At 47.5% G+C, this 59,435-nt stretch overlaps 5 protein-coding genes and 3 long non-coding RNA genes across 11 annotated transcripts; 4 read left to right on the forward strand and 4 right to left on the reverse strand.

Moving 5' to 3' along the window:
- Window positions 1-3,196: 3,196 nt before the first annotated feature.
- LOC117843664 (uncharacterized) lies at window positions 3,197-5,327 on the reverse strand. The gene is made up of 4 exons (XM_034724327.2): window positions 4,479-5,327; window positions 4,199-4,288; window positions 3,789-3,856; window positions 3,197-3,670 (listed from the first exon to the last, which is right to left on the reverse strand). Exons 1-4 carry the CDS (start codon window positions 5,175-5,177, stop codon window positions 3,526-3,528), a joined length of 1,002 nt encoding a protein of 333 aa, XP_034580218.1. The 5' UTR covers window positions 5,178-5,327; the 3' UTR covers window positions 3,197-3,525.
- Window positions 5,328-6,147: 820 nt separating this feature from the next.
- LOC140223280 (monodehydroascorbate reductase 1, peroxisomal-like) lies at window positions 6,148-10,517 on the reverse strand. 2 transcript variants are annotated; one of them, XM_072294836.1, is made up of 7 exons: window positions 10,157-10,517; window positions 9,972-10,023; window positions 8,358-8,438; window positions 7,995-8,113; window positions 7,644-7,863; window positions 7,379-7,494; window positions 6,148-7,101 (listed from the first exon to the last, which is right to left on the reverse strand). In XM_072294836.1, exons 1-7 carry the CDS (start codon window positions 10,280-10,282, stop codon window positions 6,331-6,333), a joined length of 1,485 nt encoding a protein of 494 aa, XP_072150937.1. In that variant the 5' UTR covers window positions 10,283-10,517; the 3' UTR covers window positions 6,148-6,330. The 2 variants fall into 2 exon arrangements, with proteins under 2 accessions (XP_072150937.1, XP_072150938.1); XM_072294837.1 differs by lacking the exons at window positions 9,972-10,023; window positions 10,157-10,517 and adding an exon at window positions 8,825-9,514.
- A 349-nt stretch (window positions 10,518-10,866) lies between these two features.
- Window positions 10,867-15,125, reverse strand: LOC117835013 (monodehydroascorbate reductase 2, peroxisomal). The gene is made up of 7 exons (XM_034714365.2): window positions 14,842-15,125; window positions 13,762-13,813; window positions 13,528-13,608; window positions 13,165-13,283; window positions 12,789-13,008; window positions 12,556-12,674; window positions 10,867-11,866 (listed from the first exon to the last, which is right to left on the reverse strand). Exons 1-7 carry the CDS (start codon window positions 14,962-14,964, stop codon window positions 11,144-11,146), a joined length of 1,437 nt encoding a protein of 478 aa, XP_034570256.2. The 5' UTR covers window positions 14,965-15,125; the 3' UTR covers window positions 10,867-11,143.
- A 1,698-nt stretch (window positions 15,126-16,823) lies between these two features.
- LOC117842673 (putative pentatricopeptide repeat-containing protein At3g01580) lies at window positions 16,824-19,605 on the forward strand. Its single transcript, XM_034723175.2, has one exon. It carries the CDS (start codon window positions 16,912-16,914, stop codon window positions 19,006-19,008), a length of 2,097 nt encoding a protein of 698 aa, XP_034579066.1. The 5' UTR covers window positions 16,824-16,911; the 3' UTR covers window positions 19,009-19,605.
- Window positions 19,606-20,670: 1,065 nt separating this feature from the next.
- On the forward strand, window positions 20,671-21,965 carry LOC117837376 (uncharacterized). Its single transcript, XR_004636333.2, has 2 exons — window positions 20,671-21,295; window positions 21,461-21,965. It is a non-coding gene; the product is annotated as an uncharacterized lncRNA (long non-coding RNA).
- A 4,386-nt stretch (window positions 21,966-26,351) lies between these two features.
- On the forward strand, window positions 26,352-29,720 carry LOC140223281 (uncharacterized). The gene is made up of 3 exons (XR_011898646.1): window positions 26,352-26,810; window positions 28,352-28,486; window positions 29,453-29,720. It is a non-coding gene; the product is annotated as an uncharacterized lncRNA (long non-coding RNA).
- A 7,306-nt stretch (window positions 29,721-37,026) lies between these two features.
- Window positions 37,027-47,894, forward strand: LOC117857899 (uncharacterized). Of its 3 annotated transcripts, none has more exons than XR_011898648.1 (6): window positions 37,027-42,565; window positions 42,656-45,768; window positions 45,845-45,925; window positions 46,010-47,351; window positions 47,442-47,525; window positions 47,604-47,894. It is a non-coding gene; the product is annotated as an uncharacterized lncRNA (long non-coding RNA). The 3 variants fall into 3 exon arrangements; XR_011898649.1 differs by having other exon boundaries at window positions 42,656-42,958; window positions 43,053-45,768; window positions 46,010-47,525; XR_011898647.1 differs by having other exon boundaries at window positions 46,010-47,525.
- A 354-nt stretch (window positions 47,895-48,248) lies between these two features.
- LOC117862755 (uncharacterized) lies at window positions 48,249-51,671 on the reverse strand. Its single transcript, XM_034746303.2, has 2 exons — window positions 51,000-51,671; window positions 48,249-49,336 (listed from the first exon to the last, which is right to left on the reverse strand). The coding sequence occupies exons 1-2, from the start codon at window positions 51,051-51,053 to the stop codon at window positions 48,509-48,511; spliced, it is 882 nt and encodes a 293-aa protein (XP_034602194.1). The 5' UTR covers window positions 51,054-51,671; the 3' UTR covers window positions 48,249-48,508.
- Window positions 51,672-59,435: the final 7,764 nt, after the last annotated feature.

Consider the following 59,435-nt stretch of genomic DNA (forward strand, 5'->3'; position numbering starts at 1 on the left):
GATCAATAATACAACATATTTACCTTTACCTTTCGGCTTCACGCCATTGCCCTAGGAGTAGGAGTAATGTAGATTCTCGACGAGTTCCTTCTAGCAAGCTGGGCTGCATCGACCTCGATCTCCGGCGAGCTGCAAGTTCCGTCACCAGTTGTTCTAGGCTTTAACCACCGGGCGCATCGCTGTGGTTTCGTCTAGTTTCATCTACCAGTTATCGAGTATCTTGGATCTTTGACTTACGGCGCATCGCTTCTGTCTCGATCTACGGTATTCACCAGTTATCCCGCCTTGATTAAGCTTGCATCGGCTGATATTTATCTGTTCTTTCGTCTTGCCGTTCAGTTTGCTTTAATTAGCTTTAGATTGGTTCATCATAGACGATAGATCATTTAGTAGCCTGTTGCATCTTAATCTTGGTTACCCCTTCGAGTATTGTTGGGAGTAAGTTCCATTGTGATTGGATTCATCAGCTGGCGGGGTTCAGATTAACGTCCTACTAAATATTTCTAGACTGCAACTACCGGGCGCATCGCTGTGGTTTCACCTAAAAATATTGGTGGTGATGTTAGTTTAGATCTCATCGGCTTGTGGCTCTAGCTATGGTGGAGCAACAACTCAACAGCATCGTGTTTCCTATCGGCCGTATGGCTGATGTTTATTGTAAATTATATTAAATCGGCCCGATCGGCCGACTCCATCGAACTTCGAGAGAATTATCTCCACCTTGTCAGTTGAATGATCAAACTGACTGGCACGCCCGCGCACACCATGCGCGCCGATTTGGATTCTGCACTGGAGTTAAGCAGATCTCCCAGGTCCTCATGTGGTGATGCAGGGTCCACCACCTTCAGGATTTTGCGTCAACAACTGGTAACTCTGAAAGTTCCTCACATGATGACCAGCTAATTACAGAATCTGCGTTCCAGGATCTATCTTTGGGTGACAATCAAGGAGATACGAGCCATGAACCAACAGCAACATCTTCCCATGAACTGAACCAATCCGCACCCACGACGCTTTCAACCGAGCTCCCACGGGCGGGGGCAACGGGCACCAGGTGGGGGCGGCAGAATCCGACGGGACGCCGGGGAGCACGGGCGCTGCCACGAAGAAGCACAGGCTCGGCAGGAAGCGGGCAGGACCAGATTAGGCCGGGGGCAGCAGAATCCAACGGGACCAGGCAGGGGAGGCGGAATCCGACAGGACGCCAGGGAGCACAGGCGTGGCGGCGGCCTCTAAGGCGACTCGCGATGCCCCCAGACTCGGCGACGGAAGGGCCTAGCGATGTGGGAACAGACGCGGGCAGCAGGGGGTATTAGCAAAATGGCCGGCGGGTGGGGGGCTTAAGCGCAAAATAGTCCCACCTCTTATCCCATCCATTGGATTGGCATCCTGCGGTTCTGATTCGTAGTTTCTAAGGTTGCACAGGTTAGTTGATTTTCACTAGATATGTTGCCTTTCATGTTCGTGGGTTAACCAATGTAGTTAATTTGTTGGATAGCTAGTGATTAGGCTTGACCCAAATAAGATTTTTTTTCCAAGAGTTTTCTTAGAGTTTTGACATGTTCACCATTAAGATTGGCCGTGGATCCCACTTAGCTTGATTTTTGAGTGCCATCAGTGTCAATGTGATTCTCTTAAACGGATACCTTTAGCATCCCTAGTAAGTACCTCATAGTAAGTGAGTATATCCGACCAGTTTCGGAGGCCAAACTAACCGAATATCTGCTAGGTATTTAAAAACCTCTTATGAGTTTTTTTTGTAACATTTCTTTTATTTATTTAACAATAAATATTTAGAGGATATACATTCTTATGAGAGCACTGGCAAACATAATTTTTTTTATCGAGGTTGGAGCAATATATCTGTCTTCCTAAAACGCGCTGCTTGCGCCCCCTCCGTGCATGTGCATGGCCTGCTCAGCTGCTCCGCTCATTTATTCAGCAGAGACTACTGCGCGTCTGCACCAGGCAGAGACGAGGAGGAGTGCTCGTGCCATCCCTCTTCCTACGAGCAGTGTAGGTGGTGGCTTCACCAACCGAGCGACGACCGTGCACCGTGCGCGTACCCGCGTACGCACGTCAAGCAGCATTACAAACTCCAATTGCACTACCATCGCCGACTGGCGCCCGTCCCTTATTGCAGCAGATCACCGAGCCGTGCACGTACGCGTGCGCATGAATTCAGTCGGAAAATAGACCTACGAGCCCGGGCGGAAGTTTCAGGAGGAGGAGGCCTGTGGGCTAGCGCCGGAGTTGCAGAGCCGTGCAGAGCGGCCGGCGCGAGGGGCGTCGATGGCGCGCGCCGTCAGACGCACGCGCGCGCGCGCGCCGCACGGACCCGACAAGCCAATCAACGTGCGGCGGCCGGCGCGAGGCGGCTCTCCGGCTCCGCCCTGACTCCTGCAGCGGGCCGGCTGCCGGCGCAGAGACAGAGAGGCACAGAGGCCGCCAGGCCGGGCAGGCACCACCGGGCTGGTAATCACGCCGGCTGACCAGGAGCAGGAGCAGCACGTACCTCCAGCATGCACCAGCACGAAGGCGGGAGGACGACGACGCGCCCACATGATGACGTGGAGTGCCTCTGCTGCTGTGCTGCAGCAGCTGCGTGGTGCGGTGGTCCTCGCGCGCAAGCTAGGGGGTCAATCGATCCATCCATCGGAACGGACGGCGAGATCCGCCGGCCGGCCGGTCGATCGATCGACGTGGTATTTGACTGGTCCGTTCGGCCGGCCGGAGCCCGGAGGTGCACGGTAACGGGACAGCGATCCACGGACAGGATCCATGTGGAAAAGCTGCCTCCCCGGGTGGCCTGACCGGACGGAGCTCCAGCCTGCAGCCCTGCACAGTGGCCGCGCATTGTTGGCCCTCGCCCTCGCGTGTTGGCTACAGTCCACGCTCGTACACGCGGCGCCCTGGGTGGGCGATCCGCGACGTGACTTCCGGTTTGCTCCCTCCGGTCTCGTCGTGGTGGTGGCCACGCTCACGCGCGCACTGAGGGGGGCTTGGCTTTTGCAGGGGAACCGTCATGGCACGGACTAGGATCAGCAACCAGTTGGACTTGGACGCCGGCCGGCCGGGGGCGTCAGAGTGGGGTGGTGCGTGTACTTCATGGACACCCCAGCAGCCCTCACATGGGTTCGGACATTCCGAATGGAACCAAAACGAAGAATGAGTCAACGAGAGTAGGAGACCGAGCTTCTGCCTTCTGGGACGTATGTATGCGGTATGGGATATAGTATTTGTGTTACATTGCATTGCGCGTGTAGTTGACTGAAGAATTACAAAGAATTGAATCCAAGACGAATGAGGCGATCATGAGTATACTGAACCACCAGGCCCAGGAGGTCAACTCTACAGTGTGTTGGCCTGTCGGCTGCCTACTTCTCGCAAAAACAGAACACGAATAACTGAGCAAGAACAGGTGCATATCGAAGGAATGGTCACGGCGTATCATGTGGAACTGGGCATATGCATGCATGCATGATCCCCAGGATCAGGAGCAGGGAGCACACATGCATCAGCAGATCAGCTGGCCTGGTCTCCTCCGGCGGGGGAGTTGACGTAGGCGAGCCACCTCTGGAGCTGGCGGTTGTAGGCGCACGGCCGCTCGACGTGGAGCAGGTGGCCGGCCTTGCGGATGCCGTGCAGGAAGCAGTTGTCGCCGAGCTGCCTGCGATTTCGTTTGGTCGCTCGAGGTTAGCGCCGGGCCGCCCGGGCCTTGTGGATTTCTGATACGAGGATAAATAGTAGAATTTCGATGGATAGAGCAATGCCGGGGAGCTGCTTACTCTTTCATCTTCTTGGCGAGCTCGATGTCGAAGATCTTGTCCTCCTCGCCCCACAGCAGCATTATTTTCTGCAACCACGGCGAAAATTTTAACCTTTCTGTACATGGCAACAAATCAAGTGGGCTTCCTTTCTCCAAAAGATCAGGTGGACCATTTGCACTAGCAAGTTTGGGCCGTTCACTCGAATGGTTCTGGGCCTTTGGTAGTTGGCCTGATGGCCCTTCTTAACAAACAAACTACTCTAGTCGGCGGCACTCTGCCGGTCACTTTCATCAGTCAGCTACTCAGATCTCAGCTGCCTGAGCCTGACACGGAGCTCCTATATTTCCATCATGCATCTCTACTTCTCTAGGTTGGTGAACAAATCAAGTAGCTGCGGGTTGGTTTGATTTTGTAGAAAATTAAGGTACCTGTTGGAAAACAGGGATCTTGGCGTCCATGGTGCTGGTTAACAGCCCCTGCAACAGTTCCATCCTCTCCTTCCTGTTGGTGAACATCACCTGCTTGCCACCAAACACAAGCATAATCATCAACAAAAACGGACCCCAATAAACACTGAATTCAGAGATGATCAAAGCATGTACTATGTTACTAGTCACATAATAAAACACACAAACTCTATGTTTATCATATTTTTACTTCTTAATTGATACTGCTAGTGTAACAACAACAGAAACGGCTAGAATTCACCTTGAGGTAGTCCTTGTAGAACCTGTCCGGGAACCACATCTTCTTGTACATGGAGATGGAGAGCAGGGCCTTGAGCCCCTTGAGCGTCTCGGGCATGAGCAGCTCGGCCGACGACCCCGCGCCCAGCCGCTCCATGGCCTCCCTGTTCACGGCGTCCGTCATGGCCACCACGGACCCGGACACGCACAGCGACCGCACCAGATCCGGCCGCGCCTCCGCCAGCTTGAACGCCACCATCCCGCCGTAGCTGAACCCCACGACGTCGCACCGCGCCACGCCCAGCCGCGCCAGCGCCGCCGCCACGCACCCCGCCTGGAAGTCCGGCGACCGGTCGGCGCTCGCCGTCGAGGACCCGCCGAAGAACATGAGGTCCGGGATGTAGAGGTTGTAGCGCGACACGAGCACGCCGAAGTTGAACTGCCACGTCACGTTGCCCTCGGCGGCGAAGCCGTGGATGAGCACGACGTTGGGCTTCGACTCCGGGCTCCTCTTTTTGCTACTTTTGGACTTCTTGGCGGCGGTGGCGGCGGAGGTAGGCTCGAGCGGGCTGATGGTGGTGCCCTTCTTGCCGACGTGGTGCTTGGGCGCCCAGATGTGCATGGTGGTGCCCGGCTCCAGCTCGATCTCGATGGGGCGGAGCCCGGCCATCTTCATCAGCCGCGACAGCAGCGGTTTCTGCGCCTCGATGAAGTTGACCATCTTGCTCGATCGGCCGTTCTTGTTCCTTCCTCGCGCCTAGCTCTGCTTGCTCGCGGCTGCGTGTTGGTCGGTGCGTGGCAGCTAGCTGTGGCTCAATCGTTGGCGCCGGGATCGTATTAATAGAGAGGTACGGTGGCGCCGGAGCAGGGTCGGCGGGAGCCTGTGTGTGTAGGCATGGGCTGCGCAACCGCGCAAGTACAACGACGAAGGGGAGCGGTGTAACGACCAGTGACGGCGACGGGCGGGCGCGAGCCGGCGGGCGGGTGGGGTTTGGGTGGCGAGGGCCCCGGCGGCAGCGGGAGAGTGGAGAGAGGACAAGGGGAAGTGGAGGGCGGGTTCAGTGATCTACCGGGATGCACACATGCGCGTGGTAGCTTGGGTGGTGCAACTAACCGATCCCAGTGGCGTTGCCGGCTGCCCTGACATTGATTCAGCCATTCCTCGTATTATTTGTCTTGACGGTTTGATAGATGGCTTACGAAGGAGCTTTCGGTCTCTTACGTAGTGCTGTACTTGAAAAGACGCTGGTTATACTGTGATCAGGATCCGGATTCTGATGGGAGGATGGTTTTACGCGACCATGACAGGCAATCGTTTTGATTTAATTTGTTGTGAATTGATCTCGCATGTACAATGGGTCTCCGCTTATGAACGCTCATGTTTCTTTCCTTGGCATGTGGTTTTCCCGTTCAAACCTTATCCCTCGTTCCTCTTTCGATCATTGTGCGATCAGATCATTTGGCGTCAATACCATCAAACACGACATACCATACTGCATACGTATACTTCCGTCCGAAAGAAGGCCAGGACATGGTTTGATCTCGGTCACTCTTCCAACAATTCTCCGTGTTTTACCTTAAAAAAAACAATTCTTCGTGCATGTTCAGTCGTTCCTCTTTGAAGTTTTCGTTTGATGGCTCCTGGACTCGAAGACATCCAGAAGTTTTTATCCCCTCACGTAGCTCTGTACTTAAAAAAGAAACTTGATCGAAATTCTGATTGAAGAATGGTTTACGAGAACATGATACACTTTATAATTTTGACGTGTTTACGTTTGATACAATGACGGGCATTTCGTTGTAGAAACCTTTCATTTAGTGGCTGGCACCTGGTACATGTACAAGTACACTCATCGCAGCGGTACCAAGCTTATTCAGAAGCCGCGCTTCACCACGCACGGCGCCTTCCGGGCGTACCAGAACGCGAGCGCCGCGATGGACACGGCCGCGGCCACGCCCACTGTGGCGTGCCACGCGTAGCCAGGCTTGTCGCCGCCGTCGAAGCCGCGGCCACTAGGCCCACTCGGACGCGGCCGAGCGGCTCCGCTCTGGCCCTCCCGAACGACGAACGCGAGGCCCTCCCGCGCCAGCTGGGCCACGTCCGGGACCGCCGCCCCGCGCCGGACGGCGTGCGCGATCGCCTCGTACTCCTCCGGGCTCCCGCCCTCCAGGAACGCGCCGGCGATCCGGCCCGAGCTGACCCAGAACGCGCCGAACTTGGGCGTGGACGAGGCGGAGGAGAAGCCCAGGTCCCCGAAGTGGACGGCCTCCCCGGCGTTGTCGCCGTAGAACCGCCACGACAGGGCGAACACCCTGGAGTAGAAGAAGGGCAGGTAGTCGATGTCCCCGGCGGCGCCCGTGGGGTCCAGAACCGCCGCGACGGCGTGCCTGGCGGTCCTGCGTGCGCAGTCGACGTGCTCGAGCCGGCGGGCGTCGCCGCCGAAGAGCTTGACGGGGAACGCGGCCACGTCGCCCACCGCGTACACGGAGGCGTCGCTCGTCTGCATCTGCCCGTTCACCTTGATGCCGCCCTTCTCCAATGTCAGCTGGCCTTCGAAGAGCGCGGTGTTCGCGCGCGCCCCGATGCCGACCACGACCATGTCGGCAGGTAGGGGCCTGCCGTCTCGCAGTATTGCTGTGGTCACCTGTGCGTGCATGCAAAAATTATTGCTGGAAATTCAGATAATCAAATGGAAGTAGTACACTTCAAACTTTCAGGTATAGCAGAGCAGAGTTGATGATAGTTGGTATCGATTAATTTGATAGGCAGTTTGGCACAAATCAGCTACTTGAAACTTCATATTTCCAGTGAAAAGCTGCTAGGAGATGGTGAACGTACATCCTACTGGCAATCTGTGAATATACCTTATCTTCATATCGTCTACTGTAAAAGTTTCATGGAATGGCCGAACAGAAACTCACCATCCCAGATGAGACCTCCAGTGAGGAAACTGCAGTTCCTTTGATAAAAGTAACTCCTTTTGAAGTATAGTAGTTCTCGTAGAATTCAGCAATTTTTTGTGTAAACAGACGATCCACTGAAAATTAAAAATCAATGCACATATTTTGGCATTTAAACATAATTAATAAAAAGGATATTGTGTGTGTGCTAAGCACTGATGTGCATATAAAGAGGCATAGTATTCAGACTTCAGATGTTCATCGAATAATAGCATCAGCTACTTACTGCAGTATTTTCCAGGGAAGACTATGGTAACCTTTATCTTGTTGGCAACTAAAGCAGCTGCACATTCCATTCCTATGTACCCACCACCAATGACAATAGCATTGCCACCAGGAGATGATCTCATTACACGGACTAATTTATCTGCATCCACAATATTGCGCAGATAACAGACGTTCTCAGCATCGGAGCCACTCACTCCAAATTCTTCCAGCTTCGAGGCCTACATTTTAAACAGACAAAATAACATGTTCTAAATCGATTTCCTGGTAAACACATAGGATACATGTTAAGTCCAAAAATAGCAGGCTAATCATACATAACCTGATAACCACAAACAAAATCTCAACATACCCGAGCACCCGTTGCAACAATAAGAGTTTTATAGTTGATAGTTTCCTCTATGGAAGTAACCAATGTCTTCCGACGCACATCCGCAGAAATTACCTTCGTTCCAAGAATAAGCTCAATTCCTAGCCAAGTGATAAAACATATCATCCATATTGCTGAACAGTTACTAAATAAGAAATTGAATTGATTACAGATCAAACTACAGATGATGGAAAATCAGACGTGCTGATCCATCTATGTCAGAAAATAAAAGGACGGTAACACTAACTCTTGTCACTTTCCAGATGTTAATAGTCCAATTGAAATCTAACCAAACATGGAGATTGCCAACATGCAAAGCATAAATAAACATTGGCAGGAGCATACCATGTTCTCTGTACCATTCTGCTGTAAGTAACTGATCGTTAGCTCCAACACAAGTATGAAATGCTGGGAGGCGAGCACCACCTGCAAATGTGATAAAATCCAAAGCTCTCAAGTAAAAATAGATTTCAAGATCTGCAGCACCCAAATCATTTAAGCATACTTTATATGTGGACAGCGATAGCAAGTAAACATCTGCTCGTCTGTATGATAATGATGATTGATGACATTGCACGGAAAAACAAGTCAATCTGAAATTCATGCAGTTTCGAAACAGTGTGTGCCCTTTCTACACTCTACTCGAAACAGTATATAATTTGACTGCCGGTTGCCGCAATCTTGCAAGCAGCTATCAACTGAATCATTTCACAGATGCATGTAGCAGACTAACTCCAAATCCTATTAATTTCAGCTGCACCTTATTGATCCAATCTAATCGCATGCAAAAGAAGTAAGTAGCCCTTAGATACCTCCGCTCATAGCGGAGCTGCATGGCATGGTCCCAAACGGCGGCGCGGCGGGGTCGGAGACACTGAACGTTGTCTGACCGCCGAGCACGATGGCAAGGTCCAAGGTGGTCGAGCGCGGGGTCACGAGCGAAGAGGAGCGCGGTTGAGCAGTGCGGCGTTACGGAGATCGAGCGCATCCACATGATTACTGAACCCGCTCACCCTTGGATCCACCAATCCTCCGCACCGAGTCGCCGCCGGAGCCTGGGAAGGTGAGGATCTACGACCATGGATGGATGCGTAGGCGGAGGAAAGAAGGAGGAGCACGAGGATGGCATGAATGACCTGGATATCTGCTTCCACCATTGCATAGCTCTCCGACTCCGGCGAGTCCATGTCGCCGGCGGCCGGCCGCCGGCTGACTGGAGGGGCCACGGGGAAAGAGCGAGGATAGGGATAGCAGAGGCAAAGAAGGGACTAATATGTAAATGTTAGGGGTCTTTATGTAAATAATCGGATCGCGATTAATAGTCGCGATCCGATTTAGGGAATATTATGTAAAAAATCGGATCGTAGGGGGCTTTGTGTAAAATATTGGATCGCAGAGAATAATCTCCATCCAAATTAGGGGGTTATTTGAAAAATATTTTTTTGACCGCAGTCCAGGTTAAAGGGTGCTATTCTAGCTGTTGGACTCGAGTTCTTCTCCAAAGAACGCAAAAGTCACTTACCCTCTCCCCCCACCCCGCCGGTCGCCGGCGCCGCCGAGGCTTCCGCCGCCGGCCACTCTGAGTGTAACCCGTCTGCGTCTAGGTTCTCCGGTTCTTTAACGGCTACTTCGGAGTACACGAGCAGGGGGCTCGACGGACACCGGCCGGAGGCTAGCTGCTCATGGAGGACGCCGCTGCGTGGCGTTCGCTGCAGGACTCGCAGTCGCAGCCCACAATCGCCGCATCCGAGGAAAATGGCGATGATCTAGTATCCATGACGAATCTGAGCACAGATCTTAGTAGAATGGAGCACGATCAGCTAGCTCTGTCAGCAGCAACGCTGCTATCGGCAGCGGCAGTAGTGGGGTTTGGATGAACTGACGACTGACGAGATGAAGGTTAATGTTGCAAATTGCAATTCACGCATGTTTCGATCTGAGATTGGAAAATGCACGCACCTTCCGGGAGCAGATAGCCTTTGCTTAACGCAGGACGTTCGTAAGGAGCAACCTGTCAAGTGATCGGAGAAATGATTGGCCGGCAACAAAACCACAGAGACGTTTCTTTCTGCAGAGTGCTTTGCATGCTCAATTGAACAGCAAAATGCAGAGCGTGGAAAGGAAAGGGAGGAAGGGAAGCGTACGGCCTCCTCGGAGATGATGCAGAGCTCGCCGAGGGCGGCGTCGCCGCGGCGGCGGACGAACTCGAGCGCCGCGTAACCCGCGGCCACGCCGCCGCCCAGGATCACGTACGTGAACGCGCGGCCCATCTGGTTCCGGTTCCTTCGCGCCGTTTCTCCCTCTCTCTGTCTATATCTCTCCCACGTCTCGCCGTTTCCCGCCCTCCATGGATGAGCTTAAGTAGCCGCGATCGCAGAACGGCTCGATCAGGCCCCTCCGGCCAGGTTCTTGGCTTGCGGGGAGGAGAGCAAGCGCGGGGCCGGCATGGCAGTGGCAGGAAACGAAACTATTCCTTGCCGGCGCCTCTCCTCCCGCGGGGCCCGATCGGTGCCTTCTTTTCCTCGTCGTCAAGGAAAAATTGGGATATCGGGATCCTTCTGGGTGAAGAAAAGTGATTGCAACTTTTCAGAATGTTGCTAATGGGCTCATTAGGGCTAATAGGCAATTAGCCCATATTTAATCCTTCTATTTGACATCCAAAAAAGAGGGCCCATATTTAATCCTTCTATTTGACATCAAAAAAGAGGGCTAAAGTTTAGCCCATGGGATAAGATAGAGAGGAAGGGCAACAGTTTTCTACACAAAAGAAAGCAGAGACGGCGAGACAAGGAAAATAAAACAGGATAGCAAAAGAGAGACCTAACGCCAGAGGCACGCCAACACGCACATCAGCTAGCACGACCTCGGGTGCCACAAGGTGGCCAGCAAGGTCACAGAACTATGCATCTCATTTGGGAAAGAATTGTGATTTTACAACAAGAGTGCTCCTGATGAGACTTTAGTAGCAGAACTTTGCTCATTAAACAGTACATGATGGTGTTTGTAACTTTGTATACTATACTTTCATACATGCTACACATGACTTGTTGCATCAGCTGACCACAAGATCCAGCGAAATTGTTGCTGTAGGCACAACAGATGGCACACAAAATAAAACGGTGGCCCTGAATTCACCACCTGCGGCGCTTCCTGCCATACCAATAACCAATCGCTGCGATTGACACTGCTGCAACCACACCAGCTGTGGCATGCCATGCATAAGTAGGTTTTCCAACCACGGCAAGCCCACTGTCAGGCGCCTCCGTCTGGCTCTCCTGAATGGCAAACGCCAGACCTTGTTTTCCAAGTTCAGCCATGTTTACGACCTTGGCTTTCCGCCGAACAGTGACTGATATGGCCTCGTATTCATCCCGGCTTCCACCTTCAAGAAATGCACCTGCAATTCGGCCTTTATTCACCCAATATGCACCAAACCTTGGGCTGCTGCTTGTGAAGTCTCCAAAGTGAACCACTTCCCCAACATTATCCCCATAGAACTGCCAGGACAATGTGAAGACTCTGGAGTAGAAGAATGGTAGGTAATCAATGTCCCTGGCTTTTGAAGCCTCCAAGATGGATGCAACTGCATGCCTAGCAGTTCTACGAGCTGAATCAACATGCTCAAGCCGTCGGATATCACCATCAAAAAGCTTGATCGGGAATGCGGCAACATCTCCAACAGCATATACAGAGCTGTCACTTGTCTGCAACTGTCCATTTACCTTTATCCCACCATTCTCCATTGACATCACCAGCTGACCTTCAAACAGACTAGTGTTCGCACGGATACCTATACCGATCACTACCATATCAGCAGGAAGGTGCCTACCATCTTTCAGGATTACGGCAGTCACCTGTGCATACACAGAAACAAAATTATTTTAACTACGAATGTTAACAACAATGGCACTAGCTTAAGTTTCTGACACTGCTTGAGGTTCAAATTGTTGGCCAGATTGTGAATACTGGGCTTCAAAATAGTAGAGCTAATAGGTCGGCGTTCATTTCCTAAATACGCCAGATTCAGTAAAGAAAACGATTTATAGGGATTGATGAATCTGGGTTAGCTCATCACTGGCATTGACTCATTGTTGCCACAGCTTGCTATTCGAGAAACAAGCCATTTCTATTCCAGGATTATCAACAGTCAAAGCAAGCAATACCAAAATGTCATAAACTAGATAGCTTATTATCCCATTATGTACAGGGCTCATGCAGGTCATATCTAAGAGACAAGATTAGGACCAAATCAATAACCCAATTTGAACATTCTCTCCAAAAAAGGAAAAACCTAATTTATAGCCAGCTATCAATGGAAAAAAGTAAATATCTTACTATGTTTTATTATGATGACTTTTAGTTTAGGTGGATGGAAATGTCTAATAGTTAATCCATATGTACTACCAGGGACTGCAGAAAAGGAGGTTTCTCGACCATGGCTTGGTTATATGACTATGATTTTTACTTGGTACTAAATGTAAAATTGATATCTATCTATCTCAAGGCAGTTCCAGTTTCATGGTATGGAACTATGGAAACTCACCTTCCCTGTGGTGTCTTTTTCAAAGGATGTAAGCACAGTTCCTTTAACAAAGGTGACCCCTTTTGAGGTGTAGTAGTTTTCATAATATTCTGCAATTTTTGGTGTAAATAGACGGCCCACTGCAGAAAGAAACCAACTTCATATTTAGATCAGCAGGAGAGGTACTATAGCATGTGGGGATCCCTGATATGAATTGTTCAAATTTTATTTAGGTGATGAAATCAACTACTTACTGCAGTGTTTTTCAGGAAAGACCATGGTGACCCTTATCTTGTTAGTAACCAATGCCGCTGCACATTCCATTCCGATGTAGCCACCACCAATGACAACAGCATTTCCACCAGGACATGATTTCATCGCATTCACTAACTTATCCGCATCATCAACATTGCGTAAATAGCATATGTTCGAAGCATCTGAACCTTGTATTCCAAATTCTTGCAACTTCAAAGCCTATGTTATGTAAAGAGATGGAATTTAGATGAATATTATAAATCAAACATCACGTGCTAGATCATTTTTTTCAGTAAAGGATTGCAAGTGTTATGAAGAAATGAATTTGAAACAAAAAAAGATGGACGAAAAAAGAAGTACAAATAGATCCAATACCCGAGCACCTGTCGCAATAATAAGAGTTTTGTAGCTGATAGTTTCTCCGGTGCCTGTAAGCAATGTCTTGCGCCTCACATCAGCAGAAATCACTTTTGTTCCAAGAACAAGTTCAATGCCTAACCGAGAAAGTAATAATTAGAAAATAGAATATATCATGTTCATGCATTCTTACAGGAACAATGACATAGCAGAACTGAATGAAAGAACGGATTAAAAAGAACATATGGATGGATCCGCTGAATCAGCTGCACAGATTATAACCAATAAGATGTTCCTTAAATATCTAATCATCTATAGAATTTGCCAATATTTAAAACATATGATAGTCATAGAATCCAGTAAAGAACATAGAAAACCTACCTTGTTCTTCGTACCATTTTGTTGTCAGTAACTCATCATTAGCACCAACGCAAGTATGAAATCCTGGAAGACGAGAAGCACCTGCAAATATCTCAGAGATTAATAACAGTCAGTGATATTAACAGTGTTGCCTAAAAAATGGAGCAACATTAGCCAAAATTATTTTAGTTGCAGAAAATGAACGCAATGTTTCATTATTTAGAATAGTGAGTCATCAGACGCATATGAAATCACCTTCTGGGAGTAAATATCCTTTGCTTAATGCAGGACGTTCATAAGGAGCAGCCTGGAAAGAATACAGAAAAGTTATAAATAGTGAAGCAGGTTCCAACTAACAAAATTGTAGAACACTGAACTAAATGGTAACTCTGAAGTATTTGCATGCAAAAGAATGTGTTTTTGATGCCAATGGATTCTGCGTCCCATTTTGCAAAAAGAAAACGGAAAAGCGCACATAGTGTTTTGTTTATCAAGGAGAAAAAATAAATTACATGTATGCAGTAGCCAGAAGGTTAAGTAGATCTGTTCTAAAAAAAAAGTAAGTGGTACCTAATACATTGCAATTTCAAATCGGTACCTGATCTTGAGAACAAAAAAAAAGCAGTACTTTTAGTGGATGAACAATGCTGAAACATCATTTTGGTATTGTTAAAGAATACTGCATCATGCAAACCTAAAAATTCAGCTACATGCCTCCTCAGGTAAAATAGCATTGTTTTTGTAATTGCATACTTTTCCTCTTTGTATACCACTAAAAGAATATCATTCAGGGCAGGCAGTGTTGATTGATATTCGAAAGTGAGACGTGGCCATAAGAATAAGATTTGCAGCTTCCTGGCTCTGAATTTAGAGACCACAGACCATACTGAAAAGGTGCGATCCTTTCTAGCTCCTTGCATAAAAAGTAAAGGAAAAAAAAACGGATTCTTGGAATTTGGAAGGAGCATCTATTCCTTGGTGATACAGTAAATCGATGGTCCAATCCTGAAGAGTACTAATGATTTTGACACCAATACCTCACCGATCAAATTTCACTATCAAACTGCAGACTAGTCAGCAACTTCCCCAAATTGCAACCTTTCAGCTCAATTCAACGGTTGTTTCCCCTGCTTGTCTCGGTTCTACTTGACCAGAGATACAGTATATGCTATCTGAAGTAGTAATCCTATTAGAGTTCGAGGAACAATAGAACAAGGAATCCAGGCTGCCGAGTGCCGAAGCATTCCGGCGCGGGCCCTATCAGTCGAAGGTTGGACAGGAATCCTGACTCAAACGAAATGGAAAATAAAAACTAAGGAAGCGAAGGGAGCTTACGGCCTCTTCGGAGATGATGCAGAGCTCGCCGCGGGAGTACCCGCCGCGGCGGGCGAACTCGAGCGCGGCGTAGCCCGCGGCCACGCCGCCGCCCAGGATCACGTACACGAACGCGCGCCCCATCCGGTCCCTTCTGGCGCCCTCCTAGATGCGGGCCATGACTACTAGTCGAAGGTCTGACCTCCTCGGTGAGAGGGAGGAGATGACGGCGCGTTGCCTTGCCTTGCCGGTCTCTCCTCCTCCGCTTCCTGCGGGTCCCACTCCGTTATCTTCTTCGCTTGTTTTCTCACTCTCGCTTCGCCTCGAGACAGAAAAAGAAAGGCGTGAACGATGTGGACGATGGGAATTTCTTGGCGTTTATTTTGGTTTTCTTTGGATGGAGGATTCGTGGAAGGGAAGTGCTCGCCATCTGTTGCCGTCATTTATTTCTGTGCAGGATGTGGATGAGAAGTAGGCAAGATTTGGGTCGTTGGGGAGATATTGCTATGAAATTTATTTAACAATGGTGCCATCTTTTTTCTTTCTTTTATTTTTGTTGCAAGCTATACATGTTTTAACATAATATAACAATAAATTGTACCGACAAAACAAGGCGATGAACATTTATAAAACATACATATAAGCATAAGAAAATCTAGACGTAGATAGAGTGCTGAACTCTACGTGTGATGTAGTTATGACACTCTCTCTAGCATTGAGTTATGGTAACAAATAAATAATTTCCCCTTCATTATTTTGTAAATGGGAAAAATTAAATTTCCTAAGTTTTTACCATGGTAAATCAATCATTTTTCAAAATTAGTACTCCCATCCTAAAATATAGCTACTACCTTTTTCAAAAAATTTCAATTTTACTACGAAGAGCAAAATAATCATAGAAACTAATAAATAAAAATGATGTTAGTAGATTTATTGTGAAAAAAATATTATAATATGTAACCTTTTATATTTGAAACAAATTGTATTTAGAGATATTGTTGGTCAAAGTTAAAAAGATTAGACTTTGAAAAAACCTAAACGTAGCTATATTCTAGGACAGAGTGAATATAAAAAATTAGATGAATAAAATCGTACTTCAAAGTTTTCCTGATATAATATTGATTTGCAACAATCGATTGAAATGTGCTTATGGAGTTTTTAAAATCAAAATATCCGGTGAATATATGAAAATCAAAATGATGATCAAATAATTTCGAGGATAATTAGTATTGCATGCCATCAAATGATAATTTAAGAATAATTAATACCACATGCCATCAAAAGTTGTTCTTCAATTTAGATTGATCCTTCTCTTTGTTCTTTATTCTATGCACATGTTCGTGTAGCAGTTTTCTCGAGACATCAACTGTATTAGAAGAGTAGAAGGAACATTTTTTTTTTACGAAGAGAGTAGAAGGAACACTATAAAATCAATAAAAAAAATCGCAAAAAGTTTAGGCATTGTGACAGAAAATAAAACCAGTATTTTGAAATAATTGATACCAAAAAATATGTGATTTACCTTGACGATGTGTCGTCGTGTGTTTAACACTAACGTGAAGAATTTCCTAAAGAAATGTTTATGCTGAAGTTATATTGTGTTACTAAGGGGGTGTTTGGATAGCAGGTGCTAAACTTTAGCAGTGTCACATCGAATGTTCGGATGTTAATTAGGAGGACTAAACATGAGCTAATTACAAAACTAATTGCACAGATGGAGTCTAATTCGCGAGACGAATCTATTAAGTCTAATTAATTCATCATTAGCGAATGGTTACTGTAGCACCACATTATCAAATCATGGACTAATTAGGCTTAATAGATTCATCTCGCGAATTAGACTCCATTTGTGCAATTAGTTTTATAATTAGCCTATATTTAATACTCCTAATTATCCAAACATCTCGATGTTACGGGTGCTAAACTTTAACACCTCGAGCCAAACAACCTCTAAGAGTGTCTGGTAGCAAATTTCGCACTCCAAACAGCCCTACCTCGTCCAAAGTTTCCGCTGGCATTTGCCAGAGTGAAAAACCGATAACCGTCGTCGGCAACCGTAGCGGCCGACGTCCGGTGTTTTCCGTCAGATACATGCGACCCCTCCAGAAGCTTCTAGAAGCTGCCGCCGCAACCTCTACCCCGCCCGCCGCCGCGCACCTCCACGCCCACCTCCTCCGCTCAGGCCTCCTCCACTCCTCGCACTATCTCACCGCGCACGTCCTCGAGTCGTACCCACCGGGCCTCGCCCGCGACCTGTTCGATGAAATACCCTGCCCGACGCCGCGCCTCGCTAATGCGCTCCTCCGCGCTCACCTCCGCGCGCGGCAGTGGCGCGCCGCTACCCTCCTCGTCCCGCGGCTCCGAGTGCGCCCGGACGGCTTCACCTTCCCGCTCCTGCTCAGGGCCTGCGCCATGCTCCCCTCCCTCGCCCACGGCCGCGCCGTGCACGCGGTCGCCGTACGCTCTTGCGCTGCGTCCGAGGACGCCTTTGTCGCCGCGGCGGTCGTGCAGATGTACGCCAGGTGCGGAGACATGGCCGGGGCTGTCAACGCGTACGGCGCGTTGGAGAAGCCAGACGTCGTGCTCTTGACGTCCGTGGTGACTGGGTACGAACAGAACGGGCTGGCCATGGAGGCAATGGAGTTCTTTGCAAGGAATGTGCTTGGCCAGGGCGTCGTGCCGACTCCGGTCACGCTTGTGAGCGTGATTTCGGCAGCGGCACAACTGGGGGATGCCCGGAACGGGCAGGCGTCACACGCGTATCTTGTCAGGAACAACTTGGGTTATAATCTAGCTCTAGTGAATGCTGTTCTTGGGTTTTATGTGAAAATTGGTGATGTCCAGGCAGCTAGGAGGGTGTTTGAGGGAATGGCAGATAGGGATGTCGTTACTTGGAGCAGCATGATCAAAGGATATCTGCAATCAGGAGACGCGCGTGAGGCATTGAAGGTGTACAGGGAGATGGTTCAGGTGGGTGTCCAACCGAATTCTGTGACTTTGGTTAGTGTTCTGCAGGCTTGCGCACTTGCTGTGGATGTTGAGGAAGGCAGAAGCACCCACCACAAATCTGTGAAGATGGGTTGTGAACTTGAGGTGGGTGTTGCAACTGCGCTGGTTGATATGTACATGAAGTGCTCATGTCATGAGGAGGCGATGCGCCTCTTCCATCGGATGCCAAAGAAAGATGAGGTAGCTTGGGCTGCAGTCATCAGTGGCCTCACACAAAATGGTCTCCCTGATGAATCTCTCCAAGTGTTCAAATGCATGTTATTGGATAATCATGCTCCTGATGCGGTCACAATGGTGAAGGTACTCAGTGCATGCTTGGAATCTGGTGGTGCTCGCCAAGCTATCTGTCTCCATGGTTATTTGGTTAGAAGTGGTTTCAACAATAAGGTGTTTGTAGCGGCTGCACTTCTTGATTTATATTCAAAATGTGGAAACTTAGATAGCGCTATCAGGGTTTTTGAAAGTACCACAGAAAAGGATGTTGTTCTGTGGAGCTCAATGATTGCTGGTTATGGAGCCCATGGTCTTGGTCAGGAAGCTGTTGCCTTGTACCAAACGATGATTGCCTCATCAATTAAACCCAATAGTGTGACTTTTGTGTCAGTATTATCAGCATGCAGCCACTCTGGCCTGGTGCAGGAAGGAAGACAAATTTTTGATAGCATGACTCAAGTTTATGGAGTCATGCCAAATCCTGAACATCAAAGTGCCATGGTTGATCTCCTTGGGCGGGCCGGTGAACTACAAGAGGCCATAAGTGTCATTCATGACATGGATGGGAGAGCTGTTGCTCATGCTTGGTGTGCCTTGCTTGCTGCCTGTAGAGTACACAACAACACTGAGATGATCGAAGTAGTAGCAAAGAATCTCTTGAATCTGGATCCTGACCATGTTGGCTACTACAATCTCTTGGCCAATATATATGCATTTGATGAGAAGTGGGAAAGTGTAAAGGATACGAGAGACACTGTGAGAGGTAGAGGTTTGCGTAAAGTGCCAGGTTACAGTGCGGTTGAGGTCAATAATGTAGTGCACAGGTTCATTGCTGGGGAGTGGTCTCACCAAGATCAGGAGAATATCTGCACCCTGCTCTGTGACCTGTCACAAAAGTTGAGAAGCGAGGACTGTTCCTTTCAAATTGACACTGGCTTAGTAATTGAGGATTTTGCTCTTCTCTGAGTTGAAATTGATCCTTGAGTGCTCCTCAAGTGATGGTGAATTTATAGGAGACAACAGGTAGAGGAAGATGGCATGGACAAAGGTGGAAATTCATCTTACAAGCTTGTACTAATTTTAAGATTGTACGAGTTGACAGTTAGAGAAGAACATATTCATATTTGACTTAAAGAAAAATAGGTAGTTGGAGCATGCCATAGCCCATAGTTTTCTCCCTAAAGCTTTTGGGCATTTCAAAGTTCTTATACAACCTGCAACCTCTGTATGAAGATAGCATACTGAAGCAAGTATTTGAGCTGGTCTTATTTTGAACAATTGGATGATCTCTGGGATCTTCATTGATGATTCTCTGTAAATATATTATTAGTTTAATGCATAGGAACCCCCAAAAGTAGAACATTCACATTAAATTACTAGCTCTAACGAGTGCAACTTTCAAGAGCTAATATCGCCTTAACAACGGAATGTTGATGGATCTGCTTCCTGTCTTGCGTGTAGGTAAAATAGCCCATAGGTATTCTTATTGGAAACTAGTGTTTGTGTTTTGTCCCTACTATGTAGGAAGCACAGGATGCAATGAGCAGGTACTGAAATCAGCTAGGGTTGTATTCCTTTTTTTTTTTGTGAATGTTAATGTGCTCGTGAATTTCATGGTTGAGTGTACCAAAGTTTGTTGAATGCATCACACTCATTTTACATAGCAAAGTTTACATATGGGAAAATTTGTTTCTTGCAATATGCTTCATGGAACTCTTTCTTCGCAGCTGCAGTTTCTTCTTTTAGATTTTGGGGTATGAAATGAACTGGTCCTTTCACCTTGATCTACTGGTTAGTACAGGTTAAAAATGCAACAGTTAGCGTAGTATAGTAGTATCTGCCAGTTGGTGCGTTGTTACCACCCAAAATAGGTTGTGTCTATTCTTTTATTCTCAAAAATGGGAAAAAGTTGTGTCACCCTCAACACTCAGATGGATTTCGTAACACTTTGACAAATTAAAGGTGGAACTCTAAAATGCTAAGTTTGTGGAACCGTTACCACGCTATCCATAAGGCTACTCCCAATAGAGAGTTTTATGAGGTTTCATTCTCATTAATTAGTATGCCATATATGATTTTTTGATGACATGGCATGAAATTAAAGAAGAGAGAGAAGGAACCAATTTCATGTGGATGAAACCAATACACGAATACCAACTCTCAATAGGTCATGAAATTAAATGCAATTTTGATCCTATAAAACCACACCATAAAATTATGCATTGGGGAGGGTAGTTTCAAACACCATTTCATTTCATTCTTAATTATGTGGTTGTTTTGGAAACATCAGTACGAAACTTGGATTAGCCTAAATAACTAAATAAGTGTGGTCTGGACATTGTCACAGGAATTTAGTCAGCTTCAACCTACACAACAGGTAGTAAAGATGTTTTGGTCACTAATATAATGTATACATAGAAGTATGGTAGCACATGATTAAAGTCTTTCATACTGTCGCATATGAAGAAGTGCTCCAGATATTTGACCTCTTGAAGTTTGTATACGATTTGCAGTTACTCCGTATTAAAAAGGAAAAGTTAAGGAAATACTGCACCAGAGGTGGACTTTGAAATTCTTGTGAAGCTGGTCCTCGGTTAGGCTAAGAAAAAGGTATTGCACAGAGCAGACTAAAACGTTCAGCAGCCGTGCATCAGGCCTTTTTCCTATTTTTGCTCTCGATTTTTTTCTACTTCTATTTTTCTTCTCTCTTTGTAGTTTCGCTTTTATTATATCACACTTCCCAGAATTTCAGGGGTGTGTGTTTGTGTCTCACCCCGTTGGCACAGGCGGCGGTGCCTTCCCAATTGCAAGCTTCAGCTTATCATCATGGTAATCATCCGATCCGACGATACGACACCGATCCTCCATGCCCGGCGTCGTGAAGCGCGCGGCTGCTTGCCCGGCCTGCTCGGAGAACTGCCTGAGGTGGCACTTTGTCAACGAATCTGTTTGCCAAAGTAAAGGGAAGGAATTAAGGAAAGGGTCTGTGTTTTCATGTGTGCTTAGGGTGGATGGTGAGGAACGGCCTGCATGCATGTGGTCCCTTCCACCAAGGCCCTATCCAGTATCCACCCGGAGCAGGAACACGTATAAATCATGGCAATGGAGTCCCTTCCCTCCGCTCGGCCGCGTCCATATAAGGCCTCCTATTCCCTCTACAATCCACACCCAACCCAAGATAGCTACCTGCCTGCAACAAACTTGAAACTCTTACACCAGAGCTGAGGCTACTCGACCGATACCCCCCCATCAGGTAATTGTTGTTTGTGGTTAATTAGTTATCTGATACTAGCATGGTGTGAGATCGAGGACAAGACACGGACATATACCTAGCTAGCTACCCGGCCGGCCTCTTGGATTTATATTTTGCAAATGGTGTTCGACGCGAACCGCTAGCTAGCTTTGTCTTCCTTGACAGACGTACGAATGGCGGCGGCTCGAGTTCACTGGACCTGCGATGTTTGCAACATGAGTGCTTATGCTACTACGCAGGCCTTCATCAATGGCCATGCCGCACGCCATCAGCATGGAGGTGGTGGGCAAGGCGGGGCTGGACAAGGTGGAGCTGGTGGCGGTGCCGGGCAAGTTGGAGGTGTCGACGGCGGCCAAGGAGGTGCCGGGCAAGGCGGGGGCGCCGGTGCCGCTGGGCAGGGAGGAGCTGCTGGCGGGCAAGCGGCGCCTGATAACTAGCTGCGTGCTAGGAGTTTCTTTTAGCAAATAAATAACGATGCGCGTGCATTCTTCGCACTTGTTCCTAGATCGAGTTATTTCCGTGTTTGTTCTATCTACCCCAGCACGTACGTGCATGCTCTTGTTATGTGGTTGTGGTCGTAGTGTAGTAGCAGAAGTGATGCTGTACTGTGTGCTATAGCTCCATCTTATCTTTCAATAACAATGTAATGCTCTAGTATGTCCAAGGCTCATCACTTGATTTCCTTCATGCATATTGAAGCGCACGAGCATCAAAGTTGTAGTATAATGGAGAGCGAACATTTTTCTTCTCGACTCTTGTCTAGCGCTGTGTCTTGGTTTGTGTTTGGCGGACGCTGGCCCACGACTCACCACATATGCATGATCGACGGAAAAGAATTGCCGGTTGGCATATGCAAATTGACCCCCAGACTTTGGCAGACCTGCTCTCGAATCTCGATGGCCCTAGGATCCAATGCTATTGTGCAAACGGCACACAGGCACAGCTCCAACAGTTGCTGGTTGACGCCCGCCCTGGCTCGGCTCGCAAAGCTGGTTCGTGATCACTGATCAGCTGCCCACGCTGGCGTCCAAGATGGGAGTCGCGCAGCTAGCGATCACAGTAGCCCGGCCGCTTCTTGCCTGGCTATCACAAGGCCGCCGGCGCCGCAAGGCAGCCCGCCGCGCCCGCACCTTGATGCATATTGGCCGGCCGCCGTGGGGCACTCTACTCGGGTCCCGCGCGGTTAATTTTGCGTGTTCTCCGGTGTGCAAATTGCAATGCAAAGCTATGCATGCACGACCTGATGAGAGCAGCGTACACAAGGATGAAACAACCGTCGTCTGACACCATGTAGCGTGCATGCTGATATGCAGAGTACGAGTGGATCATCTCGGAGTGCAAAACCGCCGTCCTCTACACCATGGACGCATCCATTTGTGATGACTGCTTGCAAAGTTTCCATGTCATGTAGTGATGTAGAGATATGATAGTACTAGAGCATCTCAACTAGCTTACATTTTTCCTTTCGAGGTTCACTAGTAGAGAATTGGCCTTTAATCCCGGTTGGTAAGATGCAAATCTTCCAAAAATCCATCCTCCCAGGAGGCCCCCCACACGCGCACGTCGCAAGCCACAAGTCACGTGATTTTTCACGTGAAATATGGTCTTTTATCCCGGTTGGTATTTCAAATCGGGATAAAAGGCTCTCGACCGGGATAAAAAGGGGGAGTCTTTTATCCCGGTTGGTGTTTCAAATCGGGATAAAAGGCCTCTCAGGATCTTTTTTTTTCACTAGCCTTTGCAACCGGGATAAAATATCCCGGTTGGTGAGCCCCCCACCAGTGACCGAGCTTTAGTCCCGGTTGGTGAACCTTTTGTCCCGAACCAACTTTAAACCGGGATAAAATTGGACGCATGGAAGGTGAATTCTCTACTAGTAGTTCTTTCTATCCCAACGTACGAACGTCACACGTGTAGAGCAAGCATGATACGTCTGATGGACGTCTCTGCACCAATCGACCTCTTGCAACAAATTAAACTTGCACAATACAGGAACGAAGATCATGAACCATTGATTAACACTACTGGTAGCATTAAGGGTCAAGTGTAGTGCTGTCTCTTGTATACATACATACAAATCTGCTTGTAATACAAATCCTGGAAACTCTCCTGTTACAATACATACAGATCCCGGCTAGTTTTTATCTTGTATGTACACAAGTCTTGGGAGATTTCAGTGCACTGATAAAACTAGCCGGGAGACCTCCTGTTACAATATCAGCCACACATGCTGGAGCTGTTACATCCAAGTTCAGTGCTGACTGCGCCTTCTCTCTCTCCAGGCGGTTGCAGTCACATGCATGCCTTCGTCACTCCAGCAGGTTGCATACCTGCATGTGTTTCATAACATATGGGCCAGATCCAGTGCGGTAAAAATCGATTTCTCAAGGCAAAAATCGAATCTTGCACACAGTGGACATGTCCTGCTGCATGTACAGGAAAATCGACCTTCAAGTAAAGTTCGAACCGTGAGCTTGTTAATTTGTTTCAGAATCACTTAAAAAATTATTTTTTTTTCAGAATCACTTAATTCTGAAAAAACTTATTCTGCCACTTAATTCAGAATCACTTAATTCTACCACTTAAGCACCAAGGAAATTGTTAATTTGGCCTCCTATGTTCCTTATTGGCCCTCTCTCATTCTCAGTTGAAGCTCCACCACTGCAATCAAACACTCTAACGAGCAGTAGAAATATATAGGGTCATCATATCATAATACAAGGATTATAATATATTTATTCTAAAAACTCGAACGGATCGGATTTGCACCTACCACATATACAACTGATCCGCAACGGAGGGGCTCACCCTCGTGAGCATTCAGCAGATCAGAAAACGATGGAGAAAAGGCACACGAAATCCTAGAGATCATCTCACATGGCTGCTCTGAACCCTAGGAAGAACGAAATGGCGGCTGTGTTTATGCAACTACCCTTCGTGATACGGCTGGGGTGTTTCAGAATGGTCAAGATACTGCAGTTAAGGTGTGACCCATGGAACAGTCACAAAGCCAAGAAGCAAACAGAGGTCGTCGTACAACAGCAGATCGAACGGAGAACCACACGTGCCACGTCAAATCCGACGGACGAGCGCCCGAACCGGCAGAGACGCTCGGCTCGAGCGCCCGATAGGCGATAGCTTTTCCGTATGCTTTTGTTTTTGCGCGAGTCGATTGCAACCCTGACCGACTGGATCCTATGGAACAATATTAAACTGTTGTGCAAGGAAAAGGAAGGTGTTCTAGGGCAAGTCGAAAGAGGATCGTGGGTATATATAGCTAGAGTAGATGTACCTGCGGCGTGCGTACATGCCGATAGTTCCCTGATTTATAGCTAGACTAGATCGCAAAAAACAATGGCCATGGCGTCGCAATCTACAGCATGGTCTGACCTGCTGCCGGAGCTCCTTGGCAAGATCGCCGCCTGCTGCCCTAAGCCCGCCGACCGCGCCCGCTTCGCCGCCGTACGCCGTTCATGGCACTTGGCCGTGCGCCACCGCTGTCCCCGGACGCCGCTAAGACCGTGGGTCGTCCTCCCCGATGGTTCCTTCCTGACGCTCTCTGACGGCGAGCGCCACCTGCCGTCGGCTGTCCTCCCCCACGGCGTCTTCGTCAAGCCATCCGGCGGTGGTCTGCACCGCCTCCAACATCCCGAGAACACCACCTGCATCGGCTCCACCAGCGGCTAGCTTGCCCTCCACGGCAAGCCATCGTCGGGGGCGAACGCGTTCTTGCTGCACAACCCGTTCTCCGACACGGCCGTGCCACTCCCGACGTGGACGCCCTCAGCGCCAGAGCTCCAGATCCCCGAGTGTTTCGTGTGAGCAAGGTGCTCATGCACTCCACGGCCAGCGATGATGTAGTCGCCGTCATAATCGAGAGCCGGCATTACCCTTTCGTCCTAAGCCAGCTTGGGAGAGGCATGCACGTGGACGCCCAAGCCATCGACTCCTCCCTTCATGTACATCGTCGACATTGCCTTCCTGGGAGACCAGCTCTACGGGATTACCAGGGCCGAGGACCTGTTTGCCTTGGACCTCGTCTTACACGAAGACCAAGTGCCCACGATCAGCGATTACAAACGCGTCATCAGGCACCCGCTGGATAGCTTTGGTTACGACTATTTATCATGGAGCGACGTTGATGAGGACTATGATGACGATGACGGTGTTGATGAGCTGCCTGTAACAACCCTAGGTTAGCTAAACCTTGTTTAAGCCTAAATGAAGCAATTAACAGCTAATTAAACAAGTCAAGGGTCAACTTTTGCCCCAAAGAGCTTAAAAGGTGATTAGTCCATAATTTAAAATTTTATATAAGAACCTGAAATTTTGTCCAACTAAGAGTTGTAAAACTCCACCTTCCCAACTACTTTTATTTTTGGTGTTTTCTTTGAATCTGAGCAGAAAGCTTTCAAAAACTCAGAATTCAAATCAGTGGCAATTTAAGAAAAACATGAAAAGCCCCAAATTTGCAGTCCTTTTTCTCAAAATTTCTAATGTAAGCTCAAGTCAAACCTTATAAGAACATTTTAGTGCTACGAGTCCTTAACAACTTTGATTTTTAGAGTAGGACAAAATCTGCACAAAAGATTTTCAAAATTGAGGTCAAACACAGCCAGTTTGGTCAACCCGGCACAATTCTGAAATTTCGCTAAGTCTGAATTTTTGCCCGTTCTAGTAAAGTTTGGAGCTTTCTAAGTTCAAAACCAAACCGTTTTTGACCAAACACCCTTTGTAACTTTTGAACCGGGATGTTAGCTCTACAAGTCGTAGAAAGGTAATTTTTTAAGTGCCGTTCAAAAATCCGAAGTAAAACGGTCCCAAAGACCGGCCCATCGCTTTGACCCGCGAATCCCTCGCGCCCCTGCTCGCGCCAGAGCGCATGCGTCGCACGCTCTGCTCGCCGCCCACTGCGTGGCTCCCGCTCACCGGCACCACGCCGTTGCCCAACCCACGCCTGCGAGCTGACCCGACGAGCACCGCCTCGCCCTATAGCGTCGCCTGCCCGCCCCATCCCTGCCCGAGCCCCGCTGTGCCCAATCCCGGCGCTGCAGTGCGCGCGCCCGGCACCGGCCACCGCCACCTTCACCCAATCGGCGCCCTGGACAGCGACGCAACGAAGCCTAGCCCCACGCAGCGGCTCCCCCACTCACTGCTCGGCCTTATCACCTCGCCCGGCAGCCTCTCCTCGCACTCACTCCCCCTCCCCAAGCCTCCTGTCTCCGAACCAAAACTCCCAGTGCCATTTGCAAACAACCGAGCTCCAGCACTTCCCTATGTTCGCCGGCAAAATCCTCCACGCTCCGTCCATCTCCCTCCAATAGCCCACGCCTGAAGCTCCTCCACTTCCTCAGCCACGCCCTCGACCACTCCCCGTCGCCCACCGTCCACGGAGCCGCCGGAAATTGAAGTTTTCCCCCAACTTCAGGAACTCCACCCGCCGCCCCTTGCCTCAACGTGGTTCCCCATGCTTTGGCCATCATCATCCCCAACCAAGTGCTCAAAGCGAACCTAGGTGAGGCCCTGGTGCTCATGCGCATGCTTGTTCTTCTTGTTGGCCAAGTTTCCACGGTCGATTTTGGTCATGTCGTCGGTCGGGCGCGGTCTCTCGTCAACAGGTAGGTTAGGGTTGTTTTCTCGGGGAGATGAGGGCAGGAGGAGGTGCGCTAGACCTTTGGGATCGTTTTGGGGCAGTCACCGGCGAGGGGAAGGGCACAGCCGCGCCAGCGTGGGTGCGCCGCTGCCGGTCCTGCCATGTTTTGGGCGTTCCTATGTTCTGATGCGGAGGTTGAAGGAGATCAAGGACTTGTTCACGAGAGGAAAAGAAAGCCTAGGGGGTATTCATAAAGTTCTAGATTTATGTTTAGGGGGGGGATCTGTCCAGGGGTGTAGGCGCAAAAAACTAGGGACCTTTGCACGATTAAAGTGTAGACTTGAGGGCTAGATTGCAAGTTTGCCTCGGTTTTCTTTATTTCCTAGAAGCTTTAAAAAGGTATAGAAAAGTGTAGAAAAATGATAAAAATGCAAGATAAATTTTTTAGACTCAGTATTCTGTGTAGTTTCATATAAAAATAAGTTTGCACATTTCTCTGTTAGAATTAATGTTATATGATATAATCCTTGTTTAAGCTATTTTAAATCATAGCAAATCACAGAAAAATGCTAAAAAGGTAAATCTAACTCTCAAGTGCTTGTCTTAGAGAATAAAAGCTTGGAAAAATAATTTGGAGCCTATCTCAGATGTTTAAGTCTCTGTTTTAGTTTTATAACTACAATCTAAGGTTTAAATTATCTTTTGCACAATACTTAATCCAGAGAGGAGAAAAATGTGAAACCACATGGAGCGGATGAGTGATGAAGTATAGTTCACAAGGAAAGTATGAAACCTTATCTGAAAGTAAATAAAACCCACTCTCCTTTTTAGAGAAAGATAAATAGGAGTAATATATGAGAAATAGAGGTCCTTCACCAAAAACTATAAGAAATTCACCAAAGGCTCTGTATCACCCCTATAACTCTCTGTTAAAATTTCACGACCGAATTTATTATGGTTTCTGTTTTAAAAATGTTTAAGTGTATGCTACCTTAGGGTAATAAAGTAATTCTAATTCTTTTTATGCACCTCCAATGGACCTAAAATTTATGCAGTAGCATATCTATGACAAAGTTGAGTTTTTGTTAAATTTGTGGCTTCATAGCTTACTATTTGAAGATAGAAATAAAATCTGGAAGATGGACCTAACTAAATGGAAGAAAGAAACCTTGAGTAATGATAAAGGTAATTTTCGGAAGAGGTACAAAAGAACATTCAGAAATATGATAACTTTCCGCTCTGAAGTTTAATAAAGTTAAGTTGTATATATGTACACAATCACCATCACATCAACCCCGAGTTTACACCATAACACACCTTACTTTATGCAGATAAAGAAGGTGTAGAACCTTGTTTAGGTGAATGTGGTCATAATGTAATTTGATACTTCAGTGCTATTTCACGTTTTGCATCCTATATGAGAAAGTATGGAAGTTGAACTTGATGCATTTGCATTTGTGTAGAGCTGAACCTCGCTGACGGGACATACGAGCTTCACCTAGCGCCTGAAGAAGGAGCCGTAGCGGGTCTGCATCACATCGGAGCCGAGCCTATACCGGAGCAAGCCGAGCACCAGTTTGCTAACTCCCCGTGTGAAGGCAAGCCCCAGAGCATGATTTCCTATCTTTAAATACTTGCAATACAATTGATTGCTTTGATTGCGCATTTACGTTCTAGGAGTTGATTGAAACCATAGATGCATGAATATAGTACCCTTGATCTGAACACTAGTATGTTAAGTCGAGTAGTTGCAATGCTTAATAGGACTCGGTAAAGGTCGAGTGATTTCCTGTCACTCGCGAGTTATGGGAGTTGATTGCTTTACTTATGTTGCAACTATAAGGACGATGGACGGGGCCAGGCTTATGTTCGGTACTTGATGGTTTGCCCCGTCTGTCTACATGAAATTGGACTAAGGTCGAGATGTGATAGTGTTCGTGATCAAGTGTTTGAAAGTACTAATCTCATACCTAGTATGGGATGGGGAAGCCTAGTAACTGATTGAACCGGGACGTGAGCGGATCGTTCCACTATCTCTGGAAACTGAGTTTTTCCCCTGGTGCATCATGTGGTGACAAGTGTGGTCATAGAACGGCAGAGGCTGGGTCTATGGAGCCTTGTACCAAGGGAAGTGGGCCCGACACGGGTCTGGGAATTGATGGGATGGCTGACAAATGAAGCGACCTTTCGCGGTGCATGGATGTCATGGGATTAGGTTCGCCATGCATGGTTAAGAAATTAAAATTGATTTGTCTGCCTCTCACAGTTTGGGGCTGCTTGATCGCTATGCTACACTGAGTAAGAATGAAAGATGATGACCTTAGACCTGCACTAATTGCTTGAAAACTATGCTTGTTTAGTATAGTTGCTAACTTAGACCGAAAAATAAACGTCGAATTTGTAACTAAAATATTGAAAGTAAGGAACTACACTAGTTGCTTTTGGCAAAAATAAACCCCTCTAGCCAAAAAGCTTGCATGTCTAGGTGTTGGTAGAATAATACCATCGGTCGGCTAAGTCTTGAGCGTAGTCGCTCAGCCTTGTTGTGGCATATCTCTTTTCAGGTGTTGTTGATGCCTCTGAGCTTGCTGCAAGTGGCACTTGGCCTCCCCAGCTTCCTCCAGGTTGGACGGTTGAGTAGGATCTTTCCTCTTATGGCGAGGATCGGGATCATTGATGTCATGATCGGCTTCGTCATGATATCCTGCAACGACATTAGCTTCCGCCTAGTTATTTCGGTTGCCTGAACTCTACAAATTATGTTTGAATTTCGAACTTGGTGTTGTAACAATTTGATGCACTTATTTAATCTGGATGGACTATTGTAATCTCTGGAACCACTCACCTTCGTGTGAGCTCTGCTTTCTCGATCCGGTGTTAAGTTTTTTATCGGATGAAATCCGACGGACCACTGAGTTAACTTGATTAAAGTACACGATCGCGTGTTGGGCGACTTAATTGTGCTTTAGCTATGTTAATTTGGGCGGTTCCGCCACACTGCCTCTCAGCAAAAACGAGGAGGATGAAGGCTATGATGATGATGATGAGGAGGAGCTATACTTTGACCTAGAGTACGAGCTTGACACCGAGAACCAACAGCTTGCCAGGGATCAGGTTCCTACTAGGATCGGTTTGACAACGAGGAGGAGTTACCCCGGGTTGAGATCATCACTATCTGGTACCTCGTTGAGTCGTAGTGCGGCGCTAGCAACGGATATGCCTCGACCCTCGACTCGCGTCGCTCGGGGAGCCGGCACAAGGAAGCGGCGGCTGGACCCTCGAGGGGGGTAGGGCCTGCCCTGGGGAAAATGCGAGGAAACGGGTCGTCCAGCCCCTTGGCGTGGGCTTCCAATTGGCGAGAATTTTTGGCCCGTGCCGCATTTTTACAGGGAGCTCCTGGCCGGGGAAAGGCTGGGATCTCGGCGGGATTTTGGGCTCCTAAAATAGCCCTGAGGAAGGAGGGTGTGTGATCGATCGGATAGCCCACTAGGCCCGTTAAGCGACCTTTTGGCCTTGATTAATTTTCTGTTCTGCTTTTTTTTCTATTCAACAATATGTAAGTGAATCTCAATTATTTAGATTTGTAATTATTTTTTTGTAAAAATACTCGCTCCGTCCCACAAAGACTATTCATTTAGGGACTCCCAATGGAAGAAACCATCGTAGTTTCCATAGTCTAGGATATTGTATCAAGAAATCATCCTTCACAATACAATTTTTTTATCTAGAGTCTAAACAAAAATCCAACCAATCATTCTCCCTTCTAGTACCAGATCCTCTATGCATCATGTAAAGGAGCTCGAGTGACGGGTAGCAGCGGTGCGAGCGTAAAGGATCCGGCAGTAAGCAAGAAGAAACTACTTGGGTCTCCCCAATGCAGATTCGCTGCTTTCTTGGCCCATCGGTATGCGTGAGAACTTGGTTTCCTCTCCAGAAAATGGTTTCTCTCTGTCTCCATAATAAATCTACTGCCACATCAGCAAATTGCTTAGTTGGCATGACAATTAAGAGGGATAGACACTATCATCAATGTCCCATTGGGACTGCCTTTAGCCTTCAAAACCTGTCCCCCAAAGAGTGTCCATATAACTTTCAGACAATCCAACAAAGCCCTCATAATACCTTCTGACCCAGTTAACGAATCGATCATTTACTCTCACCATCGATGCTCAAGGCATACTCGCTAAATAAGGAAGGCTAATAGGTCCAACAATTACTGCAAGCGTGCATGCATAATTAATTCTACTCGATAATCCATCCGATTAAAAAGAGTTATTAGGGTACTTTGGACTTTTAGCATTGCTACTATCTTGTCTAAAATTTTCTAAACGAACAGTTTTTGTGGGACGGAGGGAGTATTTGTAATTATTTTGTATGTTCTATAACCATTCAGATTCAAAAGCTACGATCCAACAATTTACACATGTGATTGGAGCTAGCTTATAGATGGGAGGGTGGTATCAACCTATCAACGCAGAGTAGCATCTCTAAAACTGTATGAAAATTTTAGAAAGTAAAATATGGTTAGATATGTCATGCAATTATTTATGCTTATGTAAAATTTAAGGTTAAGGTCCTGTTTGGATGTTCTGAAAATATGTACACCTGTAAATTGTTTCACATGTATTTTGTTGGGTACAAGAAAACCAAACAATCATTTAATTTTCCGCTTGTAAAATGCTGTTTGGATTCACTGGATCAAGTGGTCATAATTGGCTATGAACGCACTACGTACCGAGGTGCAACCACTCTGAGAAATTGAGATAAATCAAACAAATAAAGGTCTGAATTTCTTTACTTGGATTTCAGAAATTGTCAAAAGATGGATCCAACTGTTGCATGCATATCATCGTAGCAACTTAACACATCAGAGAAACGTGGATCCAAGTGTGAACGACCATGCAAGCATGGAACATTGAAATTTCAAAACAAAGCATGAAATTGGTGCTCAAAGCTGAACAAAGTTTCTAGATTAAAGATGCGTCAAGCGATGAAGGCATCAAATTGGAATCACATCACAACTAAAGAAACTCAACCATGAAGGCATCAAACTGGAACCATAACTGAAGGAATTTCATATCAAAGTTCTCAAGATGATTGACTTGAGTGGGGGCGCATAAGGTCGCCTTCGCCAGCGGGAGCGTGGCCTAGATGGAGTGCGAGGCGTCGAAGACCTTGACGGAACTTGCCGTGCTTGGGAACAACAGGTCCTTCACTCCTCGTCCATGTAACGACCGACCCCTAAGCCTTCCCAGTTAGGCTTAATCCCAGCCCTTAACCTTAGTCAGTTGTTTTGTGTGACCGCACCTAAGTGCCCAGTTTCCGCCGGTCCCGACCCCTGGATCCGACCCCTTCCTGCTTCGCTTCTCTTCCGACCCCCGCGAGCTCAGCCCGACCGTCGGATTCCGCTGATCTTCCTCACCCGTCCGATCTATCCCCCGGTGGACCCGCGAGATCTTTTCCGGATCCCCCACGACAGCCGCACTCGAGTTGCATGGCCGCCCCAGAGTTTCCTTGCCGCGTGGCTCGTCTTCTCCGATGCCATCGCCCAGTTTTGTCTCTGGCAAGCAACAGAGTGGGTTCCCGCGCCCCTTTTCCCCAATGGCAGCGGAAGCCCTCTGCACCCTTTCCGCAGAACATCGTCTCCCGCGCCCATCATCACGATACCAGATCCCGGCCCCGGAGACCGATGTCGCCCGTCTTTTCCGTCCTTTCAGCCACAGTTGCACCGCCCGGTCGTCGCTACACGACGACTCCCCCACCGCCAACCCCGACTGCGGCCGCGACAGTTCCTTTCCCCGCTCTGTCAGAAGCCGCCCGACAATCTGTTGTTCCGCGCTCTCCCCCGCGCCCGCGTCCGCCTGTCTTCTCATCTGTGCACCCTCGATTCTAGCGCCGTTTAACCGGTCGCTTCTATCACCTCTTCCGCACGACGACGCCCGCTTTCCGCCAAATCCCAACCACCGGTCTACCCGCGCCTACGCCGCCCTGACGGTATAGCGCAATGATCGCTGGCGTCACCCCCGGAGTTCTGCAGCACCGCCCTGTTTGCTCAATCGCCGCCACGGCAGAGCACTCCATTGCTTCTTCCCGGCCTTCGCGCCGCTCCCTTTCTCTCTCTCCACGACGTGTCCGTTCCTCTGCTCCAGCAGCTATAAAAGGAATGCCCCCGTCACCGGAGTGCCCTCCGCCTTTGTTGCCTTTAGCCTTCTCTAGCTCTCTGCTCAAGCTCCTAGCGCCACCCACCCAGTTCTTGAGAAGTTCCTTCTCAGTTCCTCCAAGTCACCTAGCAGCTTGCTCCTTTGTGCTGCGTAGAGCTCTCTTGTGATCCGCAAGAAGCAGCGCCGCCGCCGGAGCGTTGCCGGTCTTAGCCCTTGCTCGAAGCTTTAGACCTTCCGCCCAAGTCTACCTCTTCCCGACCCCAAGCTTTCCTTTCAGGAAGAAGGTGAGTTGCCGACCTTAAGTCCGCCTCGCCCGACCCCTCCTATCCACCCGACCCCAGTTCCGTCTCGCCCGACCCTGTCTGTTCCGCCGACCCTTATCCGCCTCGCCCGAAGGCTTGGCTGTGATCTTTTTCTTCAACTCGAGGGTGTATGTGTAAAACTTGGGAACCCTTCAGCGCTTGCGTCTAAGGACCCCCAGTTATTACATCCTCTAGTTCAAGGATCAGACCACTAGTTCCTTCCTACCCTTACCTCTTGATCAGCATCAGCTCTCTCGAACCACCATAACCTCCTGCTCCTTGTCGCAAGTTTCTGGGCGCAGGCGAACCAGTGTTGCTGTTGAAATAACTGTCTAAGCTAACCCTTGCATTGCATTCGTGTAGAGCTGCACCTCGCCGACGGCTTCTACGAGTTGCACCCGACGCCCGACGAAGAAGCTGTAGCCGAGTTCCTGCCCGCGGAAGCCGAAGTCACCCCAGAAGTCGAGCAGCTTCCGTCCCCTTTGCTTGCAGGCAAGCCCCGGTTGCATGAAAATCCTACGTGTTTCGCCAAACTTGCGCATGCCTTCCGTATAGCATGTTTGTGCATTTACGTTTAGGAGTTGTGTGAAACCCTAGGTGCATGACCTAGTTAACCCTTGATATGAGCACCAGTTGTTGGACCGAGTAGTGGCATTGCTTAAATAGGAGACGGTAAAAGCCGAGTGATCTCCTGTCACTCGCGAGTTGTAGGAGTTGCATGATTTACTCTCCCGTTACAACTATAAGGACGATGGACGGGGCAAGATTTGGTAACTTTTTGGTGGTCGGATGGTCGCCCCGTCTGTCTATGAAAACTTGCTAAGGCCCGACAGTGGTGGTGTTCGTGATCAAGTGTTTGAAAGTACTAGCCTCATACTTAGTATGGGATGAGGAAGCCTAGTACCTAATTGAACCTAGACGTGAGCAGTCGCCCCATTGTTCTTGGAACGGAGTTTCCCCTGCTGGTTGTCGCACGTGGTGGCAAAGCGTGGTCACAGGACGACAGAGGCCGGGTCTGTGGAACCTTGCACCAAAGGAAATGGGCCCGACACGGGTTAGGGGATTGATGGGGAAGGCCGACACAGGAAGCGACCTCCGGGTGCGTGGATGTCGTGGGGCTAGGTTCACCATGCATTGTTAAAGAACTCGAATCGATTCGTCTGCCTCTCACAGTCTGAGATTTCTTGATCGCTATGTCACCCTGAGTAAATGAGGAATCTGATGATGGTAATGTTTGTTATTATACCTACACATCTTGTTTGGCTCTATGATTGCTTAGAACAGGATGCACAACCTAGACTGGTAAATGAACCTAGAACCGGAGCTAAAACTTGAAATTTAGATTACTAGTGCTTTTGGCAAACAAACCCCTCAGCCAAAAGAAAGCTTGCATGTCTAGAAGGAGGAGTAGTCCTTACTCCGGTCGGTTAAGTCTTGTTGAGCTTAGTAGCTCAGCCTTGTTGTGGCTTCTGCTTTCAGGTGAAGTTGCTGTTCCCGACCCCTCCCTTGCTGGCGCTTGGCCGCCCCAGCTCCCGCCAGGCTGGACGGTCGAGTGGGACCCCTCCTCGGACGGCGAGGAGAGGACTCAGTGATGTTCTGGTTGGCCTCGCCCAGACATCCGACCCCGACGAAGTCTTCCGCTAGTGTTTTATCTGTTGTTCCTTGTTATAAAACTCTGATGTAAATTTTTATGGCCGAACTAATTGAGTAAGACCTGCTTAACTCAGTGGACTCGTTGTATTCTCTGTAACCGCTCACCTTCGTGTGGGTTTGCTAGACTCGATCCTGTTAAGTGGTTAAATCGGATGAAATCCGACGGCACCCCGCGTTAGCTCGGTTTAAGCAGAAGTGTCGCATGTTAGGCGGCTTAACCTTGCTTAATCAAGCTAATTCGAGGTGGTTCCGCCACAGTCCAGCTCCGCCAGCATGAAGTCTGTCAACTGCTCGTGCAACTGCCAGCGCCAGCACGATGTGGAACCGTGCCATTTCAAATAAAATTGATTTCATCTTAGCGTCTGTAGAAAATATATATTGATGAGTATGACAGCCCACCCACTATTCTTGGTAGATTGGTCAAACTCAAATAACTTGTAGCGTTACTTACCAAACTAGAACCGCGGGCTTATGAACTCCGAGAAACTTAATGTATTATCATGCACTTTATTTTCTTAAAAAAGAGAGCCATCTTATCAATAGTATTCACTTATAATTGACGCCGGATATTTTGCTAGAACTTGTGAAAAAATCGTGTTAGTTAGGTGGTGTAAGTATGCATATATAGCGTTCCCCTGTACCAAAACCATGACGTATCATGTATGAACCACTTTTGTAGAGTTTTTTAATTATAGACTTCGAGCATGTACAAACTATTAGACATGCATCAACCATCTACAGGTTTTTAACTTTTTACCATGTCAAAACTGGGTCTCATATAAAAAAAATGGTATCAACAAGAAACCAAAGGCTAGATATTATCAAATTTTGTATTGGTGTAGTGGTTTGTGCATGGCTGGTGTGGAAGAAAAATATTGGTTGATAGAAAAGAGAGAATTGAGTGACTAATAATTAAGTAGTTGTGCTTTGGATAGACATGGTGCATTGAGAAAAATGGTTAGAGTGGTCTCCACATGAGATGGCAAAAGTTAAAACTAGAGCACATGGTGGTTTCTTGGTAGGGATTTCCCTTAGGATTGCAGATGTTTGAATCAGCATATTATAATTATTCCGTCACACAGTGACATTTTAACCATTATTACTTGTGAGGAAGAATGACTTACTCTATCTAGCTGCAGCGGCCCTCTTTGTTATTGTTACTTTCATTGCATTTGTGTTGCCATTTATGAACCTGCTCAAGATTCTAGCTAGTGTACATTAATTAGAAGGGAAAATACTTATGCTAAGGCATTTTTACTAGATTGATTCATTATGCGTTTTTCAAAAGTAATATATCACCTTTAGACTTTCATGATACTAGCTCTTTATTTGGCTCATACACACCATGCCAGAAATGATTTGTGCTGGCACCTCCAAATTAGCGTACTAGCGGATGGAATTGGCACTCACTAGCACAAAGGTGATCGGGGCCGCTGGGCGAGCGCCCGCTAGCACAAATGCCGCCTAGATTAGGCCGCAGATAGCTTCTTCCCCAGCCAACCTTCTATTTGGAGCTTGCCCGAGAGGAGCTTGAGAAAAGCTCCAAAAACACCAAATCTAAGGGGAAGGTTTTGCTCTTGTTTTCTTTGGAGGAGGTGGCTATAAAAGGTGAGTTTGTGCCATTCCAACCTTCGTTTTCAACTTATATCCATTATTTCTAGCTTCATTAGATGACTGATCTAGACCTAGAAGAGAGAGGAGGGAAGAGAGAGAAAATAATTAGAGATGGATTATTTTTATAAATAAAATTCTATGGTCATATTATAACCATTACAATGCTATATTTGTCATTTTAATGTAATATAGAGTTGAGTTTGATTATATTTTTCCTACTTATTAATTATTAGATCCATAGTTTTAATTAATGAGGTTGATTGAATTTAATATATAATTGAGTTTGAGTTTTTTCTTTCTACTTATTAATTATTACATCCATGGTTTAATTGAGTTTATTTTAGTTAATATAGAATTGATTTTGATTATATTTCTTCCTACTTATTAGTTACTACATCCATAATTTACATGAGTTTATAGAATTGAGTTTAATTGAGTTATTAATTATTGCACCCATAGCTCATTAAATTAGTTAATATAACATAGAATTGTTGTCATAGGTAGTTAAAGATGGATCATAGAGTATGGATGTATGGCATACGGAGACATTCGCATATATTCATGTCACAAGTATCAAAGTTTGTCGAGGCTGAGTAGAAGCATGCTCACTGTTGCCAGACAATGCAAATACGTTGTCCATGTTTTGACTCCAGCAACAATATTGTATGGGAGGATACTGATATCATCAAGAGGCATTTGATAAAGTGAGGTTTTATGGATGGATACACAATTTGGTCCCACCCTGGTGAGGCAGGAGGTACTTTCAACAACACAGACATCGATACTGGCTATGATGAAGTAGGAGGTGATGATGCAAACAAAAAATGATCATGTTATGATGGACGATGATTATGATCGTTGTAAGCACCATAGGAACAGGGTCCCTCGAGGAGGTGCTTACAAGTGGGTCCCGCCTACAGAAAGGGGCTCCCTCATGGTGAAGCCCAAATAAGGACATGGCCCGGGGATCTGAGGCCCCAAAAAGACAAATAAAATATCGCACCCACCCGGTGGGACCTCCAGGGGGCCCACAGGGTGGGAGTAAGACGCACCCGGGAGGGTCTCCCGGGAAGGCCTCCGGGAGGTCCCCGGGAAGGGTCGCTTCAAGGTGAAGCAAGCAGTGACGTACCCAGGAGCAGGAGGGCATGACAGTCAAGGCAGGCTATCAGCGGGCACCCCGTCCTCGTAAAAAAACCATCAGTCCTCGTAAAAACACCATCATTACAGTCGATGGGATGCGTCTGGGACCCTCAAGAACTGGCAGCCTCACCCGTCCCGTCCAACAGGTGGCGGGCGCCACCCTTGTGCTAAGAGTGCTCACCTGACTCCTGGCCGCCAACTGCTCAAAGAACGGCCCCCACTGCGAACCCGGAGGTGGCAAGGATCTCCCAGGAAGGATCCTGGGAGCTAGATTCAACGTCCCTTTCCCCAGGAGGTGGGGCTATGGGGCTAGGCCTAGAAGAATGAAGATTACCGTGATAGGGTGGTAAAAAAACAAGATTAACGTACAAAGAACCTGGTCAGAACACCCCCAAGCCATGAGCGCCAAGGCGAGGAGCGTCAGGTCAAGTGGACAGTACATCAGAAGAACTGTAGCTAGGTGGGCGGCCATTGGGCCGCTGCATTCACACACAAGCTAGGGGGGAGGATTGCGACGCAAGGCTTACCCCGATCAGACCTCCCATGGGCCTGGCCTATAAAAGGCCGGCTCTTGTACAAACACAGACAGACGATTCTAAGCAACACAACACACAAGATGTAGGGTATTACGCTTTCGAGTGGCCTAAACCTATCTAAAAACCCTCTTCAGTGTAATCATCCTAAAACTCCCCTGAACGCCTCTCGAATCCCTTCACATGAACTAACTCCCAGGCCGAATCTCTAAAAGGAGATCCCATCGAATCCCCGCTCTCGGTGCTTGACCACCGTCAACCATGGAGATCAAAATGGTCATCAAACAGATGCACGTGTGTCAGCGCCAAGAGGAGGGGGGTCCCCACGCAGATGATTCGTGGAGGTGCTCAACCACCATGTCATCGGAAGGGTGGGCCACGCAATGGGCCCAACTAACTCCTAGGCCCCGGGAGCTTGGAAACCCCAGGGTACGCCACTACGGAAGGACCCCGGGAGGCAAGCAGGCTGCCTTCGCTATGAAGGAAGAGCTTTGGTAGACATCAAGGCTGACTACATTAAATACTCCTGATTGTCAGACTATGGGAGGATTTACATGCTCCCACCCACTACTTTATCCTGACATATAGGTGCACACACCCCAAGACGAAGACCATCGGCCACTAATGTTGAAGAAGCAAGCCTACAGCAGCACCCCTACAGGGGCCAGGTCCTGGGAGCCCGAAGGCTCAGGGTACTACACTACGAAAGAATACCGGAAGCAAGCATGCCTTCGCTCCAAAGGAAATGCTCTGGCAGCTCGTAGAGCAGGCAACAATAAATAGCGCCGTGCTACCAGGATAATGATATAAGAGAGGGTGGCACCATGCATGGAATGACAGCATGCATGCACCAGGACAAGACAAGACCAAAACAACTCCTCCATGACAATGCATGCATGAAACCCCAAGGTGTGGTCCCAAGGACAAGATGTATCATGAGAGGGTGGCAGCCATGTGCTCTCCCTCCCTCCTTCCCTCTCTCCCTCTCTCTCCCCACCCACTTGCTCTTTTCACCCAACGTGAGAGCATGTGGTCCACAGAGAAGATTCCAAGACAAGGGAAGGCATGCATGCATGAATGCATGCAATAAAGAAAGAGGTGGACGGCACACTCCGGCGGACGGTGGCATGTTGACACCCATGCAGCGTCCTGTCAACTATGGGGGCTAGGCTTCTTTATTTCCCACTGTGTTTCTCGGTGTGGGATCCCTCTTGGAGTACAAAACAGGAGACCCGGGGCATGGCTAAGGGGGCTTCTTCCACCCTCAGATTCCAGATCTCAAGAACAAGCTTTCTCCATGTATTCTCGAGTTCACACTCTACAGCAAAAATATACACACAAGCAGGATGTAGGGCTATTATCCTCCGGGAGGCCCAAACCTCGGTAAAAATCTCTCTGTTCCCACCACCCATGATGTCTGGGAGTTCAATATGTTCAGTCCCCAGTCGAATCTCAAAAAGGGGGTCTCCTCGGACCCCTGCTCCCGCGTTCGCACGCCGTCAGTGTGGAACCACAGGTGGACAAGGAACGTGATTTTGATATGGACGGCATGTTGCCGCACATTGAACCAGAAGTGTTGCTAGGGAGTGCTAAAGGGTTAGAGAATTTTGAGATGCTCAAAAAGGCAGCAAAGGACCGTATGTCTGAGGGCTCTAGGAAGGAGTGGACAGTCTTACATTTCATCCTTCATCTTCTAATCCTGAAGGCTCAAAATGATGGAAACGATCAAAGCACAATTAGATGCAGCAGAGACACAAGCGGAGAAAGAGGCTATCAAAAATCAAGCCCACAGAGAAGAATGGCACAAAGTGTCCGTATACATTACTCGTATGATACGGAAAAGGCCTGACAAGGATTATATCATGGCTCCTTACAGTTTTGAGTAAGCTAATTTTAATTACTATATATGTACTAGGTGCTATTTAATGCCATCTTTAATATAAGAGTAAAGTGCATACACCATACATGAAGTTGCATTGTTGTTTCATTTCGGTCCAACAAGTTGCAAACGTGGCAATACAATACATACAGTCCAAGATGGTGGGCTCATGAAATTGTGAGACGTTGTATACTGATATGGAAATACGAAATAGTTAGTGGTGTATTTGGAAAGAGGATACATTTTCTCTTTTGCAAATAAACCAGATTAGGATTGGGAAATCTTATCTTCAAAAGAAAACCAAGGAAACATAGAAAGAATTAGTCACTGACGACTAATCCAAATGAAAAAGCAAGCACAGGCAGCATCCGCCACACACACAGCATAGCAACCCTGAACCTGAGTGGGCGTTTGCATCACCGCATCTCCTAGCGGAGCCTTGCATCATCTAGCTCGTGGAGTCTGTCCACCCCGACGGCCTCTTTCGGCTCACGCAGCTGGAGCTTGGTGGCGATGCTGGGATTGGGAAGTCATAGATTAGGCTTGGAGATGAACGGTAGCTCTGGCAATCCGTCCGGCTGCCCTGCGGAAGTTTCCATCAACGATCAGGAGGAGCATCTGTAGGCCGCTGATGTCGTCCAAATCGATCTGCACTCAGGCGGAATCAAGCGGCTAACCAAGCTTCCCAGGTGCAGTTCTTACTCTCGCCGTAAGCTAAGCTCCCTCGCTTGAGCCTTATCCGATAACTACCCTCTTCCCTAAGATATTTTTGCTGGGATACAAGGCCATCACTATAGGGTTATCATATCGCTTTGCCCTCCTTGCATCCCATGAACCAAAAGTCACGGAGGCTCCAGGTCAAGGGGACGTGGGGCGTGCATCATGTCTCTACAACAGTATACTCTATTTTATGCAGAAAACTCACTACTTTCTATTCGTGACTCCGTTCTTGTCGACTCAGTTGAGGGCTCCAGGTGGAGGTGTCAGGCCTTTAGAGTGACTAGATTGCGATTGGAGGCTGGACTGGAGGCAAATTACTCCCCTCCCATCACTGGAGATGGAGCCGCGGTGGCATGAACCCGAAGGCCTTCCTCCCGACTATGGTAAGTTCAACCACATTTGACTGTTTCCATGAAAGTGAAATACAATTTGATGGCCTTCTAGATGCAAAATAATTGTTAGAGTTTGGTTTGATTTTCAATTAGGTTAGTCGTGGGAACAAGCCTTCCAATTGCATATTCAATTTCTAGAACTATATGCTTGATTGGTTGTTTTTATCTCAAGATTATCCATCAGTTTTCAGAAACAAGTTTTTATCATGAAACGGCTTATGTTGACTCAGATTACGAAATAGACAATGATTATGATGACCTCTATGTGCATAATGTTGATGACATGGTTGAGTATAAAATGTGTGTGAAGAAAGGTAAAGGGCTCGCGATAGAGCTAGTGGATGAGGAAGAGGAGGACAGTGATGCACTTGATGTCGAAGAGTTGCAGCTGCCTGTTCATGAAGGGAAGGAAAGCACTAATTTCAACTTCTATACATTCAGGGTTGATATTGACATGAAAAATCCAATTTTCAGAGTTGGAATGATGTTTGCAGATATTGTAGAGCTTTGAAAGGTTGTGGATGCTTGTAGCCTCAAGAATAGAAGGCCTATTCGAAAAATAACAAATGAGAGGAATAGACTTGAAGCTATGTGCAAAGAGGGGTGCCCTTGGTTTTTGAAGGCAGGATATGATATCAGAAGCCAAAGCATGCTAGTGAAGCATTAAGATGGCAAGCACACTTGCAACAAAGTATGGGAACTCAAGACTTACAACACCTTTTCTAGCAAAGAGATATCTTGAGCATTTTAGAGATGATGAGAAGCTAAGTCTGAAAGCTTTTACAAAGATTGTGCAAAGAGAGTTCCAATTAAAAATTTCTAGATGCAAGATGAGTAGGGCAAGAAGGGTAGTATTAAAAGAGATTTTTGGTGAGGTTTCGGAGCAGTACAATCTCCTATGGGATAATGGTCAAGAGCTTAGAACAACCAATCCTAGGAGCACATTTTGGTTGACTCTTAAAACACTTCATCATGCAGGGCCACCCCCAAGATCACTACAACACTTCAGCACCTGCTACTATTCTCTAGATGCATGCAAGAGGGGATTTTTGGAAGGATGTAGACCCATAATTGGTGTAGATGGTTGCCACATCAAAACTAAGTATGGTGGACAGTTGTTCACAGCTGTGGGTATAGATGGCAATGATAGCATATATCCAATTGCTTGGGGGGTTACAGAAGTAGAGTCAACTAATAGCTGGAAATGGTTTCTATCCACATTTAAGAATGACCTTAACATCATCAATACTGGACCATACACCATTATGAGCGACAAACAAAAGGTGAGCATTGCTTAGGTCCTTCTTTGTTTCATTTGTAAAGTAGTTTATTCAATTATAATTGGTAATTCTCTATTCATTTTTGCTTTGAAGGGCCTTATCAATGCTATAGAAGCCATCTTTCCTGATGTTGAGCACAGATTTTGTGTTCGCCACATGTATCAAAACTTCAATGATGTCCACAAAGGTGAGACCCTCAAGAATGATTTATCGGCATGTGCAAGAGCAAGTAATATACCAAGATGGAACAAGGTATTGGCAAAAGTTAAAGGAGGATAGCCCTGAAGCCAATAGATGGATAGAGGAACAACCTCCAAACCAGTGGTGCAGGGCCTTCTTCTCTGAGTTTTTGAAATGTGATATATTGCTGAACAACAACTGTGAAGTCTTTAACAAGTAGGTGTCTAAAATCCTAACTTTTCAGCTCACTGTGAATAATTGTCTACTATATATGTGATGTAATTTCCCTAACTAATGTTTCATGGAATAGGCTAATCCGGGTGGATCTCGGTCGTTCAACATGATGGACCATCCGGAGCGAATGTCACAGGTATATAGGGAGTGAGGGTTCCAGCTCAAACCCCAATAGCCACTCCCTTATCTCCTCCCCTTGTCCGACCGGAGTTGCCAAGGCCACCGGCTCGCCTGGCAGCCAAATCTACCACTGGCCCTCTTAGCTGCCACCGTAGGTCGGCCCCGATGGTGGCGCTGTTGCCCTCCACCGGTCGTGCCTCACGCCAAGTGCCGGCACTCATGGCAAGCGGCCGGCTGTGGCCATCGTGGCTCGCCGCGGCCGACTCTAATCCCGCTAGCGGTCAGCCCTCATGGTGGCGCTCATCCCCGCCGCGGACCGTGCCTCACAGCACGTGCCGGCTTTCATGGCAGGCGGCCGGCGTCGGCCATCTCAACGCTTCGCTAGATGATCTTTTTTCTTGCGGAGGCAAGATCGCAGCCCTCACAAACTTGCCACTACACACCACACCTTAGGAGCTAGCCGGCGACACCTAGCCGTCTAGGAGGCACACCTCCAAGAGTAAACAGTGCTTCAAAGACTTTCTCGATGTGAACCACAAGTGCTCAAGCTATGGATTGCTCTTTTCAGCTTACTAATGCTCACACAAGATTAGTCTCTCAACCCAACTTAAAAATTTCTCAATAATCACTCTCTCACAAAGAGAGGTTGGGGGAGCTTTTCTAGTCTTGCGAAAAGAAACCGATTTCTGGATTGAAAACGCAAAAAGCAAGAATAACCGTGGGGGTGATTCCAAGAAGCTCAAATCGAAGACGATCGAGCAACAACCAAAACCTGACAGAGCAAGAAACATGATACAGGCAAGAAACTGTAGAACAACGAATGTTTAGCGCCTCTAAGACCAAGAAACCTTCGATACAGGCAAGAAACCGATCGGAAGAAGAACAAATCAAGAACTGTGCGGCGCCCTACCTGTACGACCTCCGACCTCTCTTGGCCATGATGCCACTGCTGGTGCCCCCCACAACAGTGCGAACAGACATGGGAGGTGCAGACAAAGCAAAAGCACTTTGCGGTGCAGGGCGCCACCCAATCCGCATTGGTGAGGCAATGCAACGCGAGATGCTCTATCATCCCGAGGAGGCGAGGAGAGCCTTGCGCAACACGCCGCCGCCCCTACTTTGCTACGCAGCTGGGATATTGAAAGCAGAGGAGAGGGGCGCGAGGAAGATGATGACTGTTTCCGGTGGTGAATCGGAGCTATTTATACCCTTTAGCCTGACGGGATAGGGGGGCGTTGTTTTTTGATGCAGACGAAAAGAAGGACGTCAGATAATTTCAGGTGGCAACAGAACAAATATTTTAGAAGTACGGGGACACGCCGTACGTCTAGACGGCCACCTAGAGTGGCCACGTTAGCCTAACTAGGGATGGATATTGATGTCTGAAAATCCGAATTATCTAAATTCATATATTCTAAAAACATCGATTTGAATATCCGTATTCGTATTCATTTTTATGTGAATGTTACATGGATGTATCCGGATTCGATTTTTTAGTATTTTTCTCTATCTAATTCCATATTCGTATTTGACAAAAGTTTGAAATATCCGACATTATCCGTACCCGCAAACAATAAAGTACCAATGAAGCTATCTGAAAATCATTTATATTACTCAAAAACTAATTACAAGTAATGTTAATTTAAAATTGCTAATAAAATAATTATTTACAAGATTTAAACTATAAAAAAGTATCTATATGACAAATGACTCATTATGTTAACTTAATATTACTAGTGATATATAATGATCAAGTGTAATTAATTTTACTACTAGTAATAATAATAATTTTAAATATTTTATATTATTTATTAGATGAATAAATCATATTTAAATGTATTAATAAACTTATTTTATTATTAAATGATGTATATTTATGGAAATATTATTTTATAGTTACTTTGATATATTTAATTTTTTTAATAAATATGTTATTTTCGATAAGTTATCTATTATGTACTGCACTCATAATTTACTCCATTCTTGTAACATGAATTTTGATCAATTATAAAACCGTCTATAAAGCAAAATATGTACTCGCTATCCCACTATGTTATAAGTCGAGCAAGTATCCGAATGCAATTCCGAATTCGAGCTATTGAGAAGTGGAGAGGCAGGATATGTCCAAAGGTAAGGAAGAAAGTGGAGAGGCATGCTGACTATGTTAGTTGCCTTGATGTGGGGGTTTTTCAGTGAAAGATAAGGAAGAAACACATTTCGTTGATATCAATGTTGCTCAATGTTATTGCCATAGGTGGCAACTCACTAGCATCCCATGTTCACATGCAATTGCTTGCTTCAGAGAAGATGACATAAGTCCTGAAGATCGAGTGCATGAATGTTACTCCATTGACACTTATCTTAGATCTTATGGACACAACATCATGCCAATTAGGGACAAGCAACACTAGGAGAAGATGAATGGTGTGGAGATACACCCTCCAGTTTATGAAAAAAAGGCTGGGAGGACAAAGAAGTCAAGAAAGAAAGCACGGATGGAGCTCGAGGGTGGTGCCAATCTGAGCAAACATGGAGCTACTATGCACTACAATATACGCAACTCAGAAAATCACACTAAGAGAAACCATAGCCATTGTGCAGAACAAAACCAAGGCTTTGAGCTACCAAATGCAGCAACAGATGATGAGGAAGTTGATCTTACAGTACTACAGGTACAAACTAATGTCATAGTTGCCTGAATCTTGTATTTTTCAACACTCAAATTAATATGATTTCGTGTAATTGCAGGAGATAAATCCCAAAGCTATCAATCCCAACATGGATCCTAGCTAAACAAATGGAAGTATGGTATTCAACTTGCTGCGTGAGGTGCATTTCTTACACACCTAAGTAGTAATTTCCAACCAGCTACCATACTTGTGTTACTGATATTGTGTTAAATCTTATTCGTAGGATCCACTTGAGGAAAATAGGAGCATGCAACCCCTAGGTCCACTTTTAGAGTATGTCTTTGTGGAACAACATAGGGCTGATCTCCCACCTCTGAGGGTCATGACAACAATGACAAGAGGTAGGACAGGGAGACCAAGGGGGACCAAGGGATACTAGAGGAGTTCGTTGAACAAAAGCTATAATAGATGACACAGGTGGGAGTGCAAAGGGGACTAGAGGGCGTGGTCGATCAAGGGCTAAAATAGATAACACTAGAGGGAGCACAACAGGACGTGGTCGAAGAAGGGGTGCAAGAAATGAAATAGAAGGGATAGGTAGTAGAACAACAGGTGGCTCTACCTCTGCATTTTGCCCGAGAATAAATGGTAATCCTGCCCAAAATCCAGCCATAGTGGAAGTTGACATGACTCCAGATGCACTAACAGATGACATAAGTCACCAACATTCTCAAGCATGATTTCTTCAGTAGAGAATCGTTGCTTTGATAAGTGCTAAATTTGATTTTAAGGGTTGCTATCATTTTGTTCTAGAATTGTGCTTGTAGAGACCTAGAATTATGCGATATTATTTGATTATTTCCTTTCAATTTGTTTAAGTTTGGATGATGTCGCTTTTCTTTTGAACTGTGGTACTGGGAATGTCACTGCTTTTGACAATGCAAGTTCTACCATATTTTGCCTATTTCTTATCAATATATGTTTCACTTTGTACGTGTATGTTTGGATCATATCAAAATTTAGGAATTTTACATAGCATTAGTTCATACTATGCTGCAGATTTTCCGTAGGTCTGTACGAGTGCACATTACAATGTTAGCGTGAATTTCTCTACAACATGCCAATTTTGTGTTTTAGCCCCTCCCATTCTTGAAGCAAGTGCTTATACCCTTCCAAGTCCTTGCCAGCATACCACATCTACGAAATACGTACTACTGGTGTATAGTGGCTGTTCATGCACATAGCGAACAACTTTGTGTATGGTGGGTACAACGTTTGCAACTTGTTGGACCAAAGTGAAACAATGGTGCAACTTCATGTATGGTGGATGCACTTTACTCTTAATATAATGCAGAGACCATTAGATTTACATTATGATTTTACCTAAGCTAGGAGAAGCAGTGGTCCTCGACCATATAGAGATAGGTACAAGGAATTCATAGGCATTATACAAAAGCAAGACATTCCTTGGCAGTACTTATATGCATGTTGACATCCTATGCACCAAGTTGTATTACTAACTCTTGTCTTTATATCCTCAGAATGCGTACAAGTTTTACATACTAAAAGATGGGACCCACAATCCAAAAAAGATGAAAGTTATGAAAATAATATATCATAAATACGTAAGAACATAAAAACTTGCTTTTTCATATACTGTAGACTTATCATTAATAACAACTCATCATTTTTCTATTTATTTGTAATGCCACAAGCAACCTTCCGGCTCTGTGCTATGCGGATATTACGTGTGCGAGTTCATTAGAAACAATGGAAGGTACCGGACGAACCCTGAAGACGTAAGTCTCTTATACACCGCCATTTACTAACTTTCTAATGGTAATATATCATAATCTTCATTTACTATTTACCTGCAGATGCCTACCATCCACGGTAACTATACCAAGATCGAAGAGAAACAGATCAATAATATTTGTACGGACATGACGAGGTTCATCCTACGTGAGATTTGTCATGAGGATGGAGCATTTTTTTGATAAAGCTGGTGTGTTGATGATGGACAAGTGCACAAATCCGTAGATGGGTGTAGTAGTTTTTATATTAGCGTGGCAAATAACAGCTCTATTCCAAATGTTGGATTTTTAATAATATGAATTACATATTATGTACGATGCAATTTTTAATAATGTGAATTGTTTATTATTCAAGTTTATTGTTATGTGGTTGGAGATACATATTTCAATTTGGTGAAAATAGAAATAATAAACAATTCACGAGTGGGAAAACACATTTTCCTGGTGGGCGGCATAAGCACCTGCTAGCATAGAAACCATCTGTGGTGGCGAGTGATGGAACCACACCGCCAGCACATATGCTTTCTATGCTGGCGGGTGGCTAACGTCGCCCGCCAGCAGAGAACGGTCTGTGCTAGTGGGAAAGCACCCATCAGCACCGACGGCATTTGTGCTGGCTCAAGGTTGCTGACGGGTGTGGGTGCGATACCTGCCAGCGCAAACATGTTCTAGCGCAATTTCTGGGCTAGTGACATATATAAAACCTGATTTCAGCAACCACCACCAAATGTTAACTAGATACCGTCCGAAATGAGAAGCTGCAAGCATCGATTGTCCAAACAAAACGATGAAACGAAAACAGAAGATGACAACAGCAAAAACAACAACAAAAAGGTAAGCACTTCTACGTAGTCACTCTTTTTTTTTTTGCGGCGACGTAGTCACTCGTTAATAACGCCATTAGCAAACCACTAATGCTTGCACGATGCATGCAACGCATCGCATGAAGAGGCACGTTTTTGCCAGGATCAGATGGCCGCGGAGGAGCCATGGTGCTGGTGCGCGCCGCCGAGCATGCCGCTCCACAGGCCCAGCGCGCCCAGCGAGCTGATGGCGCTCTCTGGCGCGCGGCTCGCCGCCTCGCCGTACCAGTCCAGCGACAGCAGCCTCTCCGCTGCCGCCGCCGGCTTCACCTCCACGGCGTCGTGCTCCGCGCGCGCCCCGAACGGAAGCCCCTGAAGCTGCAGGTGCTCGCCCAGGCCGGCCGCGTACCGGAGCGCGCTCAGCGCGTGGCACTCGCCGCCGCCGGGGATGCCCATCATGCCCGCCCCGGAAAACTGCGCCTCGGAGCCGGCGCCATCCAGCGCGCCGGCCGCGGCACCGGGTCCTGCAAGGATCGGGTCGTACTTCCAGTCCAGGAGGCCGAGGCTGCACAGCGGGTCCGCCGCGGCTGTCGGAGGCGGCAGCTGCAGCATACCGGAGAACGACAGGTGGAGGCCGGTCTCCGCCACCTGCCGCGCATGCGCCGCCTGGAGCATAGGCGGCGCGGCGGGCTTCTTGGCGCTGGCGCGCTTGTTCTTGCGGCACCCGCCGCCAACGGGGACGTTGCGGAGCGAGCCGCCCTTGGTCCAGTAGCGGCGGCACGTCTTGCAGAAGTAGCGCGGCTGCGAGAGGCTGTAGTTGTTGTAGTAGCAGAACTTGGTGTGTGTGGACTCGCACCGCGGGCACTTGAGCGGCTGGTCGTGCTGCGGGCGCAGGCGCCGGTCCGCCGCCGCGGCGTGCACCGGCCGCGGGCACGCGATCAGCTCCGCCGACGGGGACGACGACCCCATCCCGGGCTCCTCGGGGACGATGCCCTGAAAAGCACAAGGCCACGTTGAGGCGTTGTGATCGCAATCATCAGCTGTGACAGAATGGAAGCCTCGGAATGCGCGAAAGGGTGCTGCATGCATATATGGTCCCAGTAGGGAACTTTCGGAAGCTGATATTCATATGGTTTCTCTGATAGGCTAAAGTACGAACTCCATGCAAAGCTACAAGATAATGATGGTGTCTCATGATGGGTGCATCAAAGTTTCAGATCTGATCAGCTTGATCCTATATATATATGGTGTATCCATAGCTTTTGGAATTGCATTGATCACTTACCCCGTGATCTTCTTTGCGCGTAGTTGCGCTTTTGATCACATGCTAAAGTTACAACAAACGTAGATTTCATGAGGGCCATGCAGGGTGTACTTGTCTCGATTTCTTAAGCATGAATGAATGTCCCAACCCATGCATTAATTTTCCTATGATATTAATATAAGTAGATAGATTATTGTTAGTAAGATCACACTAATGTTTGACGTGCAGTGGTGTCTAACTGAAGAGTATAGTATCCTTATTGTGCTGCTATAACCCTAGCCAGCCTCTGGGCTTATGCCAATATAACAGCTAAAGAATAATGGTGGCAATGTACATTGAGTCTAATTATCGACAGTTTTGAGGAGATCTAGATACGTGGCTTTTTCAGTGTTCTAAAGTTAAAGCAAGGTGGATCAGATGATAAAAAAATTGTACTTGTTCAAACCCTCTTTTATCGTGCTGTTGCTTTTGCTTGCAATATATGGGTAAGTATCAGACAGTGCATTGCACTTTCTACTGTTTATCTGGTTGATCGTTTACCCTGTTTTATGACATCTTTTGTGAGTGTTCCTTCTAGAGTTTCAGTTTCTCAGTAAAAGTAAAACATCATGACTTAACTGGAAGCACATCATATGACTTAAAAAGTAACACATATGCATGGTTAGAAACTGAAAACATCTAATAAGGCGAGTTATATAATTCATGTGGTAGACTTAACCGGATCTTCATCTAAGGAAGGGTTTTAAATAAAGAAACATGTCAGATGAACCCCATCTACCCATACTTATGAGCCAAACTGTATGAATAATTAAATTTCATTCATGATCATAATATTTAGTATCATCGTGAGGTTAAATACCGGATCGGCGATCTGATCTCATCGCACTCTTTGATCATATTAAGCACATGTGCTGAACAACCATTCTATAGACACGTGCTTAACGACCAACAAATAGCTATCAAACAAGCAGGAGAAAAATAGCAGAGATCAACAAAGAGAATAGTGAATTGCCACCAGATGGGTCATCTACGTGCAACCTTTTCTATCGTTCTCCAAACAAGGATCTATTGTGAGAGGCATATATATACAGGCATGAGGTCGATGTGAACGAACCGTAAATGTTCAGATCCTTCATGAATAACACAAGTATCAGCAACCAAATTATGATATCTTCACCATGGAACAGGATATATAAGAACGAATATGCTCCATGAGAAAAGAAGAAGAAATATGCAAATATGCAACTTAATTATTGTACTAATAACGTGTGTGTGAGCGACAAAGACTCATGTAGGAAGAATCCGTCAGATCAAGTGGGGAAGTATTCGCAAGAGATCCAGAATTAAGCACTTGCTGTTGTGGGAGCTCGATCATGGGATATGCGCACGTACCTTGAGCCAGTCCGAGTCCATGCAGATGTGCATCGGCGGTACTCCGGCCATCATCGGTCGATGGATCACTAGCTGATGGCTACCTAGCAGCCGGCCACGACGCGATCGAGTATGTGCCAAGGTGTGTGTTCTACCAGATCACAAGCCACACAAAACCTAGATACACACCTGTGGAAACTATCTATATCTGGCTACTTCATTATGATCCTGATCATACTATACGCTAACTGATCTTCTTGCTGGTGCCTTGTCGAAGAATTGAGATGTGCAGCTAACTTGTAGAAGAACACCAAGAAGAGGATCAACAGGCGGCAGTAATAGAGGTTGGAGAGAGGAGCTAGTAGAGGTGAGCCTGTGAGGGGGAGGAGAAGATGGTGGCGGTGGTTGGTGACAGAATGAGAGATGTGAACGGTGGGAGATGTGAATAAGAAGGCAAGGAAAAGTTGCACGCCCAAGCTAGCCAAGAGTGATCCAGACTTCCAGAGAGAGAATAGAGCACTAGTACTAGCAGGCAGCCAGGCAGCAGCGTGCCGGGTGATGCATGCATGTTGCTGTGCCCCGCGCACCACAGGCCGGGTGGCCCACCGTGTCGGGGGGCCAGGGCCAGCACCCGGCCGGCAGCGGCGTGGTGGACTCCTGGACTGGGAGAGCGCGCGCGGTGGTGAGTGGAGACGCGCCCGGCCGGGAGCGGAGAGCCGGAGAGGCCGAGCGAGAGGAGGAAGGGAAGACACGGCCTCGTCCCGTCGGCCTCCGCGCGGTCCCCGCGCGCGGTTCGGTTCCTTGGGGCCCGCGCGGCCCCCGCCGCCGGCTCGCATCCCGAGGCGCGCGCGGCTGTCGGCCGGCTCGGCGGCCTTCAGTTTCACCAGCAGCCTATGGCCCTACGCTACGCGCTTTACTAGGAAGGGCGAAGCAGTAGCTAGCTGGCTGGCCCGTCATCGACGAACGATCGGGGGTGGCTCGGGTTCGGCTGCCGCCCGCGCGGTGGTCCAATGCTTTACAGTCACCGCTCGTTTCCGAGGTGAATTTTGCGGTTCGCCGCACAGCAAATTTACAGCGGCGCCAACTAGCCGATGAGTTAAAATTTTATTGGCGAGTTCAAATTCAAATACGAGTAGGTTTCAAATGCTGTGTCTGGCTGGAGCCGAGCCGCCGGATGGCTACTCGGCTCTGCCAGCCGAGCCGACTGTCAGTGTGTGTGTGTTTGTGTGAAGACTCTGGTCAAACTTTTGCATGTGGAGTGTGGACGCTGCGTTTGCTGGTGGCGTGCGAGCTTATGCTTATCAAATGGTCTTGGCACGATTCCATTAGGCCATTTTGTTAAAATCTAACTTTTACTCCCTTTCTACCGATTTTTTCTTTCCATGACAGTTGCTAGGAGTTAGGAGCACTCCACTCCCCATAATTAATCCAGATAGAATATTATGAGTAAAAATACTTCCAATCCATATTTACGACTGCAAACGTGGGAGACTTTGATTTGCATCCGCCTGTAGTTCTAAACCTCTATTTGATGCACTGCTACATTATGGGTTTATTTCTAAACTACTTACTCCTCTTCTTGCTTTTTTTTTTGCAGACATCATATTGCTAATTAATTTCATCTTTCAGATTAGCGCTACCGCAGTGAAAAGAGCTACAGTAACAAACTGACGTGGCAACGAGGGTAGCAGTGCGTAACCGTGACGCCACCATCGGAGCCACGTGGAATATTTTGGTCCCCGTGAGGAAAAGGGGAGAGCCGACGACGAGAAAACCGAAAGCTCACTCCAATCGGGCCCAGCCAGCGATCCTTGGCTCCTTGCTGCCTCGTCGGTCGTCGTCGCCGGCGATCGTATTCTCTCCCGCGCCGCTTAAAAAATACGTAGAGAATTGTGGTCGAAAGGTGCTCTGTTGACAAAGACGCGCTGCTCCACCTCCAAAGATGGCTACTCTTGCACTGCATCGTCGTTCTCTTTTCCTATGGCTAGCTCCTGCTTTCGTTTGTCTTATTTTGTACTACTCCTGCCTGCTTCTGTAGCTGATGACCGGCTAGCTAGTGTTGTCAAAAGTAGCCAAACATGCTGCAACCGGAGATTACAGTAGGGTGGGGAACAATTGATGCAGGTAGGGAAAAAGTTAAAGACACACACCTAGTGATCAGTTGAAGACCAATGTGGGATCCTCCAATGTCCAAAGTAACAGAAATTAAAATCGTCGAATTATCCAATCCAAGATGCTCCTACTAGTGTCAAAAGTAAACATAAGGGTATTTTTGGCCATTCTTTTCTTAGAACATACTGTCAGATAACCGATATCATAAATGACCATCATTAAATCCTCTCTGTTTTTATGGATTAGGCCAAAATTAGGATCAGATTTTTTCCATGTACTGAAAAATAGATGAGCAGAAGCTAGCTAGTGTGCCACTACTTTCGTAGAGTACGGCGAATACGGATTCCTAGTGTAGGTCCGTATGGCGCCGGTCGTCAGGTATGGGTGTGATTTCCTTCTCATCACTTGGCTTGGGGGCTGTTCAAAAGCGTGTTTTTCGGGGTTCGAAAGGCATGTGGGAGCAAAGAAGAGACAAAGATAGCAGAGCCGAAGCATCTCTCCCTGTCTGTCTTTCCCGGCGCCGGATTCAAATTTCGCTTGCTTTGCCCCCTTTAACCCGCCTTTGCGAGCTCGCCCTCCGCAAGCAAGGTATCCATTCTCATTCCCCGGGGCCCCTCCTCCTCGTCCTCCGCGGGCCCACCGCCCAGGTGCATTCATGGGCATCGATCCGTGTTGCAAAACATTTTCAGCAGAGGCTCGCATTCTGTCAGTCAGTCTCCGTGTTGCAAAACATTTTCAGTTTTTCACACTGCGCGCCTCTGCTTTGTTGTCCTGCCTGTTCTCGCCGATCGATGTCAATTGCTGTCAGGTTCAGTGTTTCGTGAGTTTCTGCGAACAGCGTTGGCAATTCCTGCAGCTGATCATAACGCAAGCAGAACGTGTACACACAGAGGTTCAGTTGGTCACAACTCGGAAGAGCTGGGCTCATCATGTAGTACTAGCGTATGATGTTGTGCAACTATCCGCATCGTTTGCTGATGTGCCGGAGTTGAAAAAGGTGGCGATCCGTCGCCGTCAGATGGCGGCATCGATCACCCATCCATCTAGCTCGCGATCGGCATCATCATCGCCAGCAGCGCAAGATCTGTGCGTGACATCTGCGTGGATTACCTGTGAAATCTGCCCACCACTATTAAGAAAACTAACCACTGTGTGACTGTGACTTTGAACGAAATCGCCGTGCCGTCGCTGTCGAGATAACCGATTGCGAATTGCTTAACTCGATCGATCTCCAGGAGGAGTAACTAACGCCGCCGGCGCCCCGTGTAAACTGCCTCGTTCTGCAGCAGGCATATGGAATCCCGGGATCGATGCTGATCACTTGAGCAGGAGTAAACAATATGTGGTTTATCCGGGCGAGAGATCTTACGCGCACGGCCACGAATATTTGGAGACGACTTTTTCGTGGCAAAAAAAAAAAAGTGTAGCGAGAGATGGGATGGTACTCAATCTACAGAAATGGACAAAGTTGGAGATGAGCGTAATGATAATGTTGAGCTAGCATCGTCATCAGCACACCGTATAGACAATGCTTGATGATAAAGCGAGTTGGGAGAAATAATGGATCGGACTGGCCAATAGGAGCAGGGCACGCGGAAACGTTCGCGTCACCTAAATCCATCGATGGCACGGTGAAAACCTGCGCAAGTCGGAACATCCAAGATTCCAGGCCACCGGAGTGAACTACTGTACTGTTGTCCACCACGCCATCAATGGCTGATGGTGAGCAAAGCATGCGTCATCTCGTCGTAGCCTCAGGCCGTCCCATGCCGTATCCATCTCCAGCAGAGTGGTGGCGAGCACGCGTGAATAGTCGCAATGAGCCTGGGAGATGGAGTAGCCAAACGCACCACACGTCCACACCCACACCGCGCCGATCCGACGAGTGCCCGACCAGCCAGTCTTCCAGGCTCGCCTAGTGCCTGGTGCGCGCGTGCGTCCCCGAGCGTAGCTCGCCACTCCTCTCCTACTGTGCCGTCGCCCCGCACGCCTTCACCGCACTGTAGCAGGCACTAGACTGTTGTGGTAGGCGTGAGCGGGCGAGCCGCGCGCATGGCGCGAACAGCTACGCGACGCCGGGGGCCCGGCCCCGCTGAACCGTGTCGGCAGGCGGAACCAAACCGGCAAACCCCCCCTCCTATCGCGTGCGAGACCGATGGTTTCCCGCGACCGGCGTGTGGTGTGATCGGTCGCGCTCGGCCCGTTGGCGTGGCGGCCGCGGCGGTAGAGAATGAACGGCCGGCCCCCTACGCGCGCCGCGCGGCCCAGCAGCGAATGCGGCGCGTGACACCGGCTGCGCGGTTGGGCGGTGGAGCCACGCGCGCGAGGGTGGACGGCTTCTTTTTCCACGCGCCGGCGTGGCGCGTGTCGGCGGCTCGGCGCGCGCTGGTTTTTTTTTCTCACCGTGCCCGTTTGCTTCCACTGACTTATTTTTAGCACCTGTCACATCGAATGTTTAGATACTAATTATGAGTATTAAACGTAGACTATTTACAAAACCCATTACATAAGTGGAGGCTAAACGGCGAGACGAATCTATTAAGCCTAATTAGTCCACGATTTGACAATGTGTTGCTACAGTAAACATTTGCTAATGATGGATTAATTAGGCTTAATAGATTCGTCTCGCCGTTTAGCCTCCACTTATGTAATGAGTTTTCTAAATAGTCTACATTTAATACTCCTAATTAGTATCTAAACATTCGATGTGATACGTGCTAAAAATAAGTAAGTGGAAGCAAATACAGTGGTGCGAAAGTTTAAGAAAGAATATACATATACAAACGTAGGTCTAAGGGCGGAAAGAATTAACAACAGACGATTAAAATGGAAAGGTGTTTTGCTCCGATCCTAGTCCACATCGCAGCCTCATCCTTAACTTTGTAGAACATTATTTTGATTGTAGATTTCTTACGCTCAAAAATTCTCGAATTTCTCTCTCTCCAAATACTCCATGAAACAAGCATGATCATGGAGCGCATGTCTTTCCTAGAGCAACACGGCGTCATTGCCCTCGTCGACCACCAGTGATGTAAACTATCCTCATGTTCCCAAAGCATCGGTTTAATTGCCACTAAAAAAATAGGATATCCAATTCGCCACCATATCCCACAGTCTACGCGTCACTCGACATTGAGGGAAAAGGTGAACTGCCGACCCTGGAGCGCTGCGGCATAACGGGCAATTAAGTTGATTAGGCCACCCCTATTTTTAGTCTATCCGTCGTCCATAGCCTGTTTTGGATTGCAAGCCACGAAAAGATCCTACAGCTTCTAGGAGCTCATACTTTCCAGATCAGAGTGTCGAAGTTAGTGTATATAGAGCCAATGCACTGTGCATTGTATGCGGATTTAGGTGAGTAAGTCCCTTCCACGCTTAACTTTCATTTGATGTCATCCGCCTCCCCTGGTTGAAGTTCCACAAGCTGTATATGAGGAGCTACATCTCTCGGCCGCTGCCCCTGCGCCCATCCAGTGTTCCAAAAGGAGGTCCTCGCTCCATCACCTATTTCGACAGTGGCACAAGCGGCGAAGAGCTTCCTATCCGTACTGGCTTGCTTGTAAGCTAATGCCCGGCCGCAGGTCGCGGTCGTTCCTCCGACGCGCACCACCGGACTGCCGAGAGGAGGTCGCGTACTAGCGTTTCGCTCCGCGCCCGGCGTCTCGCTCACGGTCACGGCGCTCTCGCGCAGCGGGTCGAGCGTCCGCGTCGCCACGCGAACCCCACGGGCTTCATTGCGCCACCGGAGGCCGGAACGGGCCGGCCGGGCGGGCGGGCCAGGTTGGTCGGCCGGCGCCTGGTGGGAAATGGACAAATGGTGGTGGCCGGTTCTGGCGCGCCGCGCCGGGCGCGCTCGTCCGCTCGATCGTACCTGCCTCATGTGCCGCCGGCCGCGCCGTGTCGCGGTCAAATCGCGCGCACACGTGTGCGTGTGCTCGATCGGTTCTGTTCAGATCCCGTGTGTGTCCTCGGACCGCCGCTCGTGCGGGCGAGGCAATTCGGAGCTTGTGTGCCGGGGTGGGCATTTCAGCCACCGTCAGATCTCCACCTCGAGATTGGTGTAGGAGTGGTTACCAAAGTTAATGGATTTGCTTATGAATATAATAACATGTGGACTAGGTACTGCTCGTCCGTGCACAGTTGCACACCGGATGTGAGGACAAGGGTACCGACACATCATATTTATATTTTTTTTAACTTATCTACATGCCATGAAAAAAAGGAAAATATTGTTATAGTCCATGAAAAATTCAAGACCTTTACATGCACATCAAATAAAATATTTATTTTGTTTTTCAGGCGGGACGATGGAACATCCACAGAAATATCATCACAACAGTTACATGTTTTTCCATTCAAATACATGAACAAAAAATAATGTAGATCTTTAAAAAAATAACACATAACAAATTACCTATATTTCCCACTATTTGAAACGCAGAAATTTGATCTTACAAAAATCAAGCAAATTACAAATTGTTGCATATGCAATGCCATACAAACTTCGATTACAAATGTTACATATGCAACGCCATACAAATTTCGATTACACATTGGTATCTCTACACAAGGATTGACAAGTTCCAGCATGGAACCTCCTGCATTACTGCAAAGATGGAATGCATGGTTGTGATGATATTTCCGTGCGTCTTGATTGATAAAATATTGAATATTTGGCAACATCCATGCGTCTTTGCAAAGAAAAAACAAAAACAAAAAGGAATAATCAAATGCAGTGCATGTTGCCGGCCCTTTCTTCCCAATATATTTTTTTTAAAAAAAAGAAAGGTGGAGAAAGCAATGGAAGCAGCATGAAGATTCCCATTCAAGTCTGCAATCTGATCAAAGGGAGGAGAAGGCGAGATCGACCTGGTAAGAGAGGAAGATGAAATCCGCCCGATGATGAGCAACCTAGCAGCAGGAAACCGCCTCCGGGGTAGGCAAGCTATGGAAGGGATTTTCGCGCTCGTGCGCCGATCCGCCGAGATGATGACAGGCCTAGCTTCCGGTCACGTTGGCGTTGTTGTCGTTAATGGAGTGTGTGTGCAGCACATCAGTACAGCATCCCCGGCCGCCGATCGATCGGGGTTTCGGTCGCGAGTCGCTGTGCCCCGGCGGCAGGTCGCTTCACAAGGTTTGACCTCAGCACGCGCGTGTCGACTGCCGATCATCGAGCGCGTCCAAACATCTCAGAAAACACACGCGATATCTGAGGCCGATCTGCAGTGCGTGGTGACCCGTCAGGCTATAGCATTTGGTGCAGTGCGTGGTGACCCGTCGGGCTACAGCATTTGTTTGTCACGGCTAGTTTGGTCGGAGGTAACTGATGCGAGGGAAAGGTAGTCTAAAGGGAAGAGATTAAAATTATATTGTTTGTTTGGTAGGTACGGGAGTTTTAGTGGAATGAGGAATTGGAAGTTTAGAGAGGCAACTCCCACCAATCAAGGAAGAGGAGAGGAGGAAATTGGGTGAGAATTTGTTTTAAGTAGAAGATAAATACATCTACACCGTTTATCATAACTTGAGATATAATTTCCCACCTCTAAATCCACACACCAAACAAGAGATATCTAATTCCAACACTAATTTCCATGCCTTTCCTCGTTAGTTGCTACAGGCAAAGGCTAAAGAAGTTCTCAGTCTCAGAGTATCTTATCTCCTATCTCACCCCACTACCGCTCTCTAACCTTTTTACCAATAATATCTATATAGTTATATCGCTGCAAGTTTTCCAAGCCTCCGGAGGACTCAGCGACGTTTCGGCCGTCAAATCGCGGCGCGTGTCCGCTGCTTCACCACCGGCAGTTTCCTGGTCCGCATCGACCCCGCCGCTATCGCCACGCCCAGGCCCCGAGGACACCTGCTGCACTGCAATCAAGCTCACCGAGGCCTCGCCACCGCCCGAACTTGCTGTTCTGCCCTGCTGCCCATCGACCTGGACACGCTCGCCAGGTCTGAGGTGATTTTCCTGTGCTTCCTGCTGATGCTTGCACTTGAGATGATTGACGAAATGTCAGTTCAAGCTGACCCATTCATTGTGTCTTCTTTGAATATATATTGTCGATTGCTTTGGTTACCATCTCCCAAATGTTGTACCTATCAGCGGTGAGTCATTTGAATTAGCATATGCTTCAAAGATAATCTTTCACCAAATAGTGGTAGGAGGCTGATTCTAATGATTTTTTTACTTGTGCAGCCTTATGTGACTACCTTTGCCTGCTTAATTTGCTCTGCAAAGTGTTATATTTTCTTACTACGATCAATTGCCTCCTGACAATTTGTAACCTGGTTCACGTCATCAAAATTTTCAAATGTCATATTTGGTTGGCTTGCAATCCCTGGTTC

Source organism: Setaria viridis, chromosome 1 (genome assembly GCF_005286985.2).
Source record: "Setaria viridis chromosome 1, Setaria_viridis_v4.0, whole genome shotgun sequence".
NCBI lineage: Eukaryota > Viridiplantae > Streptophyta > Magnoliopsida > Poales > Poaceae > Setaria > Setaria viridis.

What these genes read in the sequence shown, in the direction of transcription:
- LOC117843664 (XM_034724327.2), bottom strand. Translation starts at nt 5,177, where the DNA reads ATGGTCAACTTCATCGAGGCGCAGAAACCGCTGCTGTCGCGGCTGATG. An exon ending in TCTACAAGGACTACCTCAAG is followed by an intron (nt 4,289 to 4,478) that starts GTGAATTCTAGC and finishes GGTGGCAAGCAG; the next exon opens with GTGATGTTCACCAACAGGAA. An exon ending in CTCGCCAAGAAGATGAAAGA is followed by an intron (nt 3,671 to 3,788) that starts GTAAGCAGCTCC and finishes ACGAAATCGCAG; the next exon opens with GCAGCTCGGCGACAACTGCT.
- LOC140223280 (XM_072294836.1), bottom strand. Translation starts at nt 10,282, where the DNA reads ATGGGCCGCGCGTTCACGTACGTGATCCTGGGCGGCGGCGTGGCCGCG. An exon ending in AGGCTATCTGCTCCCGGAAG is followed by an intron (nt 8,439 to 9,971) that starts GTGCGTGCATTT and finishes TCACATTTGCAG; the next exon opens with GTGGTGCTCGCCTCCCAGCA. An exon ending in AGAATGGTACAGAGAACATG is followed by an intron (nt 8,114 to 8,357) that starts GTATGCTCCTGC and finishes TCACTTGGCTAG; the next exon opens with GAATTGAGCTTATTCTTGGA.
- LOC117835013 (XM_034714365.2), bottom strand. Translation starts at nt 14,964, where the DNA reads ATGGGGCGCGCGTTCGTGTACGTGATCCTGGGCGGCGGCGTGGCCGCG. An exon ending in GCATCATCTCCGAAGAGGCC is followed by an intron (nt 13,814 to 14,841) that starts GTAAGCTCCCTT and finishes TATTCTTTCCAG; the next exon opens with GCTGCTCCTTATGAACGTCC. An exon ending in TTATTGCGACAGGTGCTCGG is followed by an intron (nt 13,009 to 13,164) that starts GTATTGGATCTA and finishes TACATAACATAG; the next exon opens with GCTTTGAAGTTGCAAGAATT.
- LOC117842673 (XM_034723175.2), top strand. Translation starts at nt 16,912, where the DNA reads ATGCGACCCCTCCAGAAGCTTCTAGAAGCTGCCGCCGCAACCTCTACC.
- LOC117862755 (XM_034746303.2), bottom strand. Translation starts at nt 51,053, where the DNA reads ATGATGGCCGGAGTACCGCCGATGCACATCTGCATGGACTCGGACTGG. An exon ending in TGGACTCGGACTGGCTCAAG is followed by an intron (nt 49,337 to 50,999) that starts GTACGTGCGCAT and finishes TGTGCTTTTCAG; the next exon opens with GGCATCGTCCCCGAGGAGCC.